We start from the raw sequence: 71,185 nt of genomic DNA, 5'->3' as shown, positions 1-71,185 counted from the left end.
CAAACGGTGACTCACATAATAAGACCGTCGACAGCTGATGCGCTTGGGTTAAAATTATGCAGACCGCATGTGATATGAAAAATCTAAGGAGAATATATTTCGAGCACAGGGGATGCCAAAATGTAGCTGTCTTTATTTAAGGAATTATTGGGTGTGAATGAATGTTCGTCCGAGCTTTTGCTCCTGGTGGTGGGGTGGTGGTGGTGGTGGCGGGTGGCAGGGAACAGGTACATGCAGCTTGGTTGCTAAAAATAGGGGGATCCTCAGTCTGTTTTCACGTGATGGGTCCTGAAATATAGCCCCCGCCTTTCCCACCCCCGTGTCAAGCTGAAGGTCAGGACAGATTCACAGAGACCCGACCAGGATGAGCTTTGCCCGGGAAAGGATCTGCGGCCACAGAGGGCCTGCCCCCCGGGGGCAAGCACGCACCCAGGGCCTCCAGAGTCCAACTCCCAGGAGTGACTCTGGCTCTCGCTCCCCCGTGTAATCTTGTGCTGGGATGCCAGGTCCAAGTGGGTGCTTCTGCCCCTAGACTACAGGGACAGGAGCGCCCACTGTGAGGGCTGCTTAGAGACTGGCAGTGCCAACACTCAGGGCTGGGATATGCACCGCAAACAAGAGCTGCTTATCCCAGAGGCTCCCCTCATGCAATCGTGAGTGCTGTGGAGTTCAGAAGCTGATGGCCTCTGGCCAGTGGCCAGAATTGGGTCAGTTGGAGGGAGAGGCACTCACTGCTTGCAGAGTCCATAATGGGTCCATTTCAGAGATGGGCACATGAGCCTCGGGGTTGGGGTTAAAGGAGGCCCAGCTGAGTCTAACCTTTCATGGCATCCCCCTCTGACCTCCTCCCCTGTCTGACCTCTCTGGAGCCTCCTGCCTCTCAGCTCTCCAGGCCACCCGGCTGCTTGCGCATCCCTTTCATTCATTGTCACTCCCTCTTCATTCATTCATTTCCTCATTAATATTCAGCAATGGCCCTGGTCCTCAACTGGGGCACCTGAGGCCAGAGAGTGGCCTGCACTGGCAGGAAGCCCAGGCCGGAGATGACTTTGCGCCCTCAGCTGTCTGAGTCCTAGGAGGTCACAAGGACCCCAAAGGACCCCAGCTGGGCTATGCGGGAATCCCAGTCTCTGACAAGGTGGCCGAGAGTGGCTGGACAGTTTAGAGGGATGCCTGATCCTGGAACTCCTCCCGCAGGGTCCAGCTCAGGGGCAGTAGAGACCGGAGGGACAGGAACCTGGAGGGATCAGTGGGGAGCGCTCCACTGGGCTGTGACCAGGGCTGGCTGAGTGGGAACCATCCTGCGCTAAGCCCCGCCCACCCCCACCCCAGCTCTTCCAAGAAAGAGAGGAGGACTTTGACCTTTTGATAAGGTGAGAGATGCAAGGCAGGCAGCATTCAGCTGGGGGAGGCTTCAGGGTCAAAGACTCTGGGGTCAGAAAGACGTGGGTTGAAATCTCTTAGCTCAGCCACTCAGCATCCTAGGTGGCCTTGACCTTGATCCTTTGTCCTCCTGAGCTCCCCTTTCCTCAGGTGATACCTATGTCATGTGCAAGCACACCGGGCTGCCTCCGAGCTCACGCCCTTGCAGGCCCTTCTGCCTGGTGCACCCTTCCTCAGACGTCCACCTGGCTTCCTTCCTGCTTCCCTCCAAGGTCCCCTCCTCAGAGAGGCCTTCCCTGACTGCCTGGCTGGAAAGGCCACTGCCACCCACCCATCCCACTGATCTGTTTTCCCTCATTCCACGTATCACCCTGGTTTCTTCTCTGTCTTGTCCACTAGAATGGACTTTCCTTAGTTCAGGGGCCTCAGCTCCCTCTGAGTGTGTGGGTGGGCTGCGGACAGTACTCAGAGTGTTCCACTCTCCTCCCCGGGGGACACACCCACCCCTTTCAACTTCGGTGGAGGAAGGATGGGGGTAGGGATTCATGCCGTGGAGGACCCAGAATATTGCATCAATCTTCTGAGACTGGTACTAAACCTAGCTCCATTTAGCAGATGAGGAAATAAGGCTCAGAGAGGTAAAGAACTTGTTCAAGATCACACAGCGGTGGCAGAGTTGGGATGCACATCCTAACTGGCTGACTCTAGAGATCCAGCTATTTTCTTTTGGGGAGAATTTGACCAGAGGTAACAAGAATACATAGCAAACTGGCTGCGGTGGAGGTTTACAGAGAGCACAGTTTCACTTTGATCTTTCTGCCGATGTTGGCACTATTTGAAATTTCAAATTTTATTATAGCCACTATCTTTCGTATTGACAATTTTCCGAAGAGAGATGTGAAGGACAGAGTCGCCCCCAGCGGCCTCTGTCCCCAGGCACAGGGCTAGGTGGCTGGGTGGCCTTCCACCTCCCTCCCCTGCCCCACCCCTGGCCAGGAAAGGCCAGTGTTGCTGGGAAACCCTGGTGCTAGTGGGGGATGGGAGCTGGTGGCAGATGGGTGGGCACAAGGTCTTTTCAAGGCAGCTGCCAGAGTAGGGGGCCTGCTTTTTTGGGTCTTTTCAAGAGCTGTGGCTACACACAACGAGGGGCCAGGGATGCCCCCTTTCTTTGCTTTCTTCTCCTACATCTGCTTGACCACCTGTTCACATAAAGGCTCCCAGCCCCTGGCCTTTTCTTCCTGCTGGCTCTCCTGGGCTCTACTTCCCCAGTGCCTAGGCCTCTTCCTGCTCTCCCTCCTGCAGGCCCTCAGGGGTGACTCTTCAGGGCTCCCCCGCAGACCAGACAACCATTCTTCTTCCCCCAGCCCCTTCCCAGCGCAGCTGGCCTTCCAGGCCTCTGCCCATTCTCTACCACCCGGCTTGCCTCTTTCCACCTGTCTATTCATACAGGGGTCTTCACACTGGGGCCTCACATAGCCCCTAAAAGAATTTTGAAAACTACCTACAGCACACAAACAGTTTTAGTTGGCACCTAAATGTTTTCATCATAGAAGCAAATAATTGCAAAGGATGTAACTTCCAGCATGCTGTATACCCAATAAGTGCTTTAAATAAAATCTCATCACAACTTTGGAGCTGTAGATTCCACTCCTACATTTTCCAAAAAACTCCACCTCGCAAACTGAACAGCTGACCATCTCTGCCAAACAGTGCAGCCAGGTCTGCCTGACTTTCAGTCAGAAAACTATATGCATTTATTTTCCAGTGTGTAAACATGCTAATGCACATCTCTGCATTGGCCCTCTCTCTCTTGAATTCTGTTTCTAATTCTAAGATGGGTAAGGCATTTGATGCCTAGATAAAATAAGGCTTCGATGTCTTCTGTGTTTCTTACTGACAGTATCTTGATCTACTGCCCGAGGGATGCTCCCTCAGGAGCCGGACTCTTTCAAATTGCCTTCCCTCTGGTGCCCTGGAAGTTTTTTTTTCTTTTAAACTTTTTGTTGTGAAATATAACATGCACAGAGAAGCCACATTGTGTGGGGCTAAAGCTTGCATCAAAACTAAAATGTGCAGCTCAATAATTTATCAAAAGGCAAACATCCAGGTCAAGAAATAGGACATTTCTCGCTCCCCAGAGGCCCCTCCTTTGGGCTGCTCCAAACGGTACCCCTCCCTCCTGTTCAAAGTTGACCACTACTCTGAATTTTATGATAGTCACGTCTTGCTTTTCTCTACACTTTTATAACCTACACATACCTGTTTTTCAACATCACATAAATAAAGTCATGTCGTATGTTCTCTCTGGTGCCTGGCTTCTTTCACGGGACATTATGTTGCTGAGTCATCCAGGTTGGTATGTGGACTGTACTTCACTCTCATTACTGAATTATATTCCATTGTATGAGTATATCCCAATTTATTGACCATTCTACTGTTGATGGACATGTGGGTTGTTCTTAGTTTGGGGCTATTTGAATAAAACTGCTAGGAACATTCATGAACAGGTCTCTGTTGGGTCTGTATCTAGGAGGATTTTGCTGGATCACGGGGGTACATGTATGTTTAACTCTAACAGATACCACCAAATAATTTTCCAAAGTGATTGTATGGCTTTACACTCCCATCAACAGTGTATGAGGGTTCCTGTTGCTCCACATCCTTGCCAGTTCTTGGTATTGTCAAAAGATTAATTTAGCCAATCCGGCTGGGGTGCCATGGTTATCTCATTGTGAATTTGATTTTTCATTTCCCTGATTATCGATGAGATTCAGTACTGTTTTATATATTTATTGGCCATTGGAATGTTCTTATTTTGAAATGCCTGTTTTTTCCCCCATTTTTATACAGGCATATCTCGGAGATATTGAGGATTTGGTTCCAGAACATCTCAATAAAGAGAATATTGCAATAAAGCAAGTCACATGAAGTTTTTGGTTTCCCAGTGCATACAATTTTATATTTACACTATACTGTAGTCTGTTAAGTGTGCAATAGGATTATGTCTAAAAATGGTAAACCTTAATTTAAAAAATACTTGATTGCTAAAAAATGCTAAGCATCATCTGAGCCTTCAGGGAGTAGTAATCCTTTTGCTGGTGGAGGGTCTCGCTTCCATGTTGATGGCTGCTGACTGATCAGCATGGTGGTTGCTGAAGGTTGGGATAGTTGTGGAACTTTCTTCAGATAAGACAACAGTGCAGTTTGCCACATCAATTGACTCTTCCTTTCACGAATGACTTCTCTGTAGCATGCAATGCTGTTTGATAGCATTTTACCCACTGTAGGACTCCTTTCAAAATTGGAATCAATCCTCTCAAGCCCTGCCACTGCTTTATCAACTAAGTTTATGTCATATTCTAAATCTTTTGCTGTCATTTCAACAATCTTCACAGCATCTTCACCAGGAGTAAAGTCCATGTCAGGAAACCACTTTCTTTCTTCATCCGGAAGAAGCAACTCCTCATCCGTTCAAATTTTAGCATGAGATTGCAACAATCTTCAGGCTCCACTTCTAATTCTAGTTCTCTTGCTATTTCCACCACACCTGCAGTTATTTCCCCCACTGTAATCTTGAACCCCTCAAAGTCAGCCGTGAGGGTTGGAATCAACTTCTTCCAAACTCATATTAATGATGACCTTTTGACCTCTTCCCATGAATCATGACTGTTCTTAATGGTATCTAGAATGGTGAACACTTTCCAGAATGTTTTCAACTGACCTTGCCCAGATGCATCAAAAGTATCACTATCTATGGCAACTATAGCCTTATGAAATGTATTTCTTAAATGAGAAGACCTGAATATCGAAATTACTCCTTGATTCACGGTCTGCAGAATGGATATTGTGTTAGCAGGCATGAAAACAACATTAATCTCGTTGTTCATCTCCATCAGAGATCTTGGGTGACCAGGTGCATTGTCAATGAGCAGTAATATTTTTAAACAAATCTTTTTTCTGAGCAGCAGATCTCAGCAGTGGGCTTAAAATATTCAGTAAACCATGTTGTAAACAGATGTGCTGTCATCCAGGCTTTGTTCTTACATTCATAGAGCACAGGCAGAGTAGATTGAACGTAGTTCTTAAGGGCCATAGGATTTTCAGAATAGTAAATTAACATTGGCTTCAACTTAAAGTCACCAGCTGCATTAGCCCCCTAAGAAGAAAGTCAGCCTGTCCTTTGAAGCTTCAAAGCCAGGTATTGACTTCTCCTCTGTAGCTATGAAAGTCTTAGATGGAATCTTCTTCCAATATAAGGCTGTTTTGTCCACATGAAAATCTGTTGTTTGGTGTATCCACCTTCATGAATTCTCTTAGCTAGATCTTCTGGATAACTTGCTGCAGCTTCTACATCAGCACTTTTTGCTTCACCTTGCACTTTCATGTTATAGAGAGAGTTTCTTTCCTTAAATTTAATGAACCAAACTCTGCTAGCTTCAAACATTTTTCTGCAGCTTCCTCACCTCTCTCAGCTTTCATAGAATTGAATAGAGTTAGGGTCTTGCTCTGGGTTAGGCTTTGCCTTAAGGGAATGTTGTGGCTGGTCTGATCTTCTATCTAGACCTCTAAAATTTTCTCCATATTGGCAAGAAGGCTCTTCCGCTTTCTAATCATTCATGTGTTCACTGGAGTAGCACTTTTTTGTGTGTGTGTGTGGTACGCAGGCCTCTCACTGCTTACTGTTGTGGCCTCTCCCATTGCGGAGCACAGGCTCCGGACGCACAGGCTCAGCCGGCATGTGGGAACTTCCCGGACTGGGGCACGAACCCGTGTCCCCTGCATCGGCAGGCGGACTCTCAACCACTGCGCCACCAGGGAAGCCCTGAAGTAGCGCTTTTAATTTCCTTCAAGAACTTTTCCTTTGCACTCACAGCTTGGCTGACTGTTTGGCACAAGAGGCTTAGCTTTCAGTCTGTCTTAGCTTTTGACATGTCTTCCTCACTAATCTTAATCATTTCAAGCTTTTGATTTAAAGTGAGACATGTATGACTCTTCCTTTCACTTGAACACTCAGAGGCCATTGTAGGGTCATTAATTGGCCTAATTTCAATATTATTGTGTCTCAGGGAATAGGGAGGTCCGAGGAGAGGGAGAGAGACAGGGGACCAGCTGGTCAGTGGAGGAGTAAGAACACACATGACATTTATCAATTAAGTTCTCTGTCTTATAATGTTAGCAGTTCATGGCACTCCCAAACAATTATAAGAGTAACAAGAAAGACTCTTGATCACAGATCACCATAACACATATAATAATAATGAAAAGTTTGAAATATTGCAAGAATTACCAAAATATGACACAGAGACACAAAGTGAGAAAAAGCGCTGTTGGAAAAATGGTGCCGATAGACTTGCTCAACACAGCGTTGCCACAAAACTTCAAATTGTAAAACATTCAGTATCTGTCAAGCACAGTAAACAAAACTGAATAAAGTGAAGTATTCCTGTATTGAGTTGTTAGTCTTTTTCATATCAATTTGTAGTTGTATTTATTCTGGAAACATGTCCTTTGTTGGTTATATGTGTATGATATATTTTTCCCACTCTGTAACTTGCCTTTTAATTTCTCATCTTTTGACAAAAAGAATGTTAACTTTTATTGTAGTCAATTTTATCAATCCATTTTTATGATCAGTACTTTCTGTGTCTTGTTAAAGAATTTTTCTATCACTTTGAGGTCATTGAGACATTCTCTTACATTATTGTCTAGAAGTTTTACTGTTTTGCCTTTAACATGTAGATCTATAATTCCCCTGAAATTGATGTTGTGAGTGGTGTGAGGTAGGGATCAAGTTTCTTTTTTTCCTATATAGGTATCCAATTGGCACAGCACTAGTCATTGAAAAGATGTTCCTTTTCCCCCACTACTTGGTAATGTCACATTTGTCAAAAAACATATGAGTCCATGTATGTCTGGCATCTGTCTCTCTTCCGTTGGTCTATTTGTCTATCCTGTACCCATACCACACTATCTTAGTTACTTAGCTATATAATAGGTATTGGCATCCAGTAGAGCAAATCCTTCTACTTTGTTCCTTTTTATCAAAAAATGTCTTTTTCAAAAAATGGCTATCCTTCACCCTTTGTGTTTCCACACAGGGTTTACAAACTTGTTTTCCAAGTTATAATACATACTACATACACACACACACACGCACGCACACACCTGTTAGGATTTTGATTAGGGTTGTATGCACTGAATCTATAAATTTGTTTGCAGTGCATTGATTTCTTTAAAATACGGGATCTTCAATTCATGAATGTGATATATCATTCCATTTGGTTTTTGGATTCCTCTCAATAATGTTTTACAGTTTTCTGAGTATTTTTTAGGTGAACCAATTTTTTTTAAACTCTGAAGTGAGTGATAGTACAGGCAACATCTGGATATGGCAAAATCATGAAGACAGCAATGTTCCCAGAATATTTTTTGGTACCTCCTGCCAGCTTGGTATCAAGGGGACTTCAAGCTGTGCCTAGGCCCTCCCCCAAGGCCCACTTCCCTTGCACACTTTGCACACTCTGAAGCTGACCCAGGGCTGGGACTTAGTAAATATGCATGAACTAAGCACTACCTGTCACACTCCCATCCCACAGCGTTCAACTCATTGCTTGAAAACTGACAACCCAATCCACACCAAAATGCTAAGGACCGGTCAGGCAGTGGTTCAGCCACTAGATAAAACTCTACCTTTGAAAAGTAGTCTGTTGAGTCCTTTACCATTAGAAAAGTTTTGTACATGCTCATTACAGAACATTTAAAAATTACCCACAGAGGGCTTCCCTGGTGGTGCAGTGGTTGGGAGTCCGCCGGCCGATGCAGGGGACACGGGTTCGTGCCCAGGTCCAGGAAGTCCCACATGCCGCAGAGCGGCTGGGCCCATGAGCCACGGCCGCTGGGCCTGCACGTCCGGAGCCTGTGCTCCACAACGGGAGAGGTCACAACAGTGAGAGGCCCGCGTACAGAAAAAAAAAAAAATTACCCACAGATAGAAGGGGAAAAAAACACCCATATTCCTTATTACTCAGAGAAAATGACTTGTCATGTTTTGACGCATTTCCTTTCACCTTGTTTTTATACACATTGTTCAGCCTTTCTCATTTAACATTATGACGTAAGCTTTCTCTCCCGTGACTCCAGACTCTTCAGAAGCATCATGGCCAGAAGCTCTGTAAGGTTCTGTGAGCAACAGCTGTTTACTGAACATTACCTGTGGTAGGAGGTGTTTGTGAATTCATACTGGAGTACGCAATGTGTACTGAAGAACTCTGGGCATTTCTTAGCTTAGTCCCTATCCGTCTGGGATTACATCCTCAGGATAGATGCTTAGAAGTGTATTTCAGACTCAAAGAATGCAAACAGAATCTTATGAGGCATTTCAAAGCAGGAGTTAGAACCTGTAACCGTGGCTGCCCGTGGGGCATGTGTTTCTTGAGAACTCACTATTGCCAGACACCCCTGTAAATGCTTCAGGCCTATCAGCTCATTCCTTCCTCACAAACCTCTCAGGGAGTTCCTATCATTTGCCTCATTTCACAGAAATAGAACCTGAGGCACAGAGAGTTGGAGTGGCTAGCCCAAGGTCACAGGCAGTGCGTACCCAGGCTGGGATTCGAACCCAGGCACTCTGCCCCCAGGGCTCCCACCCTTAACCACTCCGGGAGGATGGAGGATAATGTGGACTCTTCTCCACGTGCTTGCCTCCTCTCATGGTCTCCTTCCTCTTGGTCTAAGGAGCCTCTTCCCTCTGCAGGTGAGGGGTCAGTGAGAGTGAGGACCCGACTGTAGGGGTCCCACCACAAGCACGAGTCCCCTGAGTCCAGCTGTGTGACACAGGCAAATCCTTCCCCTCTCTGAGCTTCAGTTTCTTCATCAGTGAAAAGGGCGAAAAGGCCACGAAGCGAAATGGCACGGTGAACTGGACAGCGCTCCTGGGTGCTGGGCTTCCACGGCCAGTGCCTCGGCACCAGCTCTCAGGGCCACCTCCCAGTCACCCACCTCTGCTGGCTCGGGTCCCATCTCCTCCCATCCCACCTGTACTGCCTGATTCTCTCCAGCCAGCGAGGGCGCGACCCTAGGCCTGGCGCAGAACGGGTGCTCCTGCAATGGTTGTGGGACTGAGTTTTAAAGAGCCCTCATGAGATTTCACCCAGTTATGGGACAAGTGGGGGCAGAGCAAGCAGGGACCAGAAATTGTTGGGGGAAGGAGTGGGAGATAAAAGAGGGTATTTATCTTTCTATATCTATCCCTCTGATAGAATTAATGGTCCTTGTTTCACGAGAGTTTAGCCTGTCACTGAGTCCCCATCGCTCTGAGACATAAGGGCAAGTCACAGGGCAAATAAGAAGGCGAATCACTATTTGAACCCTGGTCTATGGGACCAAATCCTGGACTGCCAACCTGGTCCTGTGCTTCCGACTGCAGTGTTGCAATACACACAGCCTGAATATCACAGTCCAAGACGAATCCCATCTGATCCCCAGTAAACCCAGAAACTGATTTTTCCTGGCCATTTTACAGATGAGGACACTGAGGCCTGCCTGAGGCCCCAGTTGGGTAAGTGCTGCAGCCTCGAGTTGATCCTGGGCTTTCCAAGTCCCAATCGGTACCAGAGCTCCCCCAGCCACACGGCACAGACACCTTCCCTCAGGCTGGGCAGACGATGATGAAGAAACCTCTGAGCGTGAACCAGACCGTGGTGAGAAGCCTCCAGCACGGGCTGGGGTGGCTTTGATGGATTCCCTACATAAACAAGGAATAGCGTCCCTCAGCACAGAGAGCAGACAGAGGCCCCAGCCTTTCTCTTCCTGAGGCAGTAACAGTGGTTGCTGAGATGAAGAACCTGGTCTGAGCCAGTCTCCATGCCAGGCTCTGGGACAACGGAAGGGCCACTGGCCTCATTTACTCTTCCCAATAGTCAGAGAAACAGACCCTGTCCCCCGTCCTCATTTTTCAGGGGGAGAAACTGAGGCTTAGTGAAGGAAGTTGCTTGTCAGAGGCCACGTGGCCAAGAAAGGGCAAGCCAGGGGTTTTGAAAAAGTCAGCCTGGCCGCAGGGTCCAAACCGTACCCTGCTGCACCTGCTGTGGCCCCTGGTGGCATCCTTCCACCACCTCACCCCCAACCTGTCCCACCAAGGTCTGCCTCTGTTCTCTGGCCTTTACCAGCCTCGTCGGGCTCCTGGCAACGCCTCAAGAAATGCAGCCCAATCGCGTTTTACACTACAGATGTGTTTTGGAGAAAAAGTGTGCTCCACACTGGATCTTATTCCAAACTCGCGGTAATTCTAACCTCAGGCCATTTGGACTGAGCCTCCACTCTGCGCCGATCCCTTCCCAGGCTGCTTCTCATTTCATTCCCACACTGGGAACAACTGTCCTCATTCTACAGATAAGGAACTTGAGGCTCAGAGCAGGCACGTGACCTGCTCAAAGACCCTCAGCTAGGCAGTAGTGGGCTGGGTGTGCACCCAAGCCAGGGGCCCGGGGCTGGACTCTTTCCCTCTGCATCATCTCCCATCAGAGCTGGAGGAGGACCTGGGTCTGCCCCCCAATCCTGGAGCCCACCGAACCCACTGGTGGTGCAAGTGGCCTGGCCTCCTGGACCAACAAGGCCCTGCACATTAAGATACACACATCCCAGCTGTCCCAGATCCTAGTCTGCCTCAAATCCCTGACAACCTGGGATCCTCCACTCAGGTTCCTGCTGCAGCCCACATGGCCCCAGAGCCTCCGTGATTCCCCTGATGCTCTCTAGCCAGTGCAGGTGCAGCTGAGGGAGGTGAAGATTGCCTGAAAGACCCCAGGGTCACAGGAAGCCAAACGTCCCAGGCCTGCCAGGCATAACCCACGCTTCACATGGCCTGCAGTGGCACCACTGGGCCCCAGGCTGGCGTAACCCCTCTGGTCCCCTGCTCAGGCTCCTCAGACCTGGCAGCTCCTGACCCAGCTCTGAGGAGCTGCCCCAGGACATGAGACACCACAGTGTTCAAGGCCAAGAGAAGCAGCTTCTTCTACTGTCCCACCCCATGTCCGCACTCTGTTCCCTTCCTCTAGAAGAAACGTCTTCTTCCCCAAGCAACTGACCCCAGGAATAACAAGAGTTACTAATTAATAATAATGGTGGCTTAGTTTTATTGTGCATTTACCATGTGCCAGGCACTGTTCTAAGCACTTGACGTGTATTATCTCATTTAATCCTCAAAACAATCCCATGAGGCTAGTACCCTTATTAGCCCATTTTACACGAGGGGAGTGAGGCACAGAGAATTTGAGTAACATGCTCAGGGTCACACATCTAGATAGGAGGGAAGCCAGACTATGAAGCCAGGTAGTCTGGTTCCAGAGACTGAGCCCTTAGCCAGCACATCATCTGTGGATGAGATCCAACCCCTGTCCCTGGGGTTTATCTATTGACTCATCAATTCGTTCATTTATTAAACACTTACTGACCACCTATTCTGTGTCAAGCACTTTGCAATCATAATCTCGTTGAAAGTTTATAGCGCCTATCAGGTAGGCGTTATTATCATCCTCATTTTACAAATGAGGCAACTGATGTCCAGAGAGGTTAAATAACTATGCAGAGACACACAGCCAACAAGATTCAAGGTAATCAAGTAAGTAGCCTAGCTAGGATTTGGCCCTTTCCACATTCATTATTCCAGTTTTTCTTTAAAAGTCCATGTCCCCCTGGTGGGTTCTCCACAGCTCTAGGAAGGCAGCAGGGAAGAGTGGGCTCTCCCAGGGCCAGGACAAGCTGTGTGCCGGACCCTGGGATGGATCAGCACAGGCCTGCCCTCAAGTTGCTCTAGGTAGGATGGGCTGGGCTCTTTGCAAACTCTCAGCCACCTGAGGGGCCGACAGGAGGAATGCACAGACTCTGGGGTCAGAGCAGGCTGGGCTCCTGTTCGGGTCCTGCCCTCTTGGCTGCGTAGATTTGGGCAAGTTGCTGTACCTCTCTGAGCCTCCCAGCATGTCATATAGGAGGGAGATGATAATGGCCCCTACCTCTGCTGGAGGGGATGAAGATTTTAAAAGGCAACAAATACAAGCAACTCCTTAACAACCCTTCACTCCTTTTCTCACTCATAGGGTTTTTATGAAGATTAAATAAATCAGAACCTAACATGTTCAGTCATACTGCTCTCTGCCTATGTGACCGGGGCCTTGCTACCTACACTCTCTGGGCTTTGGTTTCCCCATCTGTAAAATGGGCATATTAATAATACTAGGGTTGTTGTTAGCTTAATACATCTAAAGGACTCAAAACAGCATCCAACACTCAATAAATGTTAGCTATTACTGTGTCGTAATTATCATTGTAACTGCACAGTAAGTGCAAGTTATTGGGATCATAAATTGATTTCAATTCACCCCCCGCCTCAGGCTTCCATCCCATGGCCATCATGACCATGTGTCTCAGAGCATCTAAGCTCTGTCCTTGTGTTATGAGAAAGCTGAGTCCAGGACACCCATGACCCCAGCCTGTGGCAGAGAGGCCTCCACTGGATTTCAGGAAAATGCCAGTGCTTGGCGTTTTCGGATGGCCACCATGGGACCCATCCATCTGAATGCTGTTGATGTGTCTCTGGGTAGACTCTAGAGGAAGATTCTGTCCATTCAGCCTTCCTGTGCACCAGTGATGAGCTCCCCTTTGGAACTGATGCCAGCACCAAGTATGTATCTGCAAGGGAACAGGACAAGGAAAGCCATGTGCCAGGGCTTCTTTCCCTTTTTGCCTTGGCTGCCAGGTAAACTGTGGCCAGATTTAGTACCACACAAACGTGATTTGCTCATTGTGGGCGGCCCTGCATGAACATAGGTATGGGAGCCAGAAAAACTCAAGACACCTGTCTCCTCTGTTCACGACTGTGCCACACTGGATGAGTGGCTTTGTGGTTCTGAGCCTGTTTCCTCTTCTGTAAAAAGAGAGAGAGAGCTAGAAGTCTCTGAGTTCTGCTTCCTCCTGGATGTGTGAACTTGGCAGTTCCCTCTTCGCCCTTCACTTCCGTTTCCTCTCCTGTCAAACAGGAATTATGTTAATGACCACGCTACTAGGCTGTGAGGAGGATCGCTCAAAGGGCACAGCCTGGTGCCCGCTGCATGATTGGCACTTTGTAACCAGGAACTGAAAATATATTGCTTTTGTGGGTGAAGACCGCTGGGTTTGGAAATCGAGGTTTGATGGGCAGAGTTTGCTGAAAAGTAGAGGCCTCCCGTAGCAATTTTAAAACCAAGCTTTGTGGTTTGACTGTAGCCTGGATTCTCAGTTCTTGAGTTGCAAGGACAAGTCTGTGCAAAGACCCTTGGATTCCCTGGAGGAAGGGGTCTTCTACCCAGGAGTCTGCAGTGGCCATAACCCCCACCAGCTCAGTGCGTGCCCTTTTTACGAGGTGCACTTGACGGCCTGCCATGCATGGGGCAGGATCTGCTAGGGCATGCCCAGAGGGAGCAATGCCAGGGAGCAGAGCCTGGGCCCTCCCTCTACCCACTGCCATGGGAGACTGTGCCAACACTGCACAGTCAAGAGAGGCAGCCCCACCCAGGGGCCCCTGCAACCCAAGCACGGGTCCTGGTGCCAAGGGAGGGTAGCATTGTCTCCACGGTTTTGGATGTGGCTAAGGGTGGGGGGCAGTGTGGAAGTCAAAGCCAGGAGAGGTTATGACTAGAGGCTGCTGTCCTGGCCCAAGGATGCCCCGCGTCCTCTGCTTCTGTTTGCACACCTCCTGTGACTGGGAGCTCCCTCTCTCCCAAAGCCACCTGCAGCTTTGCCTTCCTTCTCAAGTGTGGTGCCCAGAACCAAAGCAACTTCTCCCAGAATGGTCTAATCATGCACTGGAGCGGCAAGCTCCTCCTTTGCTCTACAGACCATACTTCTGTTAATGCGTCCCTATTTTATTTGTTTCTCCCCACACATATCACTATTGATGACACCCAAGTCCAGGGCTGCTATCAACGAAAACTCATTCCTTCACAACTCTTTTTTACCCCTTCCTTCTTCCATCCCTTCCTCCCTCCCTTCTTCCATCCTTCTTTCCTTTCTTCTCCCGTTTTAGAGCAATGCTCCTCTTCAGTCAGTTTTTTCAAATGTGTATTGAGCATTTGGGCATGCTACTCCTACTCTGGGCACTGGGGATTCATAAGTGAATATGTCCTGGGTCCTGCCCACAGGAGGCTTCCCATCTGCCAATGGAGAGGACAGAGGGGTAACAGCTAAAGCACCTGCCCTGAGGGTATAATTGACAGAAAAGACAAAGTGCAGAGGGACCTCAGAGGGGTGAGCAACTACCATATATGCCCAAATATTAGGTCACCCAAGTAAAGGTTAAGGGCAATCCCTATTCTCCCAATGAGAAGATGCACAGTAAAGTTGAATCATATAAACTTTAAGGTGTGGAGACGAAATAGTCAAACGGCTATTGTAATATTTATTTCTTTACTGAGAGAGATATATTTTAAATCACTTTTATATAGTTAAATTTTTAATATTTCATTTATTTAATAAAATATTAATTTGGAAAGACTGCTTTTGTCCAATCTAAAATTTCAAGAAACTACTTGGTTCAAACTCTTTACACGTGGCTTTGACACTAGTGTCACCATCAGCTGGTGGGAGGGTGGGGGGAAAGAAGTTTTGGTTTTCCAGAGCACATCTTAATCACAGGGACCAAGATGCTAAAACACAGCCCTTTTGGATCCAAGTGTCAGGTGACCACTGGACACTGTGTCCCCTCTGCAGGTACCATCTGCATTGCATTAGGACAGCTGGGGCTTCATTTGCAGGTGTGCATTTGTGATCTGCACAACGCTGCCACTTATTTGGGTGCTCTGAAAGTGACCTTTAAAAGGCCTGTTTACGACAACCTCCCTTGCCGTCACCCTTTGTGACCCTACCTTTGTGACACTTGCAGTTACAAAATCCTATTTGCACTGCACTGCTTTATATGAGTAAAATTTCCTAGACTCCTTTTATAATAATACTGACCTCTATACGCATCCCAAACTCACGTGGATTGAGGGTATATGGAACTACTGCACCTTTCCCGAACAGGACTTTGTGTTTAAAAAATAAGTGACTGAGAGAGTACCCGTAATATGAGAAATTGTGACTCAAACACAAGCCAACCTTATGTTCAGACGTATATGATAAATCAGGGTGTGGTGGGGAATAGAGAAGGCTGCCCAGAGGTGGAGGCTTTGAGCTGACCTTGAAGGACGAGAACCCTTTTGGGATGGGTCAGGCACTCGAGGCAGAAGGCACCAGAGAAACTGAGCTGGGAGGCTGGGGGCGGGCGGGGGCTTGTTCTCCCGGATACCCATCTTTCAATCACATATCTCCAGGCCAGCTTTGCCCCTTACTGGGAAATTTGGAGCACCTGTTTTCCACTCTCTGCGCCTCAATCTGCCTATCTGTGAAGTGGGGGTAATAACACATTTCATAAGGTCATAAAGGTTACAAGAGCATGGAAAGTAAAGCCGGGAAAAAAAAAACTGGTTTGGAATTGGGTCTTCTTGGGCAAATCATTTCACCTCCTAAGCCTCAGTGTTCTGATCTGAAAAATGGAGCCCAATGAAGGCAGGCGTTAGCAGGCTTCATGCCCCACTGAGTGTGGTCTGGGTTCCTGCACAGGAGAGGTACCGAGATCTGTGGGGTGAATGAATGAATAAGGAATGCCTGTTACTCCCTCTGCCAGAGACACTGTCTCCAGCTCTTCCCCTGCCGATTCTTTGCTGTGCATCGGATGGAGCTGACACGCCCCCAGGTTCTCCCTGAGCCCCGCAGAGTTACCCCATCAGTCTTGTTTTATTTTCCTCCTGGCTTTGATCATTATATTATGTGATCTTAATTGCTTGCTATTTCTGTCTTCACCACTAGACTAGCATGGCTTGTCTGTATCTACAGTGCCCGGCACAGCCTGTGGCACAGAGGATGTGCTCAATAAATATTTTAATGAATGAGCGAGTGAGTGAATTGATGAATGTATGTTCCCTCCTCCCAACCTTTGGACACTGTCTAGGTTTCTCCTACTTGTAGGCACGAGATCCCACCCCAACCCATCACCCTGGTTGAACTGTTTTCAAGCCCTTTACACTGTCCGAGTTGACCTTGTGCTTGTGTTTCCGTCCCGGACCTCCTCATCCCCCACCCCTACCCCCGCACCTTCAACATCCCGCATAGAAGCTCCGCAGGGCGAGGGCTTGGCCCCCCTGTGGCCCAGCGCCTGGCACACGTAGGCCTTCTTACAGTGTTGCAATTAATGACAGAAAGGCCAGCAGGCTAACGAGTCTGGCATCCTGAGGGCACCTAGCTGCCCAGCGCGCCTTCCTGCTCCGGGCGCGGGAGCCGCGAGGGCGGGAGGCTCGGCCGTTCCCCTCCCGCCTCCCGGTGCAAACTTTCAAAAGATGCTGCGGCCGCGGCCCCGCCCCTCTCCGCGTGGTTGGAGGCAGCGGGAGGCGGGGGCGGAGCCGGCAGGCCCCGGCCGGTGGCTCCGCCTCCTCCTCCCGCCGCTGCTTTCCTCACCGCACCCTCCCCAGCTGCAGCCCGCCGGCTCGCCAGTGCAGCCGCGATGCCCCGGAGCCCGAGCCCGACCCCGGCCCGGGTTCCCGGCCCACCGCGTATTTAGCCTCCGTGCGTCCCGAGCGCGCCACCGCCAACGCCGCGCCCCGACGCAGCTATGGGCAACACTGTGCACAGGACCCTGCCAGGTACGCCGGGGAGCCCCTCCCGGGTGTCGGGCGCTGGGGTTCTTCTCTCCTCGGGGGACCCTCTGGGTGACTTCCGGAGAGCCACCCCACCTACCCTTGGAGCCCTCGGCGGGCGCGGCGGGCTGGAATCTCTGGTGCTTCCCGACTCCCGGCTCAGCGCGCGCGGAGCGGCTGAGCTTTGCGCTCTGGGAGGGCGGGTACCGCGTCCTGGTTACCTTGGGGACCCCGGTGCTCTTTCTCCCGGCTTTGGCCAGATGCGCGAAGGGGCCGTTGGGACGATGCTGCGCGACCCCTTGCCTTTGTTCCAGCCCAAGGGCGCTGATGAAGGAGCCCGGGGCGCTCCAGGGGGGTGAATGGAACCAGGCTCCACAGGGCTTCCGACGGCCAAAAGCCGCCCGATGTGCCGAGACTGCAGCGGCTGAGAGTTGGGGGGGGGTGCTCGCAGGGGTACCTCAGTTACCAGCCGCTCAGCGCCCCCGCGGTACATGCTGCCTTGGTTTGGCCACGTTCCCACGCGCACCCTGGCTGCGCCCCCCTCTGGTGTCTGCTCAGCTGGGAGCTCTCTAGCCCCTTGCAGTCGCCGCTGTCGAGCGCATCGCCCCCTAGTTAACACCGCCCCAGAATTTCCGGAGCCAGAGTAAGGGGATCCAGAGCTGGAAGGAGGTGGGGGTGTGAAGACAGAGAGGCCTTGCTAGAAAATACCTGATAATTGTGGGAATAGATCAGCGCTGCTCAAAGGCTTGGAGGCTCAGTGTCTGGCACTTTGCCTACCCCAGCGCGATATGCAAAGAAGCTTCACAGTAAAGGTGTGTATTCCAATTTTATAATGAAGAAATTGAGTTTCAGTGGAGGCGAAATGACACACCCAAGGCCATGTTGCTAGTGGGGAGGGGGTCTGGATTGGGACCTATGTCTGTCTGCCCACCCTCCTCCCTGCCAAGTCTTTAGAATAAATCTTTATTTTGCCTTAAGGCTGGGCATTTGTAGCAGCCTTTAGGCAGAAGGTGAGAGACACATATGTGAGGTTTTAGGAGGAGAGGGAGGTATCACCTCCTCTATGCTCTAACAGTCCCATATAGCTCTCTCCTTCATAATTATATATCAAAAAATAATTATTTCTTCCTCTGGAAGGGATTGAAATGGACGGTGCTGAGCCCCACATTCCCAAGGCCTGCTTATGGGAGAGGAGCCCCTCCTTCTGCTTTATAAGCCCCTGGGCAGCTTTCAGGCCACTGCACACAGAATTTACCAAATCCTCTGAGAGGTGAAGTCACCAGCAGAGCGTCACCAGTTAATCAGTGGCAGAGATGGGATTCAAATCCAGGTCCTCTTACCTGAGAGTGGCCACGCCTCCTATGGCCAGGGCTATTGACGGCATGGGGATGGGAATGGGTTGGGGAGAACCCGCCACCCAGTCTGGAGGTGTCCAGGAATATTGGTAAATAGAGCAGCAGATGTCCTCCCAGCCACAAAGACATGAGCCCCTTTGTGGGATTTCTTAATTAAGAAATGTTTATGCTGTTCTAGTAGAAAAGCCATTCTGCCACCTGTGGGTCAGCCTTGGGGTAGATGAAGGGACAGAGGCACGCCAGGCGGGCTAAATATAGCTGGATATTTATGTAGTCTCCATCCCACTCGGCCCTCTCTCTGTGGACAGGGCCACCCCGCGCTGGGAGCCTGGGGTTAAGGTCGGTTACTCACGGCAGTAGCTGATCATGGAAAATTCAAGCTCCACTGGTGCTGAAGCTTGCATTGAGTTTGAGGAAGGAGATGGAACTGGCATTCCTGTGCCACATCAGGCTGTAGGTGCCAAAAACATGAAGAAACATTTATTGTTTTCTGACCTGCCCGTAATTAGTTTCTCACACACATTGTGCTGTTTTTTGCACCTCTGTGCTCAGTACGTGATGCTCCCCACACCTGGAATATCCTTTCAGTGTCTAGTCCATCTCTCAAAACCCAGCTCAGTTGTCACCTCCTCCAGGAAGCTTTCCCTGACCACCCACACCTTTGCTCTGCCACCTAAATACCTTCTTGTCTCTGCTTGTTCATCAGACCACTTTGCATTGTCATCACCCGTCTCTACTACTCGCCTTGGGGCTGCCTGAGGACAGAGCCCACGTCTTGATCATCTTGTATCCCTGATTGCCCAGCTCAGAGCCTGGTGCCTGGCGGGAGCCCAAAAATTGGCGGTGGAGCTCACATGTTGCCTGCATCTTAGGCTGAAAGAACACTTGGCTCAGTGTTGCCCTGTAGAAATCCTTGTGCTTTCATTCTCAGGAAAAGGACACATGCGTGGGGTTCCTTCTACGGGACTTGAAATAGAGAGCTGGCATTTGCCGAGCACCTGGATTCCATGCCAGGCTTCCTGCATATGTGGCTTCATTTATATGCCAAGCATGCTTCTCCTTAAGGCTTCCGCACTTGCCAATCCCTCTGCCTGGAACATCCTTACCCCAGATCTCCACATGGTTTCCCCCTGTTTCTTTCACGCGACTCCTGCCATTGCCCCTGCCCCCATCGTCTCCCACTCCCTCTCCCCTGCTTTGTGTTTTTTCTTAGCATGGCTCACCATGTGCCATGCTGTACATGTAGTTAGCTGTTTATCGTCTGTCTCCCCAGGGAGGATTTTGCCTGTTTTATTCACTGGGGTATATTCAGCATCTGGAGCAGTGGCTGGGACATAGGAGATGTTCAGTAAATATTTGCTGAATGAATGAATTTAGTTCTTGCAACAGCTCTGCAAGGTAGGGATTATCATCTCCATTTTACAGATAAGGAAACCAAGTCTCAGAGAGGTAAAATGACGCATCCCATTTCACATGGGCCAACCAGTTGGCACAACCAGGATTGAATCCAGGTTTATTTAGCTCCAAAGTCCTGCAGTCTTCCCCTGACATCCATGGTTCAGATACCATTTATTGGGTGCCCCAGAGCACACCTGGCATGCTATTGTATATAGTAAGGAAATGGCCCCAGAAAAGAATGTCTTTTGTGATCGGTTGAGGGAAAGCCCCTTGGTGGCCCTCACAAAGGGCATCAGCAATTCAGATCAATGGCCCATAAACAAGTGTGCAGGGTTCAGCATGGGAATTTGCACTTGCTATGCTCTTACTGTGTGCATTACCCATTCCCTTTCTAGTTGCAGTTCAGACCTGCAAAATAAGGTGCCATTCTCCTCCATTTTACAGATGAGGAGACTGAGGCACAGAGAGGTTGAGACACCTGCCCCAACTCACACAGTAAGGCAGTGGTAAAGCTGGGCTTAGCAGACCCAGGTCTGTCTTGTTTGTGATACACTACATGGTCCTTTTTTCTGCACTCCTTTAGCCCTAATCTGGGTTTTGCAAAGCAAAGAAAGAAAAGTGTAAACATGCGTGGGGTTGGGGGGAGAGGAGGGCACAATTCCAGCAGGGAGGGGGATGGGAGGAGGAACTCTCCCCCTTCTCCCACCAGCACGTTTCAATCCCTTCCCTCCACACGCCTCTGGGGCTCACCCGTAGTTCTGGTTGGAGAAGAGTCTGAATTCAAACTGTCGGTTGGGTTTAATCATTAAGTCAGTCTATGCTTGACCAAGTCAACGGCCCTTTCTAGTGTTAGTTCAGTGAGTGGTATCCTGGAGCTCTGGAGTGAGGGAAGCGTGTTGACCCTGCTCTGTGCCAAGCCCTGAGTCAAGGGCTTTACCCACATTACCTGTTTCAGATCCTCATAACAACGCTTTAGAGGGGCTATATTTATCCCCATCTTACAGGGAGGCAGATGGAAGCTTGGAAAGGTAAAGGACAAAGGCTCACCGGTATAAGGGGGAGAACCAATCTTCCTAACCTAGATGATCAGTCTGCAAATGCTACGTCCAGACCGGAAGCATCTGCTCCTACTGGGCCACTCAGGTGCCCTCCCTGTAGAGCCTCTTTCTTTATTTGACCTGAATACGGAACCGTGTGGCTACTGGGCCTACATGGGTCAGATCTGCTGCCCTCTGGCAGTGGGCGGTGATGCTCTGAGGGCCTGGCAGCCACTCTTTTCCCTGGATCTGGACCGTCTCAGCTCTAGGGAGGACAGCAGCCTTTGTCACTCTCACAGCCATCACGGCGGCTGCACGGATGACCCAACCAGGGACGTTCCCCTCTCTCTGCACGGCTCTTCCTCCTTTACCCAGTCACAATGTAAAGTTAGGTTGGGCTTGCCCGTCTTATCTGGCCCCATCTGCCTCTCTCCCACTGGGTCATGAAGAATCACTTTTCTAGCCTCCCAGTTGAGCTAGAGGCCTGAGCCTGAGCCTCTCAAAGTGATAGTGGTTCGTCCAACAGCCCTGAAACCTACCAGGCTGTCAACACATGGTCAGGGGCCCTGACTAGTCAAGGTTCCTTGGTGAGGGCCTGCGAGGATGCTGGGGGCTGGCGTGGGCGTTGGGGGAGAGGATGGAGCAGTCTTATCCATCAGTGGAAGTGAGGAAGAGGAATGGGTCTGTCCAATGTATAGGAAACATGGAGAAGTTGCCTGTGGAGAATCTGGAGCCAGAAGGAACTGGGGCCTCCCTCTGTTTTTACCCTCTTATCCCACCTCTTCTCCCTTCCTTCTCTCTCTCCCCAGGCAGGAAAGGGGGGTAGGGAAGGCTTCCTGGGGGAGGCGACATCTGAAGGAAAGTCCAACTGAATGTCTGCCTCCCCCATTCGAATGTCATCTTTTTCTGCCTCTTCTGTAGCTCAGTTGCACCAAAGCCATCCTGATCTCCGCTTAAGTGCCACGTGCCCAGGCTGGGTGACCCTGGGGTGTGCCCTGCTCTGCGTTTTCCTGACTGTGCACCTTCGTTCACTTATCTGACACCTGTTGGGCATGTGTCGTGTGCCAGCCCTGGGGTTCCGCCCTGAATGGGATGGACAGCCACAGGCAGGCCCCGTGGAGCTGGCCACTGCTGGGAGAGGGACAGAATGCTCTAGTAGAGCAGGTCACGTGACTGCTTATATCACTGCAGAGCGTAAGGTGCTGCTACCCTGTGCCTCAAAGAAGGAGGGGCCGATGTCCAACACCCCGAACAAGGCCTGGCCTTGTTGTCTGTCTACTGTGGGTCGTGCATGACCACCTTTAAAAAAAAAAATCCTAATGACATAGAATAGGATAAAAAATAAAATATCGAGTGCCTTCGCGTAGGAAGAGTATTTTGGCCTCAGAAACTTTGGCTTCAGTTGTGCACGTGTGCGTGCACCTGTGCGTGTTGCATGTCACAATGTCAAATGCATTTCTCTCCGTGGGTCACAGTGGTTAAGGGCTATGGTGAGCCCACTCACTGGTCTACAGCAGGAGGAGGTCTGGTGTCCGGGTCTAGACATGCATCTTGGAGTCAGGCTACTTGGGTTCAAATCTCAGCGCGGCCATTTCCCAGTGGAGTGATGTTGGGCAAGGACTCCCCTCTCTGTGCCTCGGTTTCCTCCCTGCAAGTGGGGAGGATTCGTAGCTCCCCGCAGTGGGTGGGAGTGAACATTGAACGGAACAGAGTGGGCGAAGGCTTTGGCACAACGTCCAGGGCAGTCACTGTCATGGTTATTGTTGCCACCATGGACAGGAGAGGCCTCAGGCCTGCCCCTGGGGTCCCTAGGTGGGGCTGGCTGACAAGCGCCCTTCACTTCCTGCCTTGAAAGCTCTGCCCCAGGTGACCACGAGCCCCGAGCTGAGGGCCTGGATTGGGAGTCATCCCTTTTATAGCACTGACAGCAGTTCCCAAGGGTTCCTTGAGCCCTGTCCAAGACACCTCATTTCTGAGGAGAAGAATCTGCCTGGCAGGTTGCATTTGCAGTTTGCATCGGCTCACCAAACTTCCAAATCTAGTGGGAGAGACTAACGAGGACAGGGCACTTTGGTAAGTGGGGGAGGGGAAGCCCAGGGGGCTGTGAGAGCCTAGAGGAGGATGCAGGGAAGGCTTCCTGGAGGAGGTCCTGTCCAGCTGAGACCGGAAAGCAGAGAAGTTAGCCACAAGGGAATGGGAAAGGCTGTTCAAGGCAGAGGGTTAGATGTGCAAAGGCCTGAGGGGAGGGAGAACGGGGCATGTGAAGGGGGAGCTGCAGAGTTCGGGGGTCCCAGTGCAAGTGGTGGTAGCAATATGAGGTCAAAGCGGTGGGTAGAGGTCAGGTCAGAGGAAGAGTGGTTTCTTGCAGGCCGGCCTGCAGTCAGAAGACTTAGCTTTCTCAGATGCCACACTCCCCGCCAGGATGATGTGCTGTGTTTGCTGGGCTGGGCCGCAAAGGCTGCTCAGAACAGGCTGTTTAATCTTCCCCATGGACAAGAAGAGTCAGCTCTGTCCTCTTTTGGACCAAAGGGCTTTCTGTACTTGGTGGTGCTCTATAAGGGCTTAAAATAGAAGCCCAGAAGCCAGGTGTGTGGTGAGAGCTTAAAGCAGAGAGGGAAGAGGAAGGGGCCCAGCGTGCGGTAGGTTGTGAGCGCCCACCTGGGGGGTGTAGCCCAGTGGTCAGAGCTGCAGCACGCCCGCCCCATGCCAGGCCCTTTTTCTGTTTCATCCCCTTTAAACCATCAGGACGAGCCTTCCAGAAGTAGTCTCCCACTTCACAGATGAGGAAACTGAGCTCAGAAGGGTCATGAGACCTGCCTTGGGTCAGGCAGCTAGGAAGTGGCAGAACAGAATTTGATCCCAAGCCTGCCTGACCCCAGAGCCCCTTCCCCCATCACTATGGGGCGCTGCCCCCTGGGGCTTCTTGGGGCTGCTGCCCCTTGGCCTCATCCTGAGCTCCTGAGTCCCCCCTCCCCACAAGCTGTCCTTCCTGCAGGGGCACCTTCTTACCTTCTCTGTCCTGGGAAGGTGAATCGCCTCTGTCCCCAGCAGCCAGGATGATGCTGCCCATAGAAAAGGTCCATCCACCAGCCCCGCTCACCTCGCCCCAGGCCTGGAGACTCTAACTAAAAAGGTGGAATCCTGCCCTGGAGGAGAAGGGGTGAACTGGAGCTCTGCACCCCTTCCTCCTGCCTGACTAGGGCTCAGGCTCCTGACGTGTCCGCCTGGTAAAAGCTGGCCCGTGCTCGGCCATCCCCACCCCCCACTGGCAGGTGTCACCATGCACCCACATCCTTTCCCCTGAGCCCGGCTGCTACCCAGAGCTCCAGGCAGCCCCTACCAGTCGGTCAGCAAGGGCCTGGGGCCAGGGCGAGCGCCCCTTGTCACCCTGCACCCAGGCTTTCCTGCAGGCCGGGAGCATCCTGTCCCCCTGGTGTGCTGTCATTGTTAACAGAGTTGGTAATGGCACAGGCTGGGGGCCTCCATCCCTGGGTCTGAGTCTTAGCTCTGCCCCTTATGATCCAGACGAACGACTTGACCTCTCTAAGCTTTGATTCCCTTTTTTGCAGAAAGGAGATAGTGATGTTACGTCTCAGGCCTGCAAAGCCTCTGACAGATAGTGAGTGCTCACAGGGGGCACCTGTTATGATTATGTATTCACTAGACAAACAAACCCCTGCTCGCTGCTGGGCCTGGTGCTCCCAAGGGAGACAGACACAAAAGAATAATAATAACCACTAGCTTGTATCACTCAGCCAGGCCGTGCCAGACACTGTTCTCAGCAGGTACCTGCATTTAGCCCTCAGGACAAGCCCTGTGAGAGAGCTACTATTTTTAGTCCCATATAACGATTGAGACAACAGAGAGGGAAAGTAGCTTGCCTAAGGGCACACAGCTTGGGTAGTCCAACATGATTCCCACTAGAAGGAAGCAGTGTTGATGTGGGATGGATGACTGCCAGGTCAAGACAGGGGGTCAGGTGGGGGGCATTTCACATTTGCCCTGGAAGCCTTCATAGTATTGAGCAGAAACCTGTGAGCATTTAGATCTGTCTGGCAAATTTCTTTTCAGTTGTTCACCTACTTCTGAGGTGGTTTATCTCACATCCCACCTTTAGGCATGGTGGGGTAGGGCCACTCTCCCGGTGGCTTATGGGGACTCCAGCTGACATTCCCAAAGTCTGATGTGTAGATCTCCTTTCAACCCCCTTTCAAGGCAGGCCAGGGGACGACTGATGTCCTGAGAGTTTTCTGGAGAGCAAAGCAAGGGCCACGTCAGCCCCAGAGGAGCAAAGGATCCCCAGCAGCATAGCCTGGGGACCCTTGGGACCTGAGAGCTGCCTGCAGATCCATGAGGCAGGGGAGCAGACTTGATAGGGAAGGGTACTGTGGACCGAGCACAGACATGACCAGACGTGTGTGGACACCACATGAGATTTCAGCTCAGTCAAAGGAAGAACTTTCTAACTGTGGAAGCTATCTGGAAGTGGAATGAGGGCAGTGGGGGAGAAAGTACCCTTTGCCAGAGTGGCACTGGTGTTTAGCCCAATTGGGACTTGACGTGGACATTGTAGAGGCAACTAGAGCATCAGATCGATCCGGGATGAATTGTCCATTAAGGTGCCTTTTGATCCCGGGGTCTTAATAAGAAGTGCTAGCCAGTGCTCATCTGCTGAACGTGTGGAGGGCCCTTCATAATCTCTCACTTTTCTAATCCCCCTGCCAGTTCTGCATGTTGGGAGGCTTTAGCCCCATTTTACAGATCAGGAAACTGAGGCACAGAAAGATGAAGCCACCTGCCCCCTTCTGGGTCTGTTCCCTCCCCTGTGACCTCCCAGCCTCAGCAATTTTCCACACTTAGCAGCAGGTACTTCTGAGCAGCAGCCATTCTTGGATATCAGTGCCAGCTCGCTCTCCTCCCTTCCCTTTCATTCTCCTTATTACCAGGACTCAGGGCAGCTCAGAGCTGGCCTCTTGTATCACCTCTGGGCAGAGGGGAGAGAGTTCTTTAATGAGTAAACCATCTGGGGATACGGGTGGGGGGGTGGTGTCCGGGGCAGTACTGGCAGTCGGCACAAGGCCCACAGCTATTAACAAGTGTGTTCTGTTTACATCCTCAACATTACCCATTGTTTACATCATAATTATATCCCTCAGGCGCGTGTTTTCTTTCCTTTTCCCCAAGGAGATGCCCACCCCTCTCATAAATTCCGAGAATGCTCAGAATCACCACGTCCCACCTCCCAGTTGGCAGATCAGGACTCTGAGGACAAGAGCCTTGCGAAGGGTCACCCAGAGATTACAGGTGGGGTCTTTGGCTGGAATCCCAGGAGAGATGGTGGAAAGAGCACTGATTTTGGAGGTAGTCTCATGTTCAAACCTCAGTTCTCCTCTATGTAAGCTAAGTGACCCTGGGCAAGTCACTTCCCCTCTCTGAACCTTCATTTCCCATCTCTAGGATGGGGAGAATGACGGCGACCCCCCTCATGGGGTTGTGATGAGGAATAAATCGGAGACTCCATGAGAAGTCTGAGCCAGCATGAGATGGGGACTCTTTAAATGGGCATGTCTCACCCTCTTTGCCAGAGGTGATGTTGGATTCCTTGAAGGCAAGGAATCTGTGCTCTTGAAATTGATGAAAAGGAGAGGAGCAATAGGACCAAATGGTCCTGCTGGGTCTCACCTCTCAAATCCCTGCAATAGATCCCTGAAGTACTCGCTGGCTGGCTAGGGAAGCAATTCCACATAATGGTTAAGTGTGTGCATGGCTTTGGATTCAGGTCTGAGTGAAATCCTGACCCAGCTGTTTGCCTGCACCATGACCTTGGGCCCTCCCCTCCTCATCTGGGCCTAATGTCCTCATCTGGGGAATGGGTTCGTGAGGATGTAGAGAGGCCCCAGTGAGCCAACAACTCTCAGATCATCAGAGCTTAGGACGTATGATGTGGAGATTCTTATCAGGACTCCTGAGTTTGCATTTCCAACATTCATCCTTTACTTCTTGGGTCAGGGGCAGAAGCCCATGCAGACTTCCTGCAGGCATCCTCAGTCTATACTCACTGGCTTTTGGGAGCCCTCAGACATTTGGAGAAAGGCCAGTCTGACAGATGAGGGGGAGAGGAAAAAGAAAGCTGGATCTTTGGAGAAGGAAGGCGAGTGGGAGGGGCACCCTTGAGTCACTTCTCTGTGGGCCTCAAAGCCAGACATGGCAGGGAAGGAATCTACTTTAGTTGAGGACCTACTGTGTGCCAGACTCTGTTCCTTCCCTTTAGGGATAACTTCTACACTTTGCCCAAAGCACCCATAGCATCTTCTTCCTAGCCTTGGGAGCCAGGCTGGTATGGTTCTAATGCTAACTCCGCCACTTCCTGGCTGTGTGGCCTTGGGCAGCTCTCCCAGCCTATCTGAGCCTCCCTTCCTCACCAGCAGTGGGTCTGGTAGCAGTCACCTCCTTCGGCACTGTCAGGAGGATCCCAGGAAGTCTGGTGGGTGGAGGGCCAGCCCCAGGCTCCGGATGGCCCCCTGGGAGGTCTGCCTCTCTGATCATGCCCCACCTCCAATCCCCTTTTAAACCTTGGAGACATTAGGCTCTGGGGTTCCATCCGCCTGCTATAATCTGCCACTGCGTTCCTTTTTTTAGATGTTGCTTGTTGTTCGTCCCAAGTTCTGCCAACCTGTGGCCTTTGAGTTGCTCAAAACAGGCTGATGGATGACATCCACCACCACACCTGCCCCTCTCTGAGACCAAGCCAGGGCCTCGCTCCACCTCTGTCCCAGAAGGTGGCCTATGCCTCTTGTACATAGCCTACTTTTTTCTTGTAGGTCAGGGGGTAAGCGAGAGACCTTGGGAGGAATGAGGCATGAAACAGGAAGGATGCAACCTTCAGTGTCAGACGGGACCAGATTCAAAAACAGGCACTAGCCTCACAGGCTGGATGGTCTCTGGCCAGGACGTCCGCCTCTCTGGGCCTCAGTTTCTTCACTTGGAAGCCACCTGGCAGGGTGCGGCCATGAGTGAATGGGCCGTGTGGTGAGCCCCCGGCACACACGGGGAGTGCCACAGAGGTGGGCTCCCACCCCTCGGGGCCAGCAAACACCACCCAGCCATGGGGTTTGTGAAGAGCATTTCCTCAGCTCCAGAGGTGAGAACAGTTGGTGTTCTAGGAGAGTTTCCAGCTGCTTTCGAGCCTGAAAAGCAGGGCCAGTGGACCTATTGTTTCAAAATGGGGACAGGGGCCCTGAAGGTGCCCATCTAGGGCTGAGGAGAGTGAACAGCCAGGCTTCTGGGCACCACCCAGGCTGGGGGAGTGGCTGCTATCAGGGCAAAGAGAAGGAGAACGCTGGCCCATCAGCTGGCTCAGCAGGCAGCTGCCAGCAGCTACCTGGAGGAGAGGCAGGTGCCAAGGGACAGGACTGTGCCAGCGGTTAGAAGCCGCGTTTGAAACCTGGACTGGTTTTCCCGCTCCAGCTGTGCCGGATCATTTTGATAGTCAGGGAAGAAAGGAACGGGCAGTTTCTGTGGGAAGACCCAGGACTTGAATCTCATTTTTCAGAGAGACGGATCCTCAGAGGCTCTTTCCCTTCTCCAAACCCTTCAGTGGCCCCCAGAGCCTTCTTGAGGACCTTAACCTCCTCTGCTAGGCCTTTAAGACCCTTTGTGTTGTAGCTCCTGACTCCCTCTCCACCCTCCCCTTTCCCTCCTACGCTCTATTCCCTGCAGTTCCCCAAGCGCGCTCGGCTTGTTCTCACCTCCAGGCCTTTGCCTGTGCTGTTCCCTCTGCCTGAAACACGGTTCCCCATCCTTTATCATGCCCCACCCCCAGCCATTTCTTCCTCAGACTGCAGAGTGGCCCCTCTGAGAAGCATCCCCATGGCCCCAGCCCTCCGTGCTGACCACCCTGTGCAGTCATGGTGTCTTGTGTCCATGCCCCCTGCTGGTCTCGCAGCTCTGGGGTCAGGGACTGTGTGTGGCTCGTCAGTGCGTGCGTCCCTGCAGCCAGTGCGGCCCTGGCATGGAGCAGACGCTCCTTAAATGTCAGATGAAGGAGGAAGTGATGTACTTGAAAAAGAATGAGGGCACGTTCCCCCCCACCCTCTGCAGCAGTGGGGTCCTAACCCTGGGAGCCGGCACTTCTGAAGTTGGAGCTTCCTGGGTCCCTTTATCAAGAAGAGACCTCGACCGAGGGGCCCAGCAGAGGGTCGGAGCCAGCTTGGGAATCCCAACTCTGCTGAACACGCTTGGAAGGGGCGTTGGGATGACCTCACTCCCTGGGAACTCAGTGCATCTGAGCCCACTTGAGCCAAGAGGGCTGCCACTTAGACCTGGAAGGAGAGGGCTTTTCTCCCAACGAGCGGTGTCGCGTGACCTCCGGCCTCCCCCCTGGGCCTCCTTGCAGCTGCTGACAGGAGTGTTGTGCCTTTCCGGCTGCACTGTGCTGACCGGGTTCTGTTTGCAGAGAATAGGAGCGGGGAGGAGCCTGGTGGCGGTTTCCAAGTGTGGGCTGGCTCCTTTCCACCCTGGGTGCTTGCCGACCAGGCCTCTGAAACAGAGAACAAAGTCCTGTTAGGCTGGAGTCCGTCTGCTGGGTGCATGTCACTGCCCTTTTTGGCAGAGGTGAAGGAGGCTTGGTTATTTTTTTCTAATCCACTTTCAAACCCACCAATAGAAAAGTTACTTTCTGTTGCCAAAGGAGACTGATATCCCCGCCCTGCTTTGGGTGACGGGAAGCCTTGCCAAACGCCAGCCTTGCCTTTTCCTCTCTAAAGCCCGCGTGCGCGAGCACACACATGCACCCTGTTGCTTCCTACCTCTGTCACTTGAAACAGAGACTTGTTACTGAAGGTCCACAGTCTGAGGTTGGATGTTGTGCGGTTCAGAAAGCCCCTGAAGTTGTACATCAGATTGTGTGAGTGGAGTGTGGGTGTGTTTCGGTGGGAGAGGGGCCGGTACAGCTGTCATGGTGCTTAGCAAGGCACACGACCCCCGCCCCCAAAGGCCACAGGCGGCCGCCTTGGAGAGGGGACAGGGATGGGAGGAAGGGCCCGAGCCTGGCCCTCTCCTGCCACTGCCCAGCTTTGCTGCCTTGGTTTCCTCCTCTGGAAAATGAAGGTGGTCAAACCTACCCTGCAGGGTTGGAAGAATGTAAACTCAATCCACAAAGGCCTGTGCCGGCACATAACGAAGGCTCAGTAAAAGGCTAGTTAAATCCTCTAGTGAGAGGGAGGGGCTAGAATAGACTGTCCTCGCAGTTGGCAATTCCCTTTGCCGGTGGAGCGGAATCTGATGAAAATTTCAGCCAGGATGCCATCTGCTGAACGCCAGCAAGCTGGAGGCCGTCATCTCGGCAGCCAGAGAAGCTGGAGCTGTTGCTTCCTGCCATCCTCCTGGCAGTAAATGCCATTTCCTTGGGCTCTTTTTAGATCAAAGGAAAGGCTGGGTTGGGGCAATGAGCGGGCATCATTCAGGGGTGGCACAGTGCACATTTGGGACGCTGCTGGGATGGCTTAAAAATAGGTCTCTGTCCTTGGATACCCAGGGAAAGTGGCCCTGGGGTTTTCAAGAGGCCTTTCCTGGCCAAGGTTACCAACCCTCTATGGGAGAAACATTGCAGGATATAATCCCCTGACCCTACAAGTAGCCATCTTCGACCCAGGAGTAAACCTTTTCTTGGCAAAGAAACTAAATAAGGTAACTAAAGGGGGTGGGGGTGGGGTGGGGGACCCAGTGTTAAGTGAACACCTACTACGTGCCACACACCGAGTCTGACCAGCTGGCCTCATTCATCCTCAGAGCAATCGTGCAGGGTGGAGATGACTCTTACCAGTTTTCTAGGTCTGGTTAGGGGACGGAGCAGAGAAGTTAAGCATGTACCTCAAGATCACACAGCTACGAAACAACAAGACCAGAATTTAAACCCCCATCTGCCTGACTCCAAGCCTGTGCTCTTTTTAACCACCTCTCACATTGAGATTTAGAAAATAAAAGTGTGGGAGAGATGGAGTGAGGGGCTTACCCAGGGGTTGGACCTGATGTTCCCTGCAGGGGAGGGAATGAACGTTTAGTGCGCATCCATCGTGTGCTGGGACTCCTGCTGGGAGCTTTCTGTGCTCTCATCGCCCCTCCCAGCAGCCTGAGATGAGGCTCTGCATTCACACACTATTCACAGATGGTGACTTGTCCAAAGGCCCCTCAGACAAATTAGCAGCAAAGCATGGGTTCGAACCCAGAGCCCGTGAGGGCCGTTCTAAAGCACTGATGTGAGTAGATCACAGAGCAGCAGCCCGCGGAGCAGTTCTGATGTCCCCCTGCTTTCCCGAAGGACTAGCCCAAGGCTGGCAGGGGCAACATTTGTTTAGCCAGAACAGAGCTCCCTCCTCCCTGAATACCAACAGCCACTCATCACCCACCCCCCAAAATCTGTACTCGTACGTTTTCGAGTGGGGCATTGCTTCCTTGACTAAACGCTGGAAAGACCCTTCCCTCTGGTCTTGGAGGGGCTGCAGCAGCCTTTGGTTAACCATGAGGGGTGGGCCAGGACTGTCCCCTCCTTCCTACACACAGGAAGAGACTACAGAGTCTCCCCTCGGTTCCCACCGCATAGAAACTCCTTCCCCCTGCCTTGTTCTTAGAGTCTCTAGACCCAGTTCCTGGCCAGAGAGAGGGAGGCACACCCGCACGAGGCCAGTGGAGACTCTGCCTCGCGTGGGAGGAAAGGGTCTGGTCCCTGGTGTGGGCTGGGGGCCCCTCCCTGGCAGAAGGTGACACCTCACCAGTGACAGGGTGTCCATTTAAATCTGGTCCTGGCACCAGCAGCCAGGAACCTCTGTGCCCATGGACTCAGCCATTTGCGGGAACAGCTGAAGTCATCTCCAGGAGGGGAACGGCAGGGGACATTTTGGCTCTCAGTGGAATATTCTGCAGTGGTGAAACAGAACAGTGAACGCTTGGGAGCCATGTGGGAAAAGATGCTTTTTATATAATGTTGAGTTAGGAAAGAAAAGGCAGGAGTCAAAATTAAATGTGTGCTCTGGTGGCAAGGAAGTTAGAAAAGGTACTCAGTACTACTTAGTGCTTAGTCCTTCTGTGCTACTTATGGAGGAAAGTCAGGACAGGAGGAAAGAGGGCTGGTTTGGGGTCAGAAAGAGCTGGGTTCATATCTCCTTGTAGCCGCAGGAAGTTTTTTTTCCTGGAAAATAGACAGTAATCCTGTGGGTGAGGATTTGTATTAAGAATTAACTGCAACCTTGTATCACTTGTATCAAAAACATACGGCCCAGGACATGGCGCCTAGTGAGGGCACAGCCAGTGGTTCTTCCGTGGATAAGGGCCAGGCAGGATAAAGGCCAACATGAAAAATGCAACGTGAGTTAAGGTATGAATGTGGGGGGAAGAGGGGAAATTTTCTCCTTCTTCCCAAACTTTCTCTAATATGGCTGTAGTGTTTATTGCTGTAATTTAAATGACAAAGTTCAGGTTTTCCATTGACGTCCCTGAACTAGGATGTTCTCCGAGGCCCGTGGGGTCCGTGGCCACAGTTTTCTGTTTCATGTAGAGGCTGCTTTCCCTGAGCTGAGCTAAAAGCAGACGCTGGCGTACAATTTGCAGATTGCTTTTTGTTCTTTCATTTTGAGCATTTTCAATTTGTGTAAATAACACATCCTCTTAGAGACTTTTTCACTCTGGTTTTCTTTATCTCACATCAGGACTCTGGCCTCAGAGGAGGGAAAAGTAGTGTTTATCCCTCATTCCCTGAAGGAAGTTGGATCGTATAATCAAAATTAAACAAATATGTAAACTTCGCTGGTTACTTGGCTGCCTTTTATCCTAACATATAGCTGGTTGAGCAGGAAACATCCCCTTGTAGTAACAAAGCAGTATCTCGCCACACCCCAGCATCCATTGAAATCGCCAGGCCACTCTGAAGGAGCAGCTCTTAGGATTCCCAAGCCCGTTTTGTAAAGAAAGCCTCTGATTGAGAGGTAAGGTTGGAAAAACAACAGTGATGGGAGCTGAGATAAAAATCATCAAATAACGGTGGTTTGTGGTCTTTGGTGCTTTTGATCTCTAGTCCTATTTAATGTTTCCTGGAGAGGTTGCCAGCGGCGGGGACCTTGGAGAGAATCCGGCCTGTTAGACACAGGAGGAGACTGCCGCCCAGGGTTGGGTGGCTGGTACAAGGCCACAGCGTGCGTGGAGAACGCAGGCTCTGCTGTCCTGGGCGGCCTTTCCGGATGGTTTACACCCGGGCAGTATTTCCCCCACACGTCTGATTTTTGTCCTGCCGGAATTGCTGTCCAGTGGTCCCTTACTCTTATCTTTGTGGTTCCGGAGATGGCCCACAGCCTGGCTCTGTGTCCACCCTCCTCTCTGCCTTAGGGGCCCTCCCTAACAGGCAGTGCCGGCCCGCTCCACTGGAGGCCCCTAGTGGCTCCCTCTCCCCGTGGTGTGCACTCTGAGCCTCCCAGGCTGGCGTTCAGGGCCTTCCTGGCTGGTCCCTATGATGCGATGGCACCCTCACCCCTCACCCCTGCAAAGCAGTGGCTGCCCAACCTCAGACACCCTCTGTCACACCTACCGTAGTACTTACCCTCCCCTCTAAGTCCAGCTTCCCCCACCTCTGCCCCTAGTGTTCCCTCTGCCTGGAATGTAGACTCCCTTAAGACCTGGCTCTGTGGACATAACCCCCTGCCCTCCGGCCCCTGGCTGAGTCTGGGGTCTCCTCTGGACCTAATAGCCCCCCAATGCCAATGCCTAATGGGGTCTCTATTGTTATTATCGGTCCCTAATGTTCATGTCTATTCACCTGTGTGTCTTCTCTTCCACGGAGAGACTCAGATCTCCACAAGGGCAGGATTGTATCATCACCTGTGCTCCCTCAGTGCTTCACACCAGCAGATGCATCTGCAGAAAAGATGGATGGATGGGTGCATGCATGGATGGATGGTTGGATGGATGGATAGGTAGTTAGAAGGATGTATGGATAGATGGATGGATGGGTGGGTGGATGGATGGATGGATGGATGGATGGATGGATGGTTGGATAGATGGATAGGTAGATAGAAGGATGTATGGATAGATGGGTGGATGGGTGGGTGGATGGATGGATGGATGGATGGATGGATGGATGGATGGGTAGATGGATGGATGGATGGATGGATGGATGGATGGATGGATGGATGGACGGACGGGTGGGTGGATGGATGGATGGATGGATGGATGGGTGGATGGATGGATGGGTAGATGGATGGATGGATGGATGGATGGAAGGATGGATGGATGGATGAATAATGGAGTGGCCATTTTGCCTGCAGCCCTCCTCCACCAGTTCAATGCCTAGCAGGCCTGCCTAGGGGTACAAGGAATCAACAGGTGGCCTCTGCATCCCTCTCCTACGTCAGGGGTCTATAGCCCAGACCTTCTATCCATCCTGTGTTGATTCCTAAACAGCAGAGAGAATAAGGTAAAAAGGCAGGACAGAGGTCACACAAACATGGCTTCAATTGAAGCTCTGCCTTTAGTGAAGCCAGCTGTGTGACTTCAGGCAAATAAATCAACCTCTCTGAAACACCATGTCTTCATCTGCATGAAGGGGATAATGGTAGTCCTTCCCTCATACGGTTATTATAAGGATTAAATGAGGAAATGCATAGTAAGTAACCAGGGATGGAGGAGGAAAGGTGGGAAGGATGATGCCCCCACCTCCAGATAGGGCCACCTGGGTTTGTGGCCAGTGTCCAGATCCTTTGAAAGGAGACTATCCCAAGATTCTCCAGGTCCTTTGGGGCAAAATTCCCCTAGAAATGAATTATGAAAGGTGTATGTTCTAGAAAAGCGAGCCTTGCTTATAAAGAATGCCCTCCTCTTCTGTGGGTAAAGGGGAAGGGAAATCAGAATCCTGGCTTGGGTGTCCTTTGGAACCTCAGTATTATAATCATGTTATTAGTTGCTTATTAACCACATGCTCTGTGCCAGGCAGTATTCTAGGAACTCCATCCACATGTTCATTTAGCAGCTGTGTGAGTTAAGCAATGTCCCCATTTTACAAGCAGGGAAACAGGCTAGAGAAGTGATAGGATTTCCTGCATATCCACAGCCAGGAGGTGCCAGAGAGCTGAGATTCCAGGATGCACTGGGGATCCCAAGAGTGCGCCCAAATTGCCTTGCTTTTTAATAAAAATTACACAGAGAAAAGCAACCAAAGACTCCCCACTACTCCCCAAGAATCCAAGGCCGCTGTTCCCTTTGGAGGGACTTTGCAGCCCACAAGCGGCTTTTGGAGGAAGCCTCTAGATGTGGAGGGATTTGATGGGGATGGAGAAGTCAGTTGACCCCAGCCTGGCTCTTGTGACCAGCTCATTGGTGTTGGCCTGTCTGGGAGTGAAACAGCTCTGAACAGTTTCAGAGGGGCCTAACAGTTTGCGAGGGCGCCTAACCCTCCTGCCTGTCTCTTCCCGCAGACTCGAGCCCGCCCGCGCGCCTCCTGGCCACCCGGCCTTGCTGCGGCCCTGGCCCGGAGCGGCGCCCAGTCCTGGGCGAAGCGCCGCGTTTCCATGCACAGGCCAAGGGCAAGAACGTGCGGCTGGACGGCCACTCGCGCCGGGCCACGCGGCGCAACAGCTTCTGCAACGGAGTCACGTTCACGCAGCGGCCCATCCGGCTATACGAGCAGGTGCGGCTGCGCCTGGTGGCCGTGCGCCCGGGCTGGAGCGGGGCGCTGCGCTTCGGCTTCACGGCGCACGACCCGTCGCTCATGAGCGCCCAGGACATCCCCAAGTATGCCTGTCCTGACCTGGTCACGCGGCCCGGTTACTGGGCCAAGGCGCTGCCCGAGAACCTGGCGCTGCGCGACACTGTGCTGGCCTACTGGGCGGACCGCCACGGCCGTGTCTTCTACAGCGTCAACGACGGCGAGCCCGTGCTCTTCCACTGCGGTGTGGCCGTGAGCGGCCCCCTCTGGGCGCTCATCGACGTCTACGGCATCACCGACGAGGTGCAGCTCCTCGGTAGGTCGCGGCTCCCGCTGGCAGGGGGATAGGGCGGCGCCGCCTGGACCAGGCAGCGGGTCCCCGCGCGCATGAATGTGTATTTCTGTAACATTCACGAATACCGAGGGCTCACTTTGCCAGGCGTCTTCTAAGCAGTTGACACATTTCAACTCATTTCTTTCTGGCGAAAACCTACCACCCCCGTTTTACTGATGAGAGAACTGAGGCACGCAGTGGTTAAGTGACTTGCATTGCAAAGCCAGGATTGGAACCCACACGGGTGTGGTTCAGAGTCCATGGTCAGGCCCAGGTTCGTTCACCTGCTCCTTCCTTCAGTTCCGTGCTCGTTCACTCATTCTTTCATTCATTCCTGTGCTCATTCCTTCACTCCCTTGTTCACTTGCTCGCACACTCATTCATGCAAGTATTTGTTCTTTTGCTTGCTCATTCATTCACTCATTCATATATTCACTCACTCACACATGTTTATTCATTTGCTCATTCATTCACTTACAATCAGTCTACTGGTACTGCAGTCAAACATATGACCTAGTCTTCTAGTATTTACAGTGCCCAGGCAGTCGGCAATATGTATCGAATCAAGGCCCACGGTTAAGGAGCTCAAGGTCCACTGGGGAAGCAGGCAGGCAAGTGTGGCTCTGGCTGTAACAGAGGAGGTGGTGAGAACTCATGGGGCTACAAGTCTGCTGCTCTTAAGACCTTATTTCTCTCTCTCTCTCTTTAAACTTTTTTAAAAATTAGGTAAAAGTCACATGACAGGGTTTCCCTGGTGATGCAGTGGTTGAGAGTCCGCCTGCCGATGCAGGGGACGCAGGTTCGTGCCCCGGTCCGGGAGGATCCCACGTGCCGCGGAGCGGCTGGGCCTGTGAGCCATGGTCGCTGAGCCTACGCGTCCGGAGCCTGTGCTCCGCAACGGGAGAGGCCACAGCACTGAGAGGCCCGCGTACCGCTTAAAAAAAAAAAAAAAAAAAAAGTCACATGACAAAAAAGTACCATTTTAAAGTGTACAGTTCGGTGGCATTCAGTTGGCAACCATCACCTGTATTTAGTTCCAAGACATTTTCATCACTTCAAAGGGAAATCCATACCCATTGGGCTGCCACTCCCCATCCTCCCCTCCCCCCAGCGCCTGGCAACCATGGACCTGCTTTCTGTTTTCGACCTTAGCTCTTGAAGTCACAGGTGGCACCTGAGCCAACCCAGCCTCCATTTCTGGGGGAGCAAAAGGAGAGCAAGTTTCTCAGGGGACACAGCCCTATATGTCATTTACCTGCAGTGAATGCACAGATCTAAAGTTTGAGTTTTGACAGATTTATACACCTGTCCATAAGCCAAGAAGGTTCCTGCCTGCCCCTTCTGAGGCAGCCCCCTCTCTCCCGGGGCAGCCGCTCTTCCGATTTTTCACTATAGATTATTGTGCCTCTTCCTGAACGTTACGTGAATGGAATCATACAGTATATGCTTTTGTTTCTGGCTTCTTAATCTCAGCACAAGGTCTTGGAGATTCATCCCTGTTGATGGTGTATCAGAAGTTTGTTCCTTTTTTATTGTCCAGTAGTATTCCGTGATACGGATGCACCACAGTTTGTATATCTGAATGTCTGGGCTGTTTCTGGTCTTTCAGCCCTGCATCTTGAGGGAAAACTCTGGCCCCGGGCTCCTTGCCTACCACCACCCACACCACCATTGGGCAGGGAGGGGAGATGTATATGTTCAGGCTCCCCAACTCTCCAGGAGAAGGAAGGCAGCAGAATTTCTGAGCAGTTAGGAGCAGAGGGTTGGGAGTCACACGGATCTCTACTCCACACCTGGCTCTCCACTTGCCAGCTGTGTGGGCTTAGCCAGGTGACCGAACCCTCTCTGTGCCTCAGTTTCTTCATCTGTAAATTGAGTTCGCGATAGCACCCACCTCGTGGGATTGTTGGGCAGGGGAACATGAGATGGTGTATGAAAGGGATGCAGCACAGCACCTGGCACATAGAAGGTGCTCAAGAAATAATAGCTAAGAAGCAAGAATCTCTGCCCGTTTGCATGGGAGCTGAAGCACATGTCTGAAATCCAGGCTTAGGCAGACCAGATTATGAAGAGCTACCCACCCTCCAAGCTGGGGCCTTACTTGGGCATTTTAACTGTGTTGCCCCACACTCTTTTCCATGGAAGATTTTGGTATTTCACCTGCAGGAAATGTAGGTTTCTAAAACCTCCTCTAGATCTCCTGTCACTCTTTTTTGGAGCTGTTTATTCCTATAGAGCAGGAAAACAATCAGGCCTCATTCACCTGTCCCCTCAGATAGCCCATGTCTCAGGGTAACAGCCGAGAAATCACAGCATCTCCATAATCAGTGCAAGTAGATTAGGATTTAAAAAAAATACAAATCGGAAGCAGCCTCTGATGACTTCATGAGACTGAACAAGCCTGTGAGGAGTCACGGACTCTTGCCCCTGTTCATTTGTTCATTTAACAAGCCTTTATTGAGCCCCTGCAGCATCCCACGCCCCTTGGAGGGAAGGAGAGGGCCCACTGGAACATCAGTGGCAGGTGGCAGGCACGAGCCTCAGTTTCCTTATCTGCAGTAGTGCCTGCAGTGAGCTGGTTGACAGGGAGCAGCTAGCACAGGTGCCACGGGGCAATGTTCACAATTACAGGCAGATGGGGAAATGAGATTAGAAGGAATGCTATCTCTCCGTGATGGGATCATAGGTGAATTCCACTTCTTTCTTTATTACCTCTATGAGTTATCTTTTTTAATATATATGTAAAAAACCTTTTATAATCAGAAAGGGCAATAAAGTTCTTTTTCTTTCTAAAGGTTATATGAGATAATGGAGAGGTTACTGACATGTGATCAAGACTCAATAAATGTTTCCTTCCCAGGGAAAGAGGAAATTGACATTGATTGCATCGGGGTAAAGGGGATATGGGTGTTTTTCTTCTTCTTTTTTTTCCCCCAAGTTATCAACAATGATTTATAATCAGAAAAAAAAAGTTATAATAAAAATAAGAAGAAAGCGAAACAGTCATGATTTTGTACGGTTTGAGCCTGGGTAATAGATACTCTGCTGTTGCCGGCACAACATGAGAACCAAAGAAATCCCACCATAAAGGGGGTCCCTCCCTCCCAGTTGCTGGAAGAACTGGGCTTCTGAGGGTGGTGTCCACAGTACCAAGTGGATAAATAAAAAGCAACTGATGTTAGTGTCATGCAAATTCCTCTGGCTTCCTTTTCCTCAGTAGGAACAAGGGGGTAACATAGTTCCCTCAGAGGGTCTCAGCTGTGAAACTTCAGAATAGGGACCCCTCATCCCTCCCTCCCCTCTCTCAGACCACACTGGATAGACCCTCAACACCAAGCTAAAGCAGCATCTGGGGAAGGTTGTCAAGTTTAGGATGCCCGGTTACATTTGAATTTCAGAAAAATGATGAATAATCTCTTTAGTACAAGTATACCCCATGCAATAGTTGTGACATCGTTATAAAAGAATTTGTTTTCTTTTTTTAATTTTGACTTTTTATTGGAGTATAGTTGATTTACAATGTTGTGTTAGTTTCAGGCATAAGGCAAAGTGATTCATTTATACATATATCCATTCTTTTTCAGATTCTTTTCCCATATAGGTTATTACAGAATCTTGGGTAGAGAAGAATTTGTTGTTTATCTGAAATTCAAATGTAACATGGCATCCTATATTTTATCTGGCAACCCTCATCTGGGAAGTGTCCTCCCCATCTGGTGGGACAGGGGTGCACTGTATTTGCCCTGGAACTTGAGCCAAAATTAAGTCTCAGAAACAAAAAGAGCTTCGTAGGCCTTGCCTATTTCTCTTACCTGATGAAACTGTGCTTTCAGCCCAGCATCCCTCCTGCAGGGGGGTCCAGCTGCAGCAGAGAGCGCTGCTTCTCTGTGGCCAGACCCTCAGGTGCCCCCTCTTGTGACATTCAGTCTTTCCTCAAGATAGGACGACTTAGCCCCTTTTAGATAAAGAATCCAGGGCTTGGAGAAGGGAAGTTACTTGCTTGTGAGTGGCAGAGCCAGGATTAGAACCTTTAGTTCAGTGGTTCTCAGCCTTGGCTGTACATTGAGGTCACCTGGGGGGCTCTGAAAACCCCACTTCCCGGGTTGCACCCAGACCGATTAGATCAGAACCTCAGGGAGGTGGTGGTGGGGGGGGTTGTGGCTCCCAGGCATTCAGATTTCTTAAAGGCTCCTCGGGTGATCCCAGGGTGCAGCCCGGATTGTGATCACAATGATCCTCTTTGCATGGGTGCCTGTCCCTCCTCCCTGCCTGGTATCAGGCTGAGCTCTTCAGACCTCTCAGTTCAGGGCATGGTATCATCACACAAGCCCCTTCTCTTGTTTTGACTCTTCTGCTTCATCTCCGATCCCCGCTCCCATTCGCGCCTTTCCCTGCCCAGATAAGTGTCACTCTGATGTTTGGCAGCCCTTGGGTGTGTGTATCTTTTAAAAATATGTAGAGGGCTTCCCTGGTGGCGCAGTGGTTGAGAGTCCGCCTGCCGATGCAGGGGACGTGGGTGCGTGCCCCGGTCCGGGAAGATCCCACATGCCACGGAGCGGCTGGGCCCGTGAGCCATGGCCGCTGAGCCTGCGCGTCCGGAGCCTGTGCTCCGCAACGGGAGAGGCCACAACAGTGAGAGGCCCGCGTACCACAAAAAAAAAAAAAAAAAAAAAAATGTAGAGCTGTTTTGTATGCATAGGTAGATGGTATTGTGCTAAGGATCTTATTCTAGTTTTCTTTTTTCACTTGCCCCATTTTAAGATTTATCCGTATCTGTCTCTCTGCTTCCTTGTTCTCTAATGGCTTCCTGCTTTGATGGACACCTGGGTTGCCCCCATGCAAACTGCATTGCTTGATACATTCTCCCACAGGGCTGCCCTGTGGCTGCTAGTTTACTGTTCTCAGGGGCATCGACCAGGATGGGCTTACTGGGGCCTGGAGTGGTCCATCCTGAGAGCCTTGATTTCTCTGGATGCTCCAAGTTACTTTCTGCTGATTTTAGTAGTTCTTGGACCCAGGAGAAGAAGGTTCAGCTGGGTCATGCACACCTCTCCTGGCTCCTTTTTCTCCAAGGAAGCCCTTTCCCAGAGCTCTGGAATGCAGGCCCCATGCTGTCCTGAGGCAGCCCTGTCCCTCTTCCAGGCAGCTCACTAGTGGTCAGTGTCGTGGCCTCATTATCCTTCCTCTGTCGAGCAGTAGAAGGCTGGTCAGATTGAACATGGAATGCCAGCCCAAGGCCATGGCATTGCAGGCTATGCTGTCAGAAACCTTTGGTTGCAAGTGACAGAAACCAGTTCAATCTCACTCAAGCAAAAAAAAAAAAAAGGGTGGGGGGTACGTGGGAATTAATGTCTTCTGTGACTGAAAATTCCAGGGAACAGCTCCCTGTTAGACTGGCTTGATGCAGAGGCCCAAGAAATAGCACCCAGAATATTGGCCGGCCTTTATTTCTTGCTCAGCTGTAGTCTTTGTTGGTGTCATCCTCCACCAGGCTGTCCCTCTGGGTTGGGGGCAAGGCCACCAGCAGCTCCAGTCCCATGTCCCACGAACTAGCAGGAGAGCTGCTTTCCCACAAGGTCTAGCTAAAATCTCAAGATCTAACCTCGTTGATCTCCATGGCTAGAGGGATGGGATAGAGTGACTGGCCAAGTTAAGACTCCCTCCTCAAGGCAATGAGTGGAAATGGGGCAGGGGGAGTTCCCTCGAAAGAATAGCTGGGTGCTGAGACCAGAAGAAGCAGGGATTGGGTGCCAACAGTGGCTCTCCAAAGGCCTCATAAGGGAGTCATTAACCCCCCTTGAAAGCCTTGAGCCCTTTCGTTAATTTATTGGACCTACTCTGTGCCAGACACCACGCTGAGGGCTGTACCTGGGTGATGTCTTCTGGTCCTCACAAGAACCCTGTCATCCCCATCGGCAGATCCAGCATGGATGGATAACTTGGCCAGGGTCACCTAACAGCTGGTGGTTCTAGAGTCAGTATCTGTTCACCAGTGTTATGAACAAACTGCTTGATAAAGACTTGAAGTTGTAGATCGAAAGCAGAGCCTGCAGGTCTGAGTGCATCTCTCCATGCTGCAGATAAGGAAACAGAGGCCCAGAGAGGGGCAGGGATTTGCCTGAGGTCACCCAGCTGATCAGTGGCTGTGGTGGGCAAGGGGCTTTGGTCCAGGACCCGAGAGGTGCCTTGGCCTGGGACCTGTGAGCGCCCACATCAGGCAGGGAGGAGCGGCTTCAGCTGGCTTCATCCGGAGCCCCACTGGGGAGCAGCAGAGGGTAATCGGCTTTTGCAGTTAATGTTTTCTTTACAAACAGCCCAGATCAGCGCCCAGCTCCCAGCCCCACAGTAAGGCATTTGCCTGGTAGGGTACCCCGAAGGCTTATCCTTTCCTAGTCAGGAGTGAGAGCTCCAGTCTGTGGCCACGTCCTACTAGGGGCCCCTAAAGGCCCACTCTGTGCCGGGCATGACACCAGGCCCGTGGTTATTCCTTCCACAGCGCTGCCATTCGTCCTCCCCATGGGCCTGTGAGGCAGGTGTGAAACTCCCCAAATTGCAGAAGGAAGCTGAGGTCACAAACCGCACTGGCCAGGGACCAGCTGAGGTCTGTCTGCCCTGGTCCAGTCTTCTCTGATTGGCAGCAGGGAGGCATCTGGAAAAGCCCGGGCTCAGTGCCCAACATCCTCACCTTCTCTTCTCAATCCCAACACCCCTGCCTTTCTGCCTGCCCTCTTGTGGCCATGGTAGAAGGAGCTCTGCTCCTGTCCCCTCTGCCTGTTCAGGGGCATTCTCCTGTCATTTGTCCCTTTCTCCAGCCTGTCTTTCCCTCTCCACAGAATCATCCCCATGAGCACATACAAGTGTTCTGGTAGCTCCCATCTTTAAAAGAAACTGCCCGTGACAATCTCTTCCACAGGCTACTACCATTTCTCTGCTCTCCTTCAGAGAGAAACTTTCTCAAAAGTGATGTCTATACCACCCCCTCCCATTTCCCTCTTCAGCTCAACCCAGTGAACTTTTTTTAAAATATTTTTTAAATTATTTTTTAAAAAAATTATTTATTTTATTTATTTATTTTTGGCTGTGTTGGGTCTTCGTTGCTGCGCACCAGCTTTCTCTAGTTGCGGCGAGCGGGGTCTACTCTTTGTTGCGGTGCGCGGGCTTCTCATTGGGTGGCTTCTCTTGCGGCAGAGCACGGGCTCTAGGAACGCAGGCTTCAGTAGTTGTGGCATGTGGGCTCAGTAGTTGTGGCTCACGGGCTCTAGAGCACAGGCTCAGTAGTTGTGGCACACGGGCTTAGTTGCTCCGGGGCATGTGGGATCTTCCCAGACCAGGGCTCGAATCCATGTTCCCTGCATTGGCAGGTGGATTCTTAACCACTGCGCCACCAGGGAAGCCCTCCTTCTTACTTTTAAATCATATACTACAACATGCACGTAGAAAAGTGCCTAAACAACTGTAGAATTTAACAAGCAAATGAGGCAAGGCCATTTCTCTCATCTACTCTTTCTCCAGATGATATGAGCCTGTCGCTGGGCCTTGAGTCCCATCTCTAAGCTGTTGGCTCCCGAATCCATATTCCCAGCCCTGACACCTCCCCTGAACTCCAGAGTTCCCTCCGCCTACTCACATCTCCTTCTGGCGTCCGAGAGGCTTCCCACGTGGAGCACGTTCACACAGTCATCCCTGTTGTCTGTGGATGGTACCACCCACGTGGTGCCTCAGCCGGAACCTCCGGGGTCATGCTGGACTCCTCTTTTCCTCCCCCGGCAATCATTCCGTCAGCGTGTCCTGTCACTTCTGCCTCCAGGACACGGCCCAAAGCAGTCCTTCTGAGACACCGAAGTGACTGATGGAGGGTCCCCTCTGTCTCCAGTTCTTCCAGTCTTCATTGTCATCTTCACACACAGATGGTTTCTCTTGGGGCATAAATTCTGCTTTACCTCCAGGCCCAGACATAGTGGACCTGAGAGAGCCAGGGAAGAGAAAGAAAGGGAAGAACTGAGCTCCATCCCAGGCCAGAGGCAGGCCCTGGAGGTGGCCCAGGGAGAGTGGGAGGTCAGGGCACCCATCCCAGCCATTCCAGCCTCCGCGCGCCTGGCCTCGGACTGCTGCTGCATGATGGTGCTTGGTGGGTGATCGTGGGGGGGTGGAGGGGGGTACTTGTTGGACCCTTCCTCTCAGAGATATTAGGTCCCTGGGGACCACAACTCCACTTGGCCTGAGGCTGGGTCCCCATGCTGGGCAGCTGTAAGAGTTGAACAAGGACAGCTGGATTTTGGAGGCAGCGTTGCTTGTCATAAGGAGCCCGGCTTTGGAGCTGCGTAGCCTGAGATGGAATCCCATTTCTGTCACCGCTGGCTGTGTGACCTTGAATAACTCACTTCATCTCTCAACGCTTCGGTGTTTTCCCACTGTGAAATGTGCCCATTTTGCAGAGCCGCGTGGCATAGTGGTAAGGATTGATAAAGGTAATGAGTGCATGGAGGTGCTTCTGGTAGGCGCTCAAGTAAATGGTTGTGTATACTTTCATCAGGTCCAGGGAGTGCATTTGGAGACGGGTCGCAGGTTAGAGCCAGGAAGTTCTGATAAGCTTCCTTGATGGCCTCTTGATGTGGCTGGATTTCTGCCTGTAGCCAGCTGGCTGATTCTCCATAGAGAAGCTTTGAGAGGTAGATTCTGAAGGGTCGGGCCTAGGCCAGCACTCTGCTATCTTGGGCCTGTCTCAATCAGGGACAATGCCTGATAGGGACGAAGCTCCTTATATAAAGGAAGGAGACCCAAGCTTTTCCAAGGGGCTGCTGTGTGCCAGGTCCCAGGTTAAGTGCTGTCACATACTCTGTAACACCAGCCTCAAAAACATACCAAGCTTTCACCGCCTCAGAGACTTCACACATGCTGTTCCCTCTGCCTGAAATGCTTACTCTCCACCTCCCAGCCACCACTGCTTCAGCCTTCGTGTCATAGCTCCGTGATCAGAGACTGGGCTGTTCTGACCCACTCTCAGGCCCCACTTCTGACCAAGTCCCCCTTTGACACACACAGAGAATCCCAGTTCTATCACTTCCTGGCTGTGTGACTTGGAGTAACTCACCTTGCCTCTCAGAGTCTGAGTTCCCCACTGGAATGTGCCCGTCTTTCAGAGCATCGTGAGACGGCAGCTCTTGGTGGCAGTCATCACAGTCTGGAAGAAGAGTTAGTTTTCTGTCAGTTGCTTCATTAAAATCTGTCTCTCCCACGGCAGTGAGAGCTCCATGGACCCAGAGGCCATGCCTGCTTGTTCTCCTCTTCAGCCAGTGCCCAGCACAGTGCTTGGCACATGGCAAGTGCTCTATACATTTTGTTAATAGATGTTTAAGGAATAACGATAATTACCATGTTTTGAGCACTTTGTGCCATGCTCTGTGCTAGACCACCGGTCCCCAACCTTTTTGACACCAGGGACTGGTTTCGTGGAAGACAATTTTTCCACGGACCGGGTGGGGGGGGGGGGATGGTTTCCGGATGATTCAAGTGCATTGATTGATTATGGTCTCTGTGCAGTCAAACCTCTCTGCTAATGATAATGTGTATTTGCAGCCGCTCCCCAGCACTTGCGTCACCGCCTTGGCTCCACCTCAGATCATCAGGCATTAGATTCTCACAAGGAGTGTGCAACCTAAATCCCTCGCGTGTGCAGTTCAGAGTAGGGTTCGCGCTCCTATGAGAATCTAATGCCGCCGCTGATCTGACGGGAGGCAGAGCTCAGGCGGTAATGTGAGCGATGGGGAGCGGCTGTAAATACAGAGGAAGCTTCGCTCGCTTGCCCTCTGCTCACCTCCTGCTGTGCGGCCTGGTTCCTAACAGGCCATGGGGACTGATAGCGGGTCCGTGGCCCGGGGGTTGAGACCCCTGTGCTAGACTCTTTATAAAAGCATCTAATTTAATCTCTATAACAACATGGGTGGGAGTGTGGGGGGCAGGTATCATCATGATTCCATTTTCTTAAAAAATTTTATTTTATTTTTTTATACAGCAGGTTATTAGTTATCTATTTTATACATATTAGTGTATACATGTCAATCCCAATCTCCCAATTCATCACACCACCACCACCGCCCCCGCCCCCACCCCTTCCCCCTCTTGGTGTCCATACGTTTGTTCTCTACAGCTGTGTCTCAATTTCTGCCCTGCAAACCGGTTCATCTGTACCATTTTTCTAGGTTCCACATATATGCGTTAATATATGATATTTAAGCTGAGGAAGCTGAGACTTCAAGAGGTAAAGTGACTTACCTAAAGTCACATAGCCAAGAAGGGCTGAGGCCAAGACTCGAACCTAAGTGTACCCATCTCCAAGCCATGCTCTCAATTAGGATGTTATACTGAAGGACAGGCTCTTACGTGGAGCTGTTAGGGGCCAGGAGGAAGAGCTTTGGGGGTGGGGGACAGAAGCAGAGTGTGTTGGCAAGAGCAGAGGCCCACGGCAAGCCATGGCTAATGCCTTTAGGCTTGGCCTCACAGGATGACTGTGGTAGGGCAGCGAGCCCTGGGAAAATGCATTACGCCAAGAGGCTCCCAGAAACACCCACTTGTCTAAAATGCCTTTTCAAAAAAAGTGCTTGTTTTAGTCTACTTTTATTCATGTTTTTTTTCTGATTACAAAATCAGTGCATGTTCATTAGCGAAAAATGAGAAAATCTGAAAACCATAAAGAAGGAAATTTCCACCCAGAGATAACCGCCCTCAAATTTCTATGTATTTCCTTCCTATATCTTTCCTCTGTATCCCATGCATACATTTCCCACATAATTCGAATCAAATCATATATTCGGTTTTGTATCCTCAGCTGTTCATTTAATATTATATCACGGGCATTTTCCCCCCATTGTTACATATTAATTGAAAACTTGATTTTTCAAAATATTGGGGTTTTTGATGATAAAACTTTGCAGTGTATATGTTTACTGTAGAAAAGTTGGAAAATACAGAAAAATCTGAAGAAAATCCCTCATAACCTCACCCACCTGAGAGATAATGACCATTAACATTTTGTTGTATGTCTCTCTAGAACTTGATTTCCTATGCACATATAGTATTATAGACAGATACATACAGACACATGCACACATACATACTTTTTAAAAGGACCAAACTGAAATCCTGCTTCTTCCCTCAGGTTATGGGGAAGCATCCACTAACGCAAGACAAACTCAAATGTCCACAGATCCCAAGCAAGTAGTTGAGATGGGTGAAGGGGCCAGCTCAGGGCCATGGGGAAGGAGAGCAAACCATCTCAGCAAAAGGGCAAGCTGTAACCCATCGATGACAGGCGAGAATTCAGGTCCTGTGTCACTAGACCTGATTTTCCAAGAGAGGCTATAAATCCAGTGTAAAGTGAATCTCCTGACTCTTAAATACTGGCCACTAGTTCAAAAAATATTTTGAAAGACCAAGGGGTGATTTATTCAACAAACCCCTGGAAGGGGAAAAAAGAAGAGGCAACCATAGCTTAAAAGAGGCCAGTGACAATGAGTGGGCTTTATTTGGACCTTCATTCAAAGAAACTGGGAACAAAGCATATTCTCACACACAATAAAGAAGTCTTTAAATTTTAGAGAGACATACTGAAATTTTTTGAGATAAAATGGCATGTCTAGGATTTGCTTCAAAATAATATAGGAGGGAGAACTGATGGGGGCATCAGTGAAACAAGATTGGCCATGAATGGTAATTGTTGAATCTGGGTAAACAGCATTCATTATGCTATTTGTATGTTTGGGTTTTTTTAAATAAAAAGTTAAAAAAGAGAAAAAAAAAAAACCAAACACCAGTAGGCCAACCAGACAGGTCTGTGAGCCAGCATCAGAACTTGGATGGCCAGTTTGCAAACTGCCCTGTGTGGAGCAGGGGTGGGGAGTAACATATGAGGCTCTCACCAGGGGTTAGGGCATGTTCTTTGCAAAACCATGTTTGTTATTATGATTTAATTTTATATTTGGAAAACTAAAGAGGAAGAAATATTTTTTTCCCCATGACATAAATTACAGAATGGTAACAAAATCTTAGCTAGAGTGGTTTGGTTTAAAAAGTCTGAGTAACACTTTTTCTTGCTTCCTTTACTTGCTTTGGTTAACAAGAAAATTTTGATCACAAAAACAACTTCAAAATACTTTCTTTCCCTGATATCTTTGTTATTCAGAGAGGCAGTCAGTCTCTGCTAGAGACCTCATTCATTTATTCATCCAGTAAGCTACATAATAATGAAGGCTATCTGCCAGGCACTCTGCTAAGCCCTGAAACTTGGTGGTGAACAGACTGTCACAGACACGGCCCTCCAGGGACTCACATTCTAGATAGGGACAGTCAACAAGTAATCTGTTGATACCAAAGTATGAAGAGCTGGACGACAAACACTATTTTTATTTGCTTTTTTACTTAATATAGATCAAGAGCATTTTTTCATGTTACTAAAAATTGTTCAAAAATATTTTCATGACTGTGACTTTTAAAACACGCCCCCTTAGTTTCCTGTCCTATACAATGAGGCCATTTCTTGCAGAAACCTTACACATTCAAAGGTGGGGTAGCACCCAGGCACTGTGCTCCCTGCTGCAGACACAGCAGTGAGAACAGGCCCATGCCCCGCCTTCTTTCAGAAGCAGCATGGAACCAGACAGCCCCGGGTTCGAGTCCTGACTTTGCCACTTAATTGCTGTGCAACCTTGGTCGTGCTCCCTAGCCCCTTTGTGCCTCAGCTCCCTTCTTTACCAAATGGTGGGTGATAACAGTACACACCTCACAGGTTGTATGAGGACTAAATGAGAACCTGTGAAAAGGAGCTTAAAATAACCTGTCACACAGTAAGGCCACAAACCCAAGGGTTTGCTCTTTCCCTTGAAGCTTATGTTCTGGTTGGGGAAGCAGACAATAATGATTTTTAAATGCCCTTTAAATATGTGTATGTGTAGCTGATTCACTTCATTATGAAGCAGAAACTAACACCAATTAAAAGAAAAAAAAAATCTTCAAAAGTATGAAAACCTCTGAGGGGGGTGGGAGGAAGGAAGAAGGGGGAAAGAAAAAAAGGGAGACGAGAAGACAGAAAAGAGGGAAAGGAAAGGATGGAGGGATGGGAGTACGAGAAGGAGGGAGGAAAAAGGGAGGAAGGGCCTCATCTGCCCGTCCCAAAGATAAGAATAGTCAAGTGCACTCGGGATGATGCTTAATCCAATTCTGTGCACCTGAGGATCTTAAATAACCTCACGAAGGAATCAGAAAAAGAAAGGGAGGGCTCAGGTGGGGGTGGAGGCGTGGGGAGGGCAAGGCGGGGGCTCCTGGCCGGCTGCGCCCTCACTGCCCTTCTTCTGCCCTCCCCGCGCAGAGAGCGGGTTCGCCGACACGCTGACGCCCGCGCGCCTCGGCCAGGCCCGCTTCAGCGCCTGCCTGCCGCCCAGCAGCCACGACGCGGCTAACTTCGACAACAACGAGCTGGAGAACAACCAGGTGGTGGCCAAGCTGGGCCACCTGGCGCTGGGCCGCGCCCCGGGCCCGCCGCTCGCCGACCACGCGGCCGCCGCCATCCCGTGCGGGCCCCGCGAACGCCCGCGGCCCTCGTCGTCGCCGGCGCTGCTAGAAGCCGACCTGCGCTTCCACGCGACGCGCGGGCCCGACGTGAGCCTGTCGCTCGACCGCAAGGTGGCCTGCGCGCCGCGGCCCGACGGCGGTCGCACGCTTGTCTTCTCCGAGCGCCCGCTGCGGCCCGGCGAGAGCCTCTTCGTGGAGGTGGGCCGCCCGGGGCTGGCGGCGCCCGGTGCGCTGGCCTTCGGCATCACGTCATGCGACCCGGGCGGGCTCCGGGCCGCCGAGCTGCCCACCGACCCCTATGCGCTGCTCGACCGCAAAGAGTACTGGGTGGTGGCGCGCGCCGGGCCCGTACCAAGCGGAGGCGACGCGCTCAGCTTCACTCTGCGGCCCGGCGGCGACGTGCTCCTGGGCGTCAATGGGCGCCCGCGCGACCGCCTGCTGTGCGTCGACACCACGCAGGCGCTCTGGGCCTTCTTCGCCGTGAGCGGCGGCGCCGCAGGCCAGCTGCGCCTCCTCGGTGAGTCCCCCGACCGCGCTTTTGCGGGGCTCACCTCGGGAATCCTGGCACCACTGGATAGGTAGCCGGAGCCACTGCTGAAGCCCAGCCGGTGGTCCCCTAAACTTGAGCACGCATCAGAACCACCTGGCCTCCACCTAGAGTTTCCCATTCAGTGGGGGTGGGTCCTGAGAAAATGCATTTCTAACCAGTGCCCCGGGGATGCCTTTGTCGCAGCTCCCTGGACTACACTTTGTCCACACCAACCCGAGTACCCGCTGGTGTCAGAGCCTGACAGGGAAATTGTCGGTGCAATTTTTATTTCCATTATTATGATTTATTATAAATATTTTTACATATGTAATGTATATTAAGCGTAGGAGAAAAAGAAAATACAACTACATTTAAAAGAGGAAAATGAGAATAACACCGTCCACAGAAAGTGGAACGCAGGCTTGAACCATCCCGTTTTGAGATTGAGTCTTGCCTTCATTCATGCCACAAATAGACACGCAGCACCCTCCTCCAGCTGTGGGCCAGGCCCTGAGCTCGTGGGATGGGGCACGGCAGAGGAGAGGACACAGACCACGGAGCGCCCTCACGTCCTCACAGACACCCAAATGGAGATTTGCACGGTGTGGTGTTTGCTACAGCAGAGGGGCTTCTCTTCTTGCCAGCTTGGTGGAGCGGGGCCGGTGATCAGGGATGGTTCCCAGAGAGCACAGCTCCATTTTCGTGTTTCAAGAAGTAAAGTCCAAACGATAACAGAAACGATGAACATTTCATATGTCACCTCATTCAGTTTTATCCTCCTGAAAATTGAAGCACAGGGAGATTAAATAACTCCCAGTCACGTGGCTGGTCAGCCATGAAGATGCTGGGCAAATCAGAGAATCCCTGAGCCTCAGTTCCCTTCAGTGTAGAAAGGGAGTGATGACGTGCATCGTGGGGTTGTTGCGAGGATGAAATGATGAGGTGCCTATAATGCTTTTAAGCAGGTGCCTGCCACATGCAGCATGTTTAATAAGTAGCAGTAGTAACGACAGTGACTGTTGCTGTTTGACTGAGGACAGAGGAGGAACAGGGTAGTGGTGGTTGTAATTTGGTTGGTTTGGGTTTTTTTTTTTTTTAAGGGACCATCAGACAATAGTCATCATTTCAGCCTGAGATGAGTTGCCCAAGTTCCCACTGGGACTTTGCAAGAACTAAGCCTAGAGTCATTCTCTCCCCCTCCCCAGCACCTCCAGAAGAACCACGATGAGCCTTTGAGTGGTCAGGAAGAGAAGGCAGGAGAAGCTAGAAAGGAAGTGACTGCTTTTAGAGGCCAGGGACTTGCCCTCCTGATCCCCATCTGACAGCAACCCTGGTTCTGTAATCTGTCCATCCATCCTCAAGCAGGGTAAGGGAAGGGGCATGTCTCTTCACATCAGAGATAACCCATCATTATCTGAACCAACAGTGAGTTCAGGGAAGAAGACCCATCCATGTTGAACACTAGTTGGGAGTCTTGTAGTTGCAAGTAACGAAACCCCACTCACAGTGCCCTAAGCAAAAAAGGAATTTGGGGGGTACACACATGCCTCAGAAGTCTGGGAGTATATTGGATGGATTCAGGAACAGCTGGATCTAGGTGTTGAAAGGATGTCATCAGGATTCCACCTGAAAGCTGTACTTTCCTCTGTGTTGGCTTGACTCTCAGGCAGGCCCTACAGCACCAGGCTCATCTCCCAATGGAACGGGCCCCTTCTTTCCTAGTAGTTCTAGTAAAAGTCACAGAATCTGGCCTTGCAGGCCTTGCTTGAACCACCACTGAGACCAAGGGTGGAAGTTCTTATTGGCCTGGCCTAGATCGTGTGTGTGAGGGTGAAGTAGTGCCTCAAACAAAATTCCAGTGCTGTTTCTGAAATAAACAAGAATGGAGGCTAGGCGGCAAAGACCAGATGTCTATCACACATGAACGATTCCATCCGTTCTTAGCAGAACCCTGTGAGGTAGCTCTTGTCCTCCCATTAGATACATGAGGAAGTGAAGGTGCAAAGCAGTGGAGAGCCAGGGACTAGCAGAGCAGAGCCCACCTCCCACTGCCCCTGATGGAGTCTCTTTGGTCTCAGGCACCCTGCAGTCCAGCCCAGCAACCACGTCCCCGTCAGGATCCCTCAGCGGCTCCCAGGACGATAGCGATTCCGACATGGCCTTCAGTGTCAACCAGTCCTCCTCGGCATCTGAATCATCCCTGGGTAAGGAAGGGCACACCTTCAGGGAGGGGGGAGTGGAGGGTGCAGGGAGACAGGGGCTCGCCCTGGTGGCTGTACCAGCCCTTCCTGGGGCTAAACAAGGTGGCTGCCTTTCCCCCGCATCCTTTCCTTCTTCGGCTGTAGGGAGGAGAAACATCTGGATGTGGCATCCCAGAGGCTGATAATGGTGCTTGATGCTTGGGGGTAGGAGCGTAGGAAAGGGGGCAAAACCCAGGAGAATAACCAAAACTGGTGTCTCCCCAAGTTGTCCCCCCATGGATTCTGCCATAGAAGCCCTGCCTTCTTGGGATTGCCCCAGCAGAGCCCACCTGAGAACCACGGATTAAGGTCTGCCTGTTCTCCCTTTCTGCAGTGACGGCCCCCAGCTCCCCACTGAGCCCACCAGTGTCCCCCGTGTTCTCCCCACCGGAGCTGGTGGGCAGCAAGAACAGCGAGTGCGCGGTGTGCTTCGATGGCGAGGTGGACACAGTCATCTACACGTGTGGACACATGTGCCTGTGCCACGGCTGCGGCCTGCGGCTCAAGAGGCAGGCCCGGGCCTGCTGCCCCATCTGCCGGCGGCCCATCAAGGACGTCATTAAGATCTACAGGCCGTAGCCTGGCCCGCCGACGGCCTTGACCAGAGCAAGGTCACCTTTCTGAAGCCCACCCCCACCCCGGGCCGGGCAACCACCATGGCCGCCGGGGAGTCCAAGGGCAGCAGCTATCTTGCCTGCCACTCTCCAGGGGTGGGCAAGGCGTGACAGTCGTGGACACGAGGCCCCCGGGGGTCTCAGTCCAAGTGAGGGTTGCTTCTGGCTCGAAAGTGCTTTGCCCCCAAAAGGCCGTCCAAGAGCGAGCTCAGGAACTGCCTGGCAGACTGCCCTGTCCCCCGGTGACCTCTCAGCTGAGAAATGGCGTCCTCTGTGCAATGCCTTTTGCTGGCGTTGGGTTGAGTGTGTGTGTGAGAGAGGGGGAGGGGAGGGAGACAGTCCAGAGAGGGCGAGTGTGTGAGAATGACCTAGAGAGAACGTGTAGGTATTTATCCAGGGGTCCTGGCTCTAGGAGGTTATTTAACACTAAGGAATGTGCAATCCGGAGCCCAGACGGTAGCGTGACTAGAAGTTGTTCACTTTACAGGGCTGTGACGTCAGCTAGTTTTGAATGTACCAAGCCTGCACCTAAACAGAACTCCCTCAGGTGGTATAGAAAAGGGACACTCAGATTTTCTAAGGCGAGGAAAAAATAGCTCCTTGTTTACAGCTCCGAAGCGGCAACTCCTCGGGGAGTAGTTGGGCGGAGAACATAAGAGAACAATTTGCTTTTTCAGTTTCTAACTCAGTCTTGGAGAGGAGTTTTGACTGGGTGCTGGGGCCAGAGCTCTGGGCAGTGTCTTCTCCAGAAGCCTTGTCACCCCTTCAGCCCCAGACAGCCTGATTACAAGCACACCACCCCTGACTCCATCCCTACCTGCTTTTAGTCTATAGCATCCTCACCGTCTCCAAGGAGAAGACAAGCAACAGGTTCCCTTTTCCTGGGGGGGGCGGGGGGAAGAATCCTAGATGCCGGTGAGCCACCTGGGGTTGGAAAGGGTCACTCCGAAGCTCTCCACATTTCCTGCTGAAATACGGGGCCTGGCATTTGCCAACGGCTGTGGGCATCACCAGGATGACCTGCTGGCCAAGTAGGGGAAGGAAGCAGGGCTTTGCAACCGGAAGATGTTAACTGATCATTAGGATGTTAACTAGGAACTGAGACACTCGCTGAAAATGCTGACACTGGGACTATCCCCCTCCCCAGGGTTATTTGCTGGGCATTTCCTGGGACCCTGGCCCTGCCCCAACCCCCTCCCCCTCCCCCCTCCCCCCTCCCCCCTGCCTGGGCCCATCTCTGCAGACTCCCGGACCACACCTGAGCTGATGGGCTGGGAGGCCTGCAATTCCCTTCTGGGCCCCACCTCTGCCCTGTCTTGTGCTGTACCTTTAGGGAGGTCCCTGGGCCTCTCTGTTTCTCAGTTCCCGATCTGTCCAAGAGGAAGCCTGGTACCTGCCCACTCCAGAGCTTTTGGCAGGACTGGCACGTTTTAAAAGGCCCAAGACACCTTGCAAAGAGCAGGTATTGTTTTTAGTCCAATTCCTAATCTGTTCCTCTGTTGAGGGAAGCGGGGAAGGGAGGACATTCAGAGTTTTTGCCTTCATGTAACAAGTGTTGGTTGCGTGTCTGGGGTCCCCCTCGTCAGATCAAGGCCCATAAGGCCAGTCAGTCCGTGCCCTTGTGATGCTCCAGGTCTTAGACCATCTGCTTCTCCTCTGCCTGGTATTCCGACCTGATCTCAACTTCAGAAGCCCTACTCTTGCCCCTTCAAGGATCCCTGATTAGTTCTTTTTCCCTTATGAACTTGGGAAACATGCCCAGGTTTTAATTTTGCAGCAGAATCTTTAGGGGAGTGACTGGCACCCCAGCATTTGCCAAGATAAGAGTTTGCAAACCTAGGCGGCGCGCGGCACCCAGCTGAAGTTGGTCCGCTGGAGCCTTCTATTTCCCCCGCGTGCTGGGTGTGGGCAAGGCCACGCACAGGCCCCCTGTGAGAGGGCTAGTCACCCACAGGACCGTGGTTCTCCAGGCAGCAGCTCCACTGACTGGATTGAGCCATAGTCGCAAGCCCCGGTGGTCTCGGCGGCCTGGGGGAGCCAGCTCCTCTCTCTCGTCCCCTCGGGTTCCAGGGTCAGTGCAACCACTGCCAGGAATCCAGGGATCGAGGGCCTGGACCCAGGGTGGACCAGGCCATGTGCCTGGTGACCTATTACCTGGGAAGAAGGGAGCTGGTGGCCTGTTTAACATGCTCTGCAGCTGCTATAAATAGCCTCCCTGTTTCCAAGAGGAATTAAGGGTGTGTTTATCTTCTAAAAACCAGACATTTCCTGATGCTTGAAACTGATTTCTTCAGCGCTGCAGAGGAGCTGCCCACACCGCCCTCTAGGTTCTGTCTGGAGAGGGGGCAGGAGGAAGAGGGAAGGGAACCCCTCTCCTTTATTTGGCATCACTGTGTGCCCGGCACTGGGCTGGAGAGGTGCATCCCCATGTCAGTCCTGTGAGGGAGGTCTTAGTACCATATTGAGTCGTATCAAAGACACCACTGATGACAAAACACACCATTCTATGTACCACTAAGGGAAAAACACTGCCGATTTCAACTGTAAGGTGCCACAGCTATTCGATTCATTTTACTCCGACATAAGTGGAGAAGCTGTGCTCCTAGAATCAGTGAAATACGATATTATCCCCAGTTGGCAGGTAAGAGAACTAAGGTGCTGGAAGTGAAGCAGGAGGTGACAGGACTGGGCTTCAAACCCAGGAGCGCGTGATGCCAAAACCCACGCTCTCCGCTGCTTGGCCCTGAGCCCAGAAAGCTCGAGACTGCTTGAGTTTTCTTCCTTGAAGCTCACCTGGGCAGCGCCTGGAGAGAGCTGGGCACCCGCCCCTGTGTGAGGGTTCCAGCCCCAGACTGCGGCCCCTGTGCCGCCTGGAACCCTGGGAGCACAAGTGTCCTTCCTTTCAGGCTTATCTGCCTACTGTCCACCTTCTCCCGGCAGAGCTGAGCCACGTGTGAGCTTGGGTCCAACCCAAGGGCCTCCTCCTGTTACGTGGGGGTGCCCATCAGGGGCAACTTCGGGGAGACACTTGTCCCACCACCTTCCTGGGCCTCATGACCACCACCCCCCTAAGTAGGGCCCCCAGCGCAAGGACAGGAAGACCAGAGGATACCCCCTTTGTCGTGGTCTGGTGCCTGTTCATTCTGAACCGCCAGAGAAATTGAGCTGTTTCCAAGTCAAGACAAGCTCCTTTTTCTAGCCCATTCTCAGAACTGGGAGTCTTCTGGGATTTAGCTACCCAGGGCAGCTGCTCCCCTAAGTACAGCAATGCTTTTTCAGTCATCCGACAACCACTGGTCAGCGTGGCCTGTGTTCTGGACAAAGGGATGGGAACCGGGTCTAAAGACAAGGCCTGCAGGGAGCTCGCAGTCCAGAGCAGGAGGTGGGCAGATTTGTAAACTTGTATTTGACCCATCTAGTGCTGGGTCCTGTGGTAGCACTTAGTAGGTACTCATTAAAGATTTACTGAGTAAATCAGAAATCAGGTTATGAGTCTTCAGGGTTTGGTAAAACACCACGTATACATGCACGCAAAGTCATTCAACAGACATTTGCTGAGTGCCCACCAGGCGTGGGGTGCTGGGAGGACGGAGCTGAGCGGATAGGACCCCAGCTCTGATGTCAGAGGGAGTGACATTATGAGACATTTGGGGCAGAGTCCATAGGCTTTCCTGGCCATTCTGTTGCCTCGGGGGTCTATCAGTGAGTACACAACTGCTTTCCAGACCCAGAGCCCCCTGCACACTTCAGAAAGCCTTCTCTGAGTTAGGAATGCCGGGCATCTCGTAGTCACTGAGTTGCTGCCGAAATGGCCTTGGGCAGAACCCTCAAGAGCCCCACCGACCGATAATCGCCTTCAGGTCTTGCCAGGGAGACACAGGGAGGTAGCTACCTGCTACTTTCAGGCCTTGGGACTGGTGGCTGGCAATCAATCCCCAAGTCGACAGAGAACCCCCAGTCAGTTCCAGAATAGGGTTGTGCAAACTCTTGGCGAATGAGAGGCGGTCACCTTCCGCTGCTCAATCCCGTCTCTGACCCGGTTCTGGCAGAAGGACTCCGGCTCAGGAACACGTGTCCTCCCGGCATCTCTCGGTATTTAATTTTCTCACCGTCTTTCTCAAGTCCCTAGTGAGATGACTTGTACAACAATTTGTCTGTGCCTTATGAAAGTGTCTGTGCACTTTTAATCCTTTTTGAAAGCAACTTTAAAAAGTGGGCCGGGGACTAGCATACGTGGTAGTGTTCTAGAAATCTGTGCTCATCACTGAAACCCTTCTGCATTGTGTATTTGATGTTGGAGTGAAGAAGTGTACGTCCCCCGCCCCACCCCACTACCTGTGTACAGACCTTTTTAAAAATGTCTCTTTTTCTGATTCAATACTGTGACCTCTCCAATACAGTCTAATCTTTGGAGATCTGTAATAAAGGTTTCAAAACCTGGGGGGAATGGGTGGGGAAGGGTTTGCACTGGTCCTGTGTGTTGTGCTCTTGCGTGTTGTGTGTTTTGATTTTTGTCTGTTTTTATCCGTTTTATATTAACATAATTTTCCTGTTTAAAAAAACAAATACAACTTTGGCTTGTTAAGAAAGTCTCTTCAGGACTCAGTTTTAAAAATCACAGTTGCCTACACAGTTGGGGAGTGGAGGTGAGGGATACAAATCATTGCCAGCCTTGAGGAGACAATTTGAAAAATGTCTATAGAACCCTGAGAATATTCAAACCTTTTGCCAAGTAACTCCTGAGAAAATATCCCCAGGAAATAATTCTTGTTGAGGATAAGCTCTATATATAAAGATGTTCATTGCAGCATTATTTATAATGATGAAAAACTAGAAGCAAGCCTGATGACCAACAACCAGGGTTTATAGTTGTCCCCCACCATTCTGTCATCAGGGGATTGGCTCCAGGACCACCCTGCCTTGGAGTATCCATGGATGCCCAAATCCCTTATATAAGATGGTGTCGTATTTGCATATAACATACGCACATCCTCCCATATACTTTAAATCATCTCTAGAATACTTAGAATACCTAATGCAAGGCAAATGTTATGTAAATAGTTGCCAGCCCAGCAAATTCAAGTTTTGTTTTTTGGAACTTTCTGGAATTTTTTTTCAAATATTTTCCATCTGAGTCTGGTTGAATCCACAGATGCAGAACCTGCGGATATGGAGGGCCAACTGTACTTGCCAAGAGCTCTTGGTTACAAGTGACAGAAACCCAACTGAACGGGCTTTGGAGAATTAAAAGGCTCAGGTAACTGAGAAGTCCAGTATCAAAACCTAAGAACTCACTTCGGGTGCATTTCGATCCGGAATCTGAAAAGCTGCAAGAGGATGTGGTCTTCCCCCCTCTGCCTCTGCCTTCTTTTGTCCCCACTTCCCACACAAGTTCTCAAGACAGCTGGCAGCAGGTCCAGGTTATATCCTGCCTTTGAGCAATCCCTGCGTGGACCAAACTGGATCACGTGCCCCTTCCTTAGCCAATCATGGAAGCTGGGGAGATCCGGGGCTCTGATTGGTCAGACCCAGGACATGCGCTCACCTCCACCCAATAGCCTCACCTGTTGAATTATGGGTTGGGGGGTGGGAATCAGAGACCCCATGGGAAAATTGAAGCGATGTTGAAGGAAAGCTGGGCAGGGAGGAACAACAGGTGTCTAAGAAAGGTTGAATAAAACATGATACAGATATATCCCTGGGAAATAGTATGGGCTGTGAAACCAGACAGCCTGGTGCTCACCTCCACATTGGGCCAGACACTTAAAGTCTTTGTGCCTCAGTTTCCTCATCTGCAAAGCAAGAATAATACGAGCTCCTGGTTTTAGGATGGATGTGAGCATTATTGAGACCATGCGGGTGATGTGCTAGGCACAGCATCTGGCACTCAGCAAAGAGTTTATAACACAGGAACATGTTTACATTAAAATATACTGTGAAAATCAAGATATAAAACTGCACATACAAAAAACAAATAACCCAATCAAAAAATGGGGGAAGATCTAAATAGACATTTCTACAAAGAAGACATACAGGTGGCCAAAAAGCACATGAAAAGATACTCAACATCAGTAATTATTAGAGAAATGCAAATCAAAACTACAATAAGATATCACCTCACACCGGTCAGAATGGCCATCATCAAAAAATCTACAAGCAATAAATGCTGGAGAGGGTATTGAGAAAAGGGAACCCTCCCACACTGTTGGTGGGAATGTAAATTGGTGCAGCCACTAAGGAGAACAATATGGAGGTTCCTTAAAAAATTAAAAATAGAACTACCATGTGACCCAGCAATCCCACTACTGGGCACATACCCAGAGAAAACCGTAATTCAAAAAGTACATGCACCCCAATGTTCATTGCAGCACTATTTATAATAGCCAGGACATGGAAGCAACCTAAAAGTCCATCAACAGAGAATTGGATAAAGAAGATGTGGTACATATATACAATGAAATATTACTCAGCAATAAAAAAGAGCAAAATAATGCCATTTGCAGCAACATGGATGGACCTGGAGATTGTCATAGTGAATGAAGTAAGTCAGACACAGAAAGACAAATATCATATGATAGCACTTACATGTGGAGTCTAAAAAACGGGGCTACAAATGAACTTATTTACAAAACAGAAGTAGAGTCACAGATGTAGAAAACAAGCCTATGGTTACCAAGGGATAAGGGAGCGGGGGGAGGGATAAACTGGGAGATTGGGACTGACATATATACACACTACTATATATAAAATAGATAACTAATAATAACCTGCTGTATAGCACAAGGAACTCTACTCAGTACTCTGTAATGGCCTACATAGGAAAAGAATCTTAGAAAAAAAAGTAGATATATGTACATGTATAACTGACTCACTTTCCTGTATACCTGAAACTAACACAACATTGTAAATCAACTATACCCCAATAAAAATTTAAAAAGCAACAACAACAACTCAAAAACAACCCTGCACATACACTTTGATTGGATGGATGTAAAACAAACAAACAAACAAAACAAACCACCACCAACAACCAATAGCCCTAAAACCTGACCATGCATTGGAATGACCAACAGAATAGAAGCACAATGTCCATGGGGGTTGTGTCTGGGTGATGGCATTATTGGTAACTTTTTTTCTGCCATGTTTTCCAATTTTTCTATAATGACCAGTTATTGCTTTTAATTTAAACTTCTTATTTGGAAAAATGATCTCCCTGCTCTGCAAAACCCGACAGGCACAGCTGGCCCTTGCTAGAATTCAGCAGGAATTCCCAGGCTGACTGTCTGCGTTTGAGATCCAAATTTAGTCACGGTGGAGATAAGGGCTTGCTAGTTTCTAGTGGAGACCAGGCCAGGCTAACCAGTTTGGTTGGGCTTCCTCCAGGCCAGGCTTTAGAGCCCAGATTTCTGGGCTCTACCACTTGCAGTGGTATCAGGAGTGGGGGGAAGGAAGAAGAGAAGTTCCTGCCCAGGGCTGTTCCTCCTGGCTTGTTAGAACAGCCCAGCTAGGTGACATTGAATTTTGGAAACAGTAGGGTAAGAGAAATGAACCAGCATTTATCGAGCGGAAGAAACCGTGATTTTCACACATTCTCTCAATGAATCTTCACCACAATATTTGTCTCCTCATTTTACAGGGAGGAAACCAGGCTCCCTCCAAGGTAGAAGTAGTGTTAGACCCCAGGTGTGCCTGTTCCAGAGTAAAGAGGCAAAATCTTTCAGAGGCACATTTTCACCCTTTCCCTTAGGTCTCAGAGGCAGAGTCTGCCCAGAACTTAATCTAAAAGCTTAATCCCTGAATCCATCTCCGTCACACACCCACACCTGATACAAGATCAGGTATGACATGGCCTTTACCCTCAAGAATCAACCAATCTGGAACGGGAAGGCAGACCCCAAAACAGACATGTTCAGGCTAGTGTAGTTCTGAGGCTGCTGGGACAGATCAAATCCAAGGCATAAAAGCTCTTGATCATTTAGTGATGTAATTTAAGCATCCTTCTTTCTCCTGGATGTTCAGGCTTTTACCAATGCCTGGGCCATACTCCCAGGCACATCATATTCTTGTCTAAAGCTTCAGTGTACAAAGCCCACGCCCTGACCCTCAGCATCCCTGAGGCAGCTAGCCTCAGAGGAGTTTTGCCAAAATATATATATAAAGACTTCTCTTTCCCTCATTTCCTGGCTTCCCGCAGGACAAACAATCCTTAATAGTAATAATAATAATAAACAAATCATTTAATGACCACTTACTATGTGCTAAGGACATCCATTGAATCCTCATGACAGCTCTTTGAGGTAGATCCCATCATTACTCCCATTTATGGAGAGAAAACCAAGACTCAGAGAAATTAAGTAACTTTATCCCACTGTGCGTGGCCTCTCAAAGACAAAAGGATTTCTTCTCTTTCTTTTTGTAATTATTTCCCAGAATCTAAACCCAGTGATTTTTCAAGGGCAAATGGGCCTGGAACATATTCACTTGTGTTTTCATTGATCCTACAAACAGCCATTCAGGTAGGTATTATTGTCCCATTTTACAGGTAAGGGAAGAGAGGCTCAGAGAGGGCAATGACCTGCCTGAATCACACAGCTCGTGAGCTGTGGAGCCCAGGTTGTGAACCACGTCTGGCTCCTTCCACAGCATCATGGCTTCTCTGTGAGTAAACTGTAGGGAGGGGGAGGGGGAGGGGGAGGAAAAGGAAAGAGAAGAAAGAAAAGGAAGGGTGGGAGAGGAGGGAAGGGGAGAGAAGCGGAAGGGAGAGAACCAGACTCAGCACCTAGAAGGGCAAGGAGAGAAAAGCTGTCAAGCCAGGTCCTCAACTTACATAACGTCTATTAGCCCAATTCCAGGGACAGAGAATCTTTGCTTCTCCCTTCAGGCTCAAGTCTCCTGGCTCTTGGAAGCTGGTTTTGGCTCCCACACAGGGATGTGGAAAATGAACTTTCCAGGCATCCAGCTATGGGAACAGAGCCCCAACCTTGGCTGTTAAATGTACCCAGGGGAAGCTTCCAGAAGTCCCTGGGGCAGCTGCATCAGAGTGCTTTGGGCAGGCTGGTCCCCTTCCCTCAGCCCCCTCCCCTCCTGGCTATGACCTGCCCAGGTCTAAACCTTCCCCTCGCAATTCAGAGCCTCAGACTCCCCGCCTGCCTCTCCCCGATGCCAGGGAAAGGCTTCAGCCATCCTTTGAGGACTCTGGAGGAACTGCTCAGGAGTCAGCCGGACAGGCCAGAGTTCACATCCACACTCAGACCCCAACAAACTGGGGCACTTGGTCTGCCCAAGGTGCCTTCTTGGGGTGCTGTTCATCTCGAAGTCTGTGTGGCTGCGATGGGGAGGCTCCCTCTCTGCACCTCACTTCCCTGCCTCTAGGTGGGGCTGTGACCTGGCCACTCACTCCCCAGGTCCAGAGGAGGCTGCATTCCGGCTTGTCAGTTCCCAGCAGGGTATCCACTCTGATGGAGTCTAGCATAGGGGGATGAGAGCGCGGGCTCAGGAGACAGACAAGCCTGAGGTCCAGGCCTGCCTCTGCTGTGGGGCAAGTTACTGACCCTCTCTGAGTCTCAGTTCCTGCATCTTTGAGGCGAGAGGGTGTCAGCCCCGTGGTGGACTGCTGAGGACGCTCCGTGTCAGGAAGTGGCTGGCACTTAGGAAGTGCTCAGTAGGTGGTTAGCGTTTTTACCAGTACTGCAGGCCTGCTACACCACCTCCCCCATTCATCCCACTCCTCCCTGTCCCAGCTGGGCCAGGGGTCACCTCTGTCACCCCACAGTCCCCTGGGCCTCCCTCCAGGCCCCGTACTACCTCAAGGAGTGGGCCTGTGACACGGCTAGCAGCATCTACAGGTGATCAGCACAGGTCTCCCAAATAGTAGAACCTTGATTTCAACATCTCCCTCCCCCAAGTGTGGAATATCTAGCATTAGCACACCTCCTACCCACAAGGAATGAAAGCGAGGGACGATCAGATGGCAGGGGCTCCCAGGCCTCGGAGCTGGCCCCAGCCCCTCGCCCCTTGCTTGTTTTGGCTCCCTGTCAAGAATGCTGGCCCGGGCCTGGGAGGCTGACTGACCTCAGACTCCGGAGGGGAAGTCACACTTTCGATCAACTCCCTGGAGCAGCCCTGCATTCCAGGAGGGGCGTGGGAAGGGCCAGGCTTCCCCCGGCTGAGCTGAGCGGAGAGCTGCCTGCAGCCTGGTCATCCCCGCAGCAGCCTCGGCACTGGCCCACGCCCACCTTGGCGTCCCCTAGGGGAACCTGCCCCACCAGGGAGGGATGGGGACGGGGGTCTGGGAGAAGATGCCCAAAGCCACCACAGGAAAGAAATGCAGGGAGGTGCCCAGGGAGATGTCTCTGGCTTTTCCCATCCACGTCCAAGCTTCCAGTGCTAGCTGATTTGCCTTTTCCAGTGTTATCCCCATCCCCACAAAAACAGGAATCTTCTCCATTATTCTGAGCAATTCAAGTCTCCCTCAAGCCCCTGTTCCCCAACAGGTGGTTCCAAGGCTGTCTGGAGCTGTCCCTCCCAGCCCAGCCTTGCTGTCTAGACCCCTCCCTGCCCCCGGGGTTGTTTCAGCCAGGGTTGTTCTCAGGGGCGCTAGTCTTGGGGAAGGCTTCCCTGGGGAGGTCACCCAAGACCTGGGCTTCGGAGCATGGACAGCAGTTGGCCGGCAGAGAGGATCAGCCCAAGCATGGTCTACAGCAGAGTGCAGCGTGAGCACAGAGGCTGTGGACAGCATGATGGGTGGGGCAAAGATCCCCAGAGACATCTTCCTTCTGCTACAACCAGCCTCTCTTCCTCCAGAGGTTCCCACGACTCCCCTGGCTGGCGGCTCCTGGTCAGGCTTCCTCCCACAGGCCAGTCTCCAGAAGGGACAGAAGAATGGGCCAAGGGCAGTGGAGTAGCCTGGGCAGGGGGTCAGGAGAGAGGATAGCCATGTGATGCTGGGTGAGGGCTCCATCCCCTTGGGACCATGTTTTCCCCATACCCACCATGAGGCAGTGACCCTAGAAGTCCTGAGGTTCAGAGAAGGGAGCCTTCTGGGCTCCTCCTTTGGGGAGATTGGCTGATTCTTTCTAGAAGATGGAGCACTGTCGTCCTCTAGTGGCTTTGGTGAGAGGCAGCAAAAACCAAAGCAGAAAGAAACTACTGGACAGGTAGTCATGGTCCAAGTGCTGATGGATCTACTGCCCCACCACACCCCACCCTCAGCAGATCCTCAGATGTCACCAGATGACCTGGGAAGCCAGGCTCCTGTGAATGGCATTGCGGATCTGGGTAAGCTTGAGGAGGGCATGTTAGGGTGACAGGCTGTGCTGAGGTTACATCTGAGTCTGGGGTTGGGCTGGCACTGAGATGGGGGACACGGTGAGGGTGAACTGGGGCTGGGCCCAGGACAGATTCCTTCCCAAGACCCCACAATGCTGGGAGGAAGGTACATGGTTCCTAACTCTGGTTCCCACCTCAGGCCACTGATCTGACTGGCTCTGTTTAACCCACACATGAAACCCTATGTCAGGCACATTAAAATAAAACAAGGAGCCCATCAGTAAACTTGCTCAAGGCCTCTTAGATAGCCTCATCCACCAGAGGGCAGACAGCAGAAGCAAGAAGAACTACAGTCCTGCAGCCTGTGGAACAAAAACCACATTCACAGAAAGATAGACAAGATGAAAAGGCAGAGGGCTGTGTACTAGATGAAGGAACAAGATAAAACCCCAGAAAAACAACTAAATGAAGTGGAGATAGGCAACCTTCCAGAAAAAGAATTCAGAATAATGATAGTGAAGATGATCCAGGACCTTGGGAAAAGAATGGAGGCAAAGATCAAGAAGATGCAAGAAATGTTTAACAAAGACCTAGAAGAATTAAAGAACAAACAAACGGAGATGAACAATACAATAACTGAAATGAAAAATACACTAGAAGGAATCAATAGCAGAATAACTGAGGCAGAAAAATGGATAAGTGACCTAGAAGACAGAATGGTGGAATTTACTGCTGTGGAACAGAATAAAGAAAAAAGAATGAAAAGAAATGAGAACAGCCTAAGAGACTTCTGGGACAACATTAAACTCAACAACATTTGCATTATAGGGGTTCCAGAAGGAGAAGAGAGAGAGAAAGGACCCTAGAAAATATTTAAAGAGATTATAGTCGAAAACTTCCCTAACATGGGAAAGGAAATAGCCACTCAAGTCCAGTAAGCACAGAGAGTCCCAGGCAGGGTAAACCCAAGGAGAAACACACCAAGACACATGGTAATCAAACTGGCAAAAATTAAAGACAAAGAAAAATTATTGAAAGCAGCAAGGTAAAAATGACAAATAACATACAAGGGAACTCCCATAAAGTTAACAGCTGATTTCTCAGCAGAAACTCTACAAGCCAGAAGGGAGTGGCATGACATATTTAAAGTGATGAAAGGGAAGAACCTACAACCAAGCTTACTCTACCCGGCAAGGATCTCATTCAGATTCGATGGAGAAATCAAAAGCTTTACAGACAAGCAAAAGCTAAGAGAATTCAGCACCACCAAACCAGCTCTACAACAAATGCTAAAGGAACTTCTCTAAATGGGAAACACAAGAGAAGAAAAGGACCTACAAAAACGAACCCAAAACAACTAAGAAAATGGTAACAGGAACATACATATCGATAATTACCTTAAACATAAATGGATTAAACGCTCCAACCAAAAGACACAGGCTCGCTGAATGGATACAAAAACAAGACCCATATATATGCTGCCTGCAAGAGACCCACTTCAGACCTAGGGACACATACAGACTGAAAGTGAGGGGATGCAAAAAGATATTCCATGTAAAAGGAAATCAAAAGAAAGCTGGAGTAGCAATACTCATATCAGATAAAATAGACTTTAAAATAAAGAATGTTACAAGAGACAAGGAAAGACACTACATAATGATCAAGGGATCAATCCAAGAAGAAGATATAACAATTATAAATATATATACTCCCAACATAGGAGCACCTCAATACATAAGGCAACTGCTAACAGCTATAAATGAGGAAATCGACAGTAACACAATAATACTGGGGAACTTTAACACCTCACTTACACCAACGGAAAGATCATCCAAACAGAAAATTACTAAGGAAACACAAGCTTTAAATGACACAATAGACCAGATAGATTTAATTGATTTTTATAGGACATTCCATCCAAAAACAGCAGATTACACTTTCTCCTCAAGTGCGCACACAGAACATTCTCCAGGATAGATCACATCTTGGGTCCCAAATCAAGCCTCAGTAAATTTAAGAAAATTGAAATCATATCAAGCATCTTTTCTGACAACAATGTTATGAGACTAGAAATGAATTACAGGGAAAAAACCACAAAAAACACAAACACATGGAGGCTAAACAATACATTACTAAATAACCAAGAGATCACTTGAGGAAGAAATCAAAGAGGAAATCAAAAAATACCTAGAGGCAAATGACAATGAAAACACGATGATCCTTGGGGCTTCCCTGGTGGCGCAGTGGTTGAGAGTCCGCCTGCTGATGCAGGGAACACGGGTTCGCGCCCCGGTCCGGGAAGATCCCACATGCCGCGGAGTGGCTGGGCCCGTGAGCCATGGCCGCTGAGCCTGCGCGTCCAGAGCCTGTGCTCCGCAACGGGAGAGGCCACAGCAGTGAGAGGCCCGCGTACAGGGAAAAAAAACAAAAACAAAAACACGATGATCCAAAACCGATGGGATGCAGCAAAAGCAGTTCCAAGAGAGAAGTTTATAGCAATACAATCCTACCTCAAGAAACAAGAAAAATCTCAAATAAACAATCTAACCTTACACCTAAAGGAACTAGAGAAAGAAGAACAAACAAAACCCAAAGTTAGCAGAAGGAAAGAAATCATAAAGAGCAGAGCAGAAATAAATGAAATAGAAACAAAGAAAATAATAGCAAAGATCAATAAAAGTAAAAGCGGGTTCTTTGAGAAGATAAACGAAATTGATAAACCATTAGCCAGACTCATCAAGAAAAAGAGGGAGAGGACTCAAATCAATAGAATTAGAAATGAAAAAGGAGAAGTTACAACAGACACCGCAGAAATACAAAGCATCCTAAGAGACTACTACAAGCAACTCTATGCCAATAAAATGGACAACCTGGAAGAAATGGGCAAATTCTTAGAAAGGTATAACCTTCCAAGACTGAACCACGAAGAAATAGAAAATATGAACAGACCAATTACAAGCAATGAAATTGAAACTGTGATTAAAAAATCTTCCAACAAACAAAAGTCCAGGACCAGATGGCTTCACAGGTGAATTCTATCAAACACTTAGAGAAGAGCTAACACCCATCCTTCTCAAATGTTTCCAAAAACTTGCAGAGGAAGGAACACTCCCAAATTCATTCTATGAGGCCACCATCACCCTGATACCAAAACCAGACAAAGATACTACAAAAAAAGAAAATTACAGACCAATATCACTGATGAATACAGATGCAAAAATCCTCAACAAAATACTAGCAAACAGAATCCAACAACACATAAAAGGATCATACACCATGAGCAAGTGGGATTTATCCCAGGGATGCAAGGATTCTTCAATATATGCAAATCAATCAATGTGATACACTATATTAACAAACTGAAGAAGAAAAACCATATGATCATCTCAATAGATGCAGAAAAAGCTTTTGACAAAATTCAACACCAATTTATGATAAAAACTCTCCAGAAAGTGGGCATAGAGGGAACCTACCTCAACATAATAAAGGCCATATTTGACAAACCCACAGCAAACATCATTCTCAATGGTGAAAAACTGAAAGCATTTCCTCTAAGATCAGAAACAAGACAAGGATGTCCACTCTCACCACTATTACTCAGCATAGTTGTGGAAGTCCTAGCCACGGCAATCAGAGAAGAAAAAGAAATAAAAGGGATACAAATTGGAAAAGAAGAAGTAAAACTGTCACTATTTTTGTATAAAAAAATTAATAGAAATAAATTAATTAATTAAATTAAATTAAACAAGGAAAATGCAATCAAGAGAAACCCTCGAGTCATTATGCTAAGTGAAAAAAGCCAGTCAGGAAGTCTGGTCTGGGTTTGTGACAAGCTCTGAAGACAGTAAACTCAACCATGTTTTTGGTAGAAGGGGCAGAATCCCAGCACGAGTAGCCGGCATCATGGAAGCATTGGATGGTACTGATGGCCGGGTGTGGAGTGGAACGCCCGTGGGTGAGGCTGGATGGGGTGTGTCAATGACAGCGCCATAGCTCTATCCCTTTCTCTGCACATGGCAGCCCTGACCGCCCAGAAACACATCCTCTCAGCTTCTGGTCAGAGCTCCTCTTTCCATCTTCACAGCTCAAGACCTGCCATTCCATCTCACTGGAACACATTTAACATGAGAATATTGCTAAATTATAAAGGGAAAAAAAAGAGCTACAGACCCTATCTATAAACAACTTGATAACCTTAAAATATACATGAATAATTGACATAGAAAAAAAGCTGGAAGGAATACGCCAAAATGTGAACAGTGGTTATCTTGATGGAGAGATGATGGTGGTGAGTGGTTTTATTTTCTTTGGCTTCTCTGCATGTAAAATAAAAAATTTCTATCAGGAACGTATACTGTAGTATATGTATATTGTAGTTGTCTAATACAAGAAGGGTCTGGACAGTGTGCATAAAAAGAGAGCTGGCAAGACAAGACGATCTTCTAAAGAGAGTGAGCAAAGTGGAGTCCAGTGAGTAAGCCGATTTCTCTAACGCAACGCAGTCTCTGCCCTCACCAGTCTCATGGTCAGGGAGCGGGGACAGACATGGAAGCAAATGGTACAAGAGTGACCAGCACTATGACTGGCGTAAGCTCAGGAGAATGTGGGAGCTCTGATCAAGGCTGAGAAGGTGGGGGAGGCTTCCAGGAGGAGGGAACGCTTGAGGAGCATCTTGAAGGGGGAACAGATGGTCTCCAGGTGCAGAAGAGGAAGAACGGTTTGCCAAGCAGAAGGAACAGTACGTGCAAAGGCCCTGAGGCAGCTTCATTCCAGCCTGGGTGGCTCATCAGGCCAATACAAACAAATAAAACCAGGAGTTTCCTGGTGGTCTGCTGGTTAGGATTCGGCGCTTTCTCTGCTGTGGCCTGGGTTCACTCCCTGGTCGGGGAACTCCCGCAAGCCGTGCAGTGCGGCCAAAAAACAAACAAGCAAAACCACCAAAGGTATAAGAAGGAGGCGGTTTGGAGAGGATGGTATACTCCACCTTGAGGATAGCTTTTGAATATATTTTTAAACAGTCCCTTTTATTTTCCCTTCCTACTTCACATAGAATAGAAAACACTTAAGCTCTGATTCACCTGTTAAACCACTTCCCAGAGCTGTGGTTTCCCTGAGAACTTGCAAATTGCCCAGCGAATGCTAAGAAGTTTGACCAGAAGCGGGGGGTCTCCAGGGCTGTATATCATTCCCCACTTGTCTGCCAGGGAAGAAGTCATGCCCTGGGTTGGGGGTGACATGTGGGCTCTGTTGGCTCCGTGACCCCAGCAGAGTCGTTGGCGCTTGTTACCCTCAGTTTCTCCAGTAACCAAATAGATACATGATGGCCCCAAACAGCCTAGAAGACCTCTCACTGCATGACCTGGGTAGAGTGAAATTGTGAGACCCCAGGTAGCCTTAAAAAGCCTACCCACCTCTGCTGGAGAGAGCAGTGACATGTGTCAGGCTCAGGCTACCCCCTTCTTCATGGATGAAGGACAGAGGATGTGTGGGGTCCACCCTGACCATGCCCCACTCTGGCTCCTCCACTCCTATGACCCCTGCCACCTCACTTTGTTCTGCGTTAGCCAGAGTAAACTGCCTTACAGATGTGGAAGGCTTGTACGTTTTAAATATTAACTGAGTCTCCCTGACCCCCGGCACCTCCCTCCCTTACCTGGGACCTCTCCCTCCCTCCATACTCAAAGGAAAGATGGCACAGGGCAGAAAGCAACCAGGGTGCAAGGACCCAGTGCACAGTAGACGCTCTAAGACCAATCTAGGGCTACCACGTGGAAAGATGGGATTGAGAATTGGCTCTGTGTTGTACACCTACTCCCATCAACATCTTGGCATGACACAAACCCCTGGAACTTGGCCATGACCTTGGTGGAAAGGTAGAGAACCCCGGTGGAATGGGGTCTCAAAATAGAAATGAAGTTGTGGGGAAAGTCAGCTCATTTCACACATGCCTGGGTTAATGGAATGGGTCGTGTATGCATGCTTCTCTCTCTGTCTGGAATGTTGCCCCACCATACTCCAAGGGCATACACTCACACACACTTTGCCTGGATCGTACCTCCTTACCTGCTCTCCATTCAAACCTCACAGTTTCCATATGACTCCTCCAGAAAGCCTTCCCTGGAAGATCCCACCCCTTACCCCGACACCGCCAGACTGCGTTAATCTGTGATAATTTGCTTACTTCTCTATCACCTTCAGTAAACCATTAGCTTCTCAAGGGCCGGGGAAATGTCTAGTTCATCTTTTATTCCGCATGCTAAGAACAGTGTCCAGCTCTTGGTAGGCGTCCCACAGATACTTCTCCACTTAAACAAATGACTACATGGTGGGTGAGGAAGACAAGCATGGGGAAGGTTGGGCCATGCCCAGGGACCATGACCCCTCTGTGACTGTGTTCTGAACCTTTCTTGCCTCCTACCTGCTGACTCTGTCCCACTTCCCTCCTGTCCACTTTTTGGGAAGATTCTCAGAAGAAACGCAGAGTAGAGGGAAGCACAAGAGGCATGCAGGAGGAATTTGGAAGAGAGGGTCGGAGAACCTATGGGTGGAAGAGGAAGGTAGGAAATTAGTCCTTTTGATGGTGACTGAGAGATACAAGTGGAAGAATTGTGCTATGTTGACACTGGATTTTTTGTTTGCTGGACTCTGGTCTTGATCCCACAGCAATTTTCTCAGACTGGACCACATGGACCACAGCTCAATAAGCATTACATCCTTGAGAAACCCCAACAGAGAGTTCTTGCCTCTTCTTTCACTCTTCTCCCAAATCAGCAGGAGGGAAGAGAGATTTCTCTTTCCTGGCCTGCACAGCCCTTCATATCTTAGACCTATGTTAGCTCTTCATTCAGTAAAGTTTTCTTGAGCCCCCATATATCCCAGGTATAGAATGCCCTTTACTTTCTTATGCTCTTCATCTGCAGAATAATCCCTCTGATAACACTCCACCTGCGTCCCTGAAGTGGGCAGCTATTACATTTTTTCCTGCCCAGCCTTCTTCCCCTTATTTTTTTAAATTAAAAAAAATTATTTATTTTTTGGCTGCATTGGGTCTTTGTTGTTGCACGTGGGCTTTCTCTA

The 71,185-nt window shown here is 50.3% G+C and overlaps 1 protein-coding gene across 1 annotated transcript; it reads left to right on the top strand.

Moving 5' to 3' along the window:
* The first annotated feature begins 16,942 nt into the window (after positions 1-16,942).
* On the top strand, positions 16,943-57,419 carry NEURL1B (neuralized E3 ubiquitin protein ligase 1B). The gene is made up of 5 exons (XM_060008383.1): positions 16,943-17,090; positions 35,331-35,876; positions 49,255-49,974; positions 52,065-52,190; positions 52,561-57,419. Exons 1-5 carry the CDS (start codon positions 17,060-17,062, stop codon positions 52,803-52,805), a joined length of 1,668 nt encoding a protein of 555 aa, XP_059864366.1. The 5' UTR covers positions 16,943-17,059; the 3' UTR covers positions 52,806-57,419.
* Positions 57,420-71,185: the final 13,766 nt, after the last annotated feature.

This window comes from Delphinus delphis, chromosome 3, assembly GCF_949987515.2.
Source record: "Delphinus delphis chromosome 3, mDelDel1.2, whole genome shotgun sequence".
NCBI lineage: Eukaryota > Metazoa > Chordata > Mammalia > Artiodactyla > Delphinidae > Delphinus > Delphinus delphis.
The sequence above is the reverse complement of the archived record's forward strand: the minus strand, read 5'-3'. Positions and strand labels throughout refer to the sequence as shown.

Coding starts and splice junctions, on each gene's coding strand:
- NEURL1B (XM_060008383.1), top strand. CDS start 17,060: ATGGGCAACACTGTGCACAGGACCCTGCCAG. Junction 17,091..35,330: donor TGTGCACAGGACCCTGCCAG/GTACGCCGGGGA, acceptor CTCTTCCCGCAG/ACTCGAGCCCGCCCGCGCGC. Junction 49,975..52,064: donor AGGCCAGCTGCGCCTCCTCG/GTGAGTCCCCCG, acceptor CTTTGGTCTCAG/GCACCCTGCAGTCCAGCCCA.